The sequence below is a fragment of the Ctenocephalides felis genome, unplaced genomic scaffold, assembly GCF_003426905.1.
Source record: "Ctenocephalides felis isolate EL2017-DRISC unplaced genomic scaffold, ASM342690v1 CF-g0.4_SCAFFOLD_03571, whole genome shotgun sequence".
Lineage (NCBI taxonomy): Eukaryota > Metazoa > Arthropoda > Insecta > Siphonaptera > Pulicidae > Ctenocephalides > Ctenocephalides felis.
The window spans coordinates 29689210-29761298 of NW_020539725.1; the positions used below are offsets into that span (position 1 = coordinate 29689210).

General features: G+C 28.3%; 7 protein-coding genes across 7 annotated transcripts in view; 4 read left to right on the forward strand and 3 right to left on the reverse strand.

Moving 5' to 3' along the window:
• Nucleotides 1–8471, reverse strand: part of LOC113385359 (disheveled-associated activator of morphogenesis 1) — a 340934-nt gene extending 332463 nt beyond the window's left edge. Inside the window, exon 1 of the mRNA XM_026623204.1 lies at nt 8166–8471. The gene's annotated coding sequence lies outside the window, so the exon portion shown is untranslated. The remainder of the gene's footprint in view (nt 1–8165) is intronic.
• Nucleotides 8472–11624: 3153 nt separating this feature from the next.
• LOC113385897 lies at nt 11625–21487 on the reverse strand. The gene is made up of 9 exons (XM_026623720.1): nt 20438–21487; nt 19797–20243; nt 17819–19517; nt 15303–15517; nt 14854–15120; nt 13665–14340; nt 13201–13511; nt 12932–13063; nt 11625–11881 (listed from the first exon to the last, which is right to left on the reverse strand). The coding sequence occupies exons 1-9, from the start codon at nt 21482–21484 to the stop codon at nt 11663–11665; spliced, it is 5013 nt and encodes a 1670-aa protein (XP_026479505.1). The 5' UTR covers nt 21485–21487; the 3' UTR covers nt 11625–11662.
• A 6585-nt stretch (nt 21488–28072) lies between these two features.
• On the reverse strand, nt 28073–44482 carry LOC113385898 (putative uncharacterized protein DDB_G0292292). The gene is made up of 2 exons (XM_026623721.1): nt 44414–44482; nt 28073–30268 (listed from the first exon to the last, which is right to left on the reverse strand). Exons 1-2 carry the CDS (start codon nt 44480–44482, stop codon nt 28073–28075), a joined length of 2265 nt encoding a protein of 754 aa, XP_026479506.1.
• Nucleotides 44483–51403: 6921 nt separating this feature from the next.
• LOC113385899 lies at nt 51404–52489 on the forward strand. Its single transcript, XM_026623722.1, has 4 exons — nt 51404–51577; nt 51639–51896; nt 52178–52315; nt 52472–52489. The coding sequence occupies exons 1-4, from the start codon at nt 51404–51406 to the stop codon at nt 52487–52489; spliced, it is 588 nt and encodes a 195-aa protein (XP_026479507.1).
• A 259-nt stretch (nt 52490–52748) lies between these two features.
• On the forward strand, nt 52749–54299 carry LOC113385109 (zinc finger protein 239-like). The gene is made up of 5 exons (XM_026622919.1): nt 52749–52958; nt 53252–53348; nt 53440–53545; nt 53839–54006; nt 54111–54299. Exons 1-5 carry the CDS (start codon nt 52810–52812, stop codon nt 54284–54286), a joined length of 696 nt encoding a protein of 231 aa, XP_026478704.1. The 5' UTR covers nt 52749–52809; the 3' UTR covers nt 54287–54299.
• A 2886-nt stretch (nt 54300–57185) lies between these two features.
• Nucleotides 57186–62598, forward strand: LOC113385102 (zinc finger FYVE domain-containing protein 1-like). The gene is made up of 12 exons (XM_026622910.1): nt 57186–57665; nt 57969–58103; nt 58178–58324; nt 58385–58595; nt 58771–58982; nt 59270–59436; nt 59545–59830; nt 60103–60276; nt 60933–61079; nt 61193–61349; nt 61564–61753; nt 61981–62598. Exons 1-12 carry the CDS (start codon nt 57393–57395, stop codon nt 62120–62122), a joined length of 2241 nt encoding a protein of 746 aa, XP_026478695.1. The 5' UTR covers nt 57186–57392; the 3' UTR covers nt 62123–62598.
• A 1189-nt stretch (nt 62599–63787) lies between these two features.
• Nucleotides 63788–72089, forward strand: part of LOC113385900 (putative uncharacterized protein DDB_G0279653) — a 92272-nt gene continuing 83970 nt past the window's right edge. The window contains exon 1 of the mRNA XM_026623723.1: nt 63788–63861. The gene's annotated coding sequence lies outside the window, so the exon portion shown is untranslated. The remainder of the gene's footprint in view (nt 63862–72089) is intronic.

Genomic DNA, 72089 nt, shown 5'->3' on the forward strand with positions numbered 1-72089 from the left:
CACATATGTATTCAATATGCAGATTGGCATCGACGGGTATAAACACCAGAAGCTTATTTGAATAGTTATATATTCACCTATATAATGCGGATGTGACTGAAACCCATTCAAAGAGAACATTAAATCATTTTAGATATAGAATTGCAATCGTTGGTGGTGATATTGAGATTTAATTTTATTCATGAAACCAGTCAGGGATCACATATGGAATAGTGGTTAGAGCTATAGGCTTTCCTTTTCCGACAGCCTGATGTAAAACAGAAGTAACATAGGTTTTCACTTGAAAATGTTATAGATAAAATTATATTATATTATATATTTCAAAAGAAAATAATTTTTTTTTGGCATTACATCCAATCCAGCCATGAAAAAGAGAAAGGCATTGTTCGGACGTATTTTCGTTTTATTATATTGGCCATGAAGGTGACATTCTTCAGGGCATTAAGCTTTATACGGAAGGGTTGCCACCCCTGGTAGAGGGGGTAGCGGAGTATTTTAATTGAACTGGTTGTTCACTTGTAAAAGTAAAGTCCGCGAAACAACGTGTATAGTAAATGATAAATGTATCTTCCTTTATTATAACTTTGTAACAAATCAGTGATTGTAATTAGAAACGCAACAAATACATAATAGCGTTGTCAAATATCTCCCTTCCGCTTTTTTGCTCTTGGTTTATAATACAAAAAGGCGGAAGGGAGATATTTGACAACCTTATATAAAAACAAATCAGTGTTTAATACAGTCCACAGCTACAAGGGTTAAATTATAACCCAAAACCCTGAATTATCGAAGGAGGATTTTGATAAATTTCATAACTACGTACATAGATACAGGCATGTTGGTTCGGTTGTCATCTATAAAGCCACATCATTAAAAAAGTCATAGCAATATAAGCCTATAAAACTATTTTTAAATTAACCTATTGGTCTTCACACTTCAGTGGTTAGATGTAGTATGTCGCCGTAAGGGTGCCAAGGGAGTGCAAAAGCTGCAAAATAAAAATCAATCTCGAAATCCGCGAGTGGAAAGGGTTAAAAATGACAAAAAATGCAACAATACTAAGCAGCAAATCAAATGTACGTTTGTCATGCGGAATATTTTATCTAATCAAAATCCTTTTTTGTGTACAAATGTATGTTTAAGATGTCACACTCCTCTGCAAGGATATAAAGTTACTTTATGTAACAAATGCAACACTTCTTGCGATTATAAAAATGTAATCCTATCTTTGATGAAAGAAAAACACAAATCGTTTCGTCGTTTGTTTATGGTTCCCTTTGCGATAATCGGGACCCCTGGCTTTTATAAATGGATTTTATTTACATGCCAATTGCTCAGTTTCGTTTTACACGCACGTTAGAACTTACAAAGTTCGGCGTAGAATTCACGGCAATAATTTTAAGCACGCGGCTAATCTCCTTCCTTCCCTATTGCTATAACGAAATAGAAGGATCAGTATATATATATATATATATATATATATATATATGTATATGTATAAATATTGGTATATATATATGTATTTATATCCGGATAATATTTCCCATAGTTGTAAATCTACACCGGCTTCTAAAGTAAAGCAACACATGGGTTGTGGCAGTGCTTAATCGATGTTAGACATTCGGGTTATTTTTAAAATAAATTCAGAATATTAATTCAAAATAAACGCAAAAGCCAGGTATAATAATAAATTGTACTTATATATTTGAAGAGTTCATATACAGGTTATTGATAAAAAACAATTATTTCTACTGTATTCAAAACTTAATGTAAGGATTTGGTAAGAGTTCAATAAGGTTATGATCAAATAACTTAATAAAAGCTAAACTGAAAACTGTTTTTCAACAAGATTTTTTTCAAGCAGGACATGAATTAGAAAGGTTAATGTGCTGGAAGACCTGACACTACTAAATCCGATATCTTATATTCAAACTATTTAAACCGATTCAAACTTAATTCTTATATAAACATATGTAGCAGGATATGTTTGGAAATATGGATAATCAATAATAAAGCATATGAAAATCTTTTACTAATCCATGACTTTTTGAATGGAAACAACGGTTTAGGAGTATCGCGATATAGGAAGGATGTCCCAATAGCAGTTCCGAGTCAAATAAAAACCGTGTTCGCAGAGCACCGCGTTGTAGGAAAGTTGAGTCTACATAGAAATGGAACCGAATAATAATAATGGTTCCCGGGTTATAGTATAATAAATAGTTTTATCCCAGGGCCACTTTACAATTTTTTTTTGTGAGCTTTTTCAAGAAACTTTGCCGAAAAACTATAGCTCGAAATTGAATTTTTAGCTAGCGAAATGTAGTTTTAGTTTATAATAAAGTTTTATATAGTAATTATATAGTGTAGTCTATAGATCTTTCTCCTAATTTAAGTATTAACTATGGTATTGTTTTATAAGCAACTAGCAACCCGGGCGAACTCCGTTTCACCACCAAATGGTTTCATTTTATGTATAAAATTTGCACAATAAAGGTGATTGATTTGATGGTTTCCAATTGAAATGTTAGGAAACGAATAACTTATTTTTTTACGTTTTTTGCACAATTTCACAGTGAACACAATGCCGGTTTGTTACATGAAATTAACTGAGCAGATAACAATGAGTAGCTGTCAAACAAATGCGTAGCAGTCAAACAAAAAATATTAGTTTGTAAACTAATGCAAATATTATTCTGTTGAAATCTTTCTACAATTTTCTTTGCTGCGAACCGCACGGTGTCCGAGACCTTTTCAACAAATGCAAAATCGTCGAAATCGGTTCGTGCGTTCTGGAGTTGTTACGTAAGGAAGAAAAACCTGACTTATTTTTATATAATAGATTGTTTCCTTTTCAGATATGTAAAAAGGTGCTTTTTGTGGCCGAGGAACCCATTTCTAGTATTTATTTTCACAAAATTATTACTACTAGTGAGCGCTTTGATAAATTATTTTAAGATATTTTCATCATTTTTGAGGAAAGTATTTGGAATTATTGATAAAATCGGCTAATATTTTACATTCCCAGAATCTATTAATTTCATTTATTATAGAACATTCAAGAAAACTTGACAGAAATTCATAAAATACATTAAGTAAACTTAAATATATAAATATACTCCTTAAATATACTCCTACGATTTAACTTTATTGATTTACACCTTATATTTAAAAATTTGTTCTGATCTCGAAACTATAATGTTATTAAAATCTATTCATATAGAGATCAAGCTGTGGAGTAAACAGAACGAACGTGGGCTAGCACAAATTAATGCCTAACTAGGTTTGATTGTTCGATTCCCGCCATGGCCAAAGCCCGACATCATGCAGCTTTGATGTCAAATTTCTACGTTTTAAATTAAATAGGTTATAGATTCCACATATCAATTGAAAATCGCCTCTCATGGTTATAGCTGCATATAAAATGATAAAAATGTCAACAAATACTTCGAGTATAGTTAAATAGTCACAATTAATTAGTCAAGACTGGATTGGAGAACTACTGGCTTGCCATCCATTCGAAAAAGATATTATATAAAGAGAATTACTGATGTCTAAATATTACTATGACTGATTGCAATTAAAAGTATTTACAAAAATATATTTATTCATATATTATTTATTGTTGACCCATTTTTGCATTACTTTTATTAACCCTGCTTTATCCAGACGGGTCGATATGGTCCGCCACGTTTCGAAAAGGATGAAAAGCGAACACCTTTCTCTGTTCATCCCGCGGGACAAGGAACTTCGTTTCCGTGCGCACCCATGTTTAAAAGTCCGATGAAAGATATTCAGAAAGTAATATTTTCATATTTGCATACAAAGTCAAGGGATTACTTTGACAAAGTAACATGATAATGACAAAGATTGATCGTCACTGAAACGAATTAGAGGAGAATTATGCAATTAGTTTCACTGTTAACATTTGCCTACTGCAATTGCTTGAAGATGCCCAAAACTAAGTATATTGCTATTAAACGGTTATATCATATATTAACACTTTGGGGACGGCTGTCCACCTCAGTGGACAAACAAACTCTATGAGGCACAGGCTATTTTATAAACAAACACACAGATTGCATCGAAAAGTTGAATAAATTACATATAGCAGTGATAAACAGTGTTCTATTTTGAAAATAATTTTAAGTTATTTTAGTAGTATATTTAGCCTTTTTCTTTGCTATATAGTCTGTTTTTTTAATATTTAAAACGACCGCGCTTTTAAATATGGCAAAACGAATTTTGTGAATTAAGCAGTAGTGAAGATGAGTTTCAAATAGACATTCATACAGACAAATTTTACGAAATTACTTTTCGCACCGAAGATAGTGATGAATGTGTTGATGATATTATCCAACCAACAAAAAGAAGAAGAAGTTCGACAAATTAAATGAAGAGCGGAAAGACATTAGCGAATGTGCCGATTCTCCTTCAATAATTGAGTTTGACATACATCAACAAACACCTCGACTACAAATACCAAGCTATATAAGACACCCAATAGATTATTTTCCTTTATATTTTACAAATGAATTATTAGACAATATAATAAAAAAAAGACAAACCATTATCACAGCACAAAAATGAACAAATATAATGACTAATCAGTGGCATGTTCTAAATGCGAGAGAAAGAAAAAGGAATTGTATTGTCTGTACTGACAGAAAAGCATTAGGAGGAAGGCGGAACAACATTTTATTGTAAAACATGTCAAAATCAATCAGCTATGCATTTTGGAAATTGTTTTGTACGTCACTATTCTTTATAAAATGATTAAAAATAAATTAATATTATAAATGTATGTCCTTCAATGACCACAAATTTTTATCAAATAAATTGCATAACATACACAATGAAATCAAGTTTAAAGCCGGTACAATAGATTGTTTTGAAATCGGTGCCGTCCCGTAAGTGTTAAAACTATTATTTCGCTCTTGAAATATTTCAATTTGCAATTTTTTATTTTAAAAATACTGAAGTATGAGTTGACACAAAATTATTTCAAAACCAATTTCTGCAATTTATATTTAACATTCAAGTATTTTTTAGTTCGCAAGTAAAAATACAGTTAAGAAACGCCGTAACAATTATACTCCTTTACTGCAAAAACGTGACTTTCAACTAACAAACAATTAAAAACAATGACAGTATAATTTCTTCAAACAAGTCTTGTAACAATAAGCCAAGAATAAAGTGATGATAGATAACTATTATATCTTAGTAGCCTGAAGAGACAACGAATTGAAAATTTACCATAGTCTGCGTTCAATTTACATTTGTTGATGGAAAATAAATAATGCAAGAAGAATACAAAACATAATAATAAAAATTAAGACGAATATAATAACTAACAGAAGTAATACTTCAAAAAATTCAGTTAAGAAAATATGTTGAAATCGTAGAAATTCTACTTACATTTTATTTATTTTATTTATTTATTTTTATATAGCCCACAGATTTATTCCAAGAGGACTTAAAAATACAATTGAAAGAAAAAACTAATTAAATTTAGTAGTATGATTCGAACATCTGGCCCAGTAATGTAATTTGAAATTTAGCACAAGGTAAAGGCTGTTGACTAAAAACTTTCTTACAAAAATAAAAATAAAAATCGAAGCCATATATATATATGTAGTAAAATACTACTATACGAATAATGTACACTATTCGCAGAAATGATACACCTATACGAGTCAGCAAGTTGCCCAAGTATATGTTCCGAACATATTTAAAAATTTGCTAATCAATGTCAAAAAAAAATATTTAAAAAAAATGAAGAAAATCTCTTCTAAATAACTAAATATTACAATAAGAAATTAGACTTTTTAATAATTCAACTATAGACGACACTCGTACACACAAGTCGTCAAGCAAGAGAATGTCACCCATAGGCGACACTAGTAGAAAAAGGTTTATTGAAGACAGGTGTTAAATTATAGATGATGCACGTGTTTCCTAGAATGACGGAGTTCAGTGTTTATTTTTATAATACTATAGATGCCATTTGTCCGTATCGAGTTATCATAACTCGATTGCAATTTTCTGATATACATAATATGCATATTCATATTTACATGAATATACCTATACATATACACAAGCATTTCTCATTTACATGAATATACCTATACATATACAATTTCTCATTTATGTGCATTCTTGCACTTGTAAAAGCGGACGTAGGAAATGATATATGGCGGACGTTAGGGCTAATAAAACAGGAAGAATTATCGGCATAAACGGACATCACACTCAAATATAATTAATGGTACTAGACACATGATACACATAGAAAATTACTGGTGCCCGATTTTATTACGTGTTCTTAAAAATATTGATTCGAAAAATTTTGTCAATTGACGCCCATCCCACATATTGATTTGAAAAATTTTGTCAATTAACGCCCATCCAAACCAACTAGCATGCAACTTATACCAGGAAGGCCAGCCGACCAGGCTCAAAAAGAAAATACCTCGAGATCTAATATATTTATAAAATAATAGATTTAAATTATTAAATAATAAATTTTTATAGATTACAGAATGAAATATATATATATATATATATATATATATATGCAGTGGCGTAATTATAGGTCCTGGAGTCAGTGGCAAATTTGTAGATGAAGTAGTCCAGTTATTTAAGCTTAAATTAGGTAAGAATCTCGGAATTCGATATCCCCAGCTGTAGGTCTGTAAATACTTGTATATTCACACCTAAAAATTGTCTCAAAACCTACATATGGTAGGGTGTACGCAACATATGTAGGTTTTGAGACAACTTTTAGGTGTTAATTTATATGTATTACAGACTTACAGCTGGGTATCTCGAATTCCGAGATGAACTTACTATAATGACTGGACTAGAGCCCGTGATAAGTTGTTTTGATGGGGTCCTACTAGCAAAAATCGTCAAGTGAACTTGGTTTAATTTTAAGAAACTTGGAGATTTTTCAGGAGTATTCAACTACATGTTGTATGTACCCTACTACTAACCATAGGTCTCCTCTTCTTGGGGGACGTCCATTAATCACGTGAGGTTTTTAGGAGGAGGGGAGGTATTGTAAAATATCACGTGTATTTATTCTTTAACTGTTATTTTTTAAATTGGAACATTTTTTAAAAAAAATTTAAAACAATAATTTTATAGTTTTATCACCTAACTAAAAATACACTTGATGTTTGGTGGGAGAGGGGGGGTAATGTTGAATATCACCATGTATCACCAAGGGGGAAGGAGGGTCTAAAGATCCTTAAAAGCTCGCTCACGTGATTAATGGACGCCCCCTTGATTGATTGAATTGATCTCAATCGCAACTAAGAAAAATATTCGATCTCGATCAAAATCGATATTTAAGAATTCGGTGTAAAATAAATTGGCGCAAATTTGTATGAAGTGAAAATTATTTGTGAGCTCGCAGCAGGCAACTTATTTTTTACAATATTGAGGAAGATATACGTTATGACTTCTAGGACACGTTCATACCAAGATTAGCCTCTAACTAAATTTTTTTATCTTCGTTACGTTTTAAATTAGACAAGATTTTTGAGTAAATCTTTGTTTTTCAAATTATATGTAATTTAGTATAGAATTATGTATTATTTACCCTTTCCACTCGCGAATTGCGAGATTTATATGTATTTTGCCGCTGGAGCCGTGGCATCCGAGTGAAAAGGGTTAATATTAGATTTTATATATAAACTATAAATTTTGGGGACAGAGTCCTTATGGATCGGGGGCCCTTGGCATTTTGCCAGTCCTGCTAACCTATTGTAAGCCACATCAATTATAATTTACTATTAACCATTTTTGTATTGATATGAATTATTTAGTCAGCAATTTATTCTTTGTTTTCAAGCTGAATCAGGTGCAATATTCAATGCCGAATATTTTACAAATATTCTTAAATTTGTTCTATTGATTATATCATGCTTGACAAAATTTTAGCATAGTTTCTCGAGGGTATTTTGTTACATAACTAAAGTTGTAAGTGTTAAATATTAAATTCATTCAATAAAACATAATGCTTCAAACTGTGTAATAATTTTCAGGAATTTGCAAATAAAATTGCTGGTATCATACAAAAAGACTCTTATAAATTATAATATCACGTCGAAAGCATATAATCAACAGAATAATATCAATTTTTTTAAACAAATTCTTACCTCCGTATTCAGCGGTCCGGTTTTCTCACCAAAAACTGCGACTGCCACATCAGTCGCCTTGTCGTTGTCCAAATACAGCTCCAACTTGCAAGATTGGTTGCACGGGTTTCAGGTAAAAACGAATTTGTTTAAAAAATTTGGCAAAATTTAAGCACTCACGATTATTTGGCACATTATTACAAACACTGTTACACTATAAAAAATTCACCACAAAAAGTACACTTATAAAATCACTACGTTAAAGCTTAAAGGACAACCTTAGAAAACGTTTTAAAAATCGGTAAAAAACTGGGCACACGTGTTTTACATAACTACCAGTAGACGTCAATGTCAGTATAATTCAATTTTGTTTTACTGTTTTTTTTAAATAATTTATTTAATTATAAGTAACTCGTTTAGTTTGTAATTTATCAAATAATACTAATAATAAACATTATTCTATATTTCGTGCAGGTACAAATATGTGCTGCTGAAGTACTGGTAGCTATATAGCTTATTGATTTATACTGCTCTTATATTGCCGGGGAGTAACGTGTATATCTCATGTTACTATATGTCAAAAAATAATCACAATTGCATCGAACAACACACCAAACGCATAATAAACAGTCACAAAGCACTTTTGATATTAAAAATATTTGAAACGTCACTGTAAGTTGGACACTTTACACGCAAAGAAAGCTTCTGGTAATCAAAGCGGTCTACTTTAACCTACTAAACGAAGATTTAAATATTTCATTAATTAAATTATTTTATTTCCTATTAAACTATTACAAATGATAAATGTGTTCCATACCAATGTGGGTTGTAAAGCGTCCACTAGCCTAACTACGGAAGAAGAACATGGCGAAATTGTTCACACCGAATCTAATATCGTGCGCGCGCAAATCCCATAGAAAAAGAGGGATAGATACATATAATATTTGAACATTGAAGCCTAGATTTGCAGAGGCGGTTTTATTACCGCAGATTAAACCAAGGGTAACAAAATTTGTAGTGATGCATTTCAAGATACAGAGGGGATATCATACATATGCATTTCCGAATTATTTTGATGATGTCATGGTCAAAACCTATTTTTACCATATTCTTTGTTATCGATTTTTTATTAAATATAATTTTTTACGTGCCCACTTCTTATAATTTTATATTTTATAATTATGTCGATAATTTGTAAATTGTCATCGATAATTTGTCAATTTTCTCATACTACTCTTTATATTTTTGAACTACCCTGTCATTTATCTTGTCATTATTATAACGACCCTGAAACCAAATCAATGGATTGGCATTCGATTTAGACATTTTTTAAATGCGATCAAAAATTAGCTTATTTTCAGGATGCAATAGTTGCAAACAAATAAAAAAAATAACTACAACAAACCATTTAATGTTTAATAATAGTTGTACTGTTGTACAAACGATCCTAGTAAAAAATAACCACCATTGTCAATCTAATTGTAATTAAAAATGTTATTAAAAATAATTTACCCCAAAAATTGGAATATTTATAATTACTTATCATTATCGAATAGTAATTATAAAGCAGTTTATTTATAAGTTGATTAATTATTAACTTCCCAATGAAGAAGTTTGTTATTGTCAAAAAAATCTGAGATTAAAAATGGTTTAGTTATAAAAATTACCATTGAAACTTGGGAAAATGAGCAGCGACTTCAGGACAAGCCAAGTGCCTATGAAGTCAAACTTTTATAATTGAAATTCTCTCTTGAAATGATTTGTTTCAAAACTATTTTATAAGACTTCATAAAAATCTATCTATTTCAAAGTAACCTAAAAAGTACAATTATTTTTACATTATCCATTAATTGAGGAATTTGCTAATCTTGATTAGTCATAAACAAGTTTTTGATAAAAAAAATCTTATAGGTACTTGAGTTTATAAAATATTGTATATAACTATAATATAATTATAAGAAATGAAGTGAGAATGTATCTATTGGGTATTTTTCATTAGGCACTACGACGAAGCAAAGCATTGAAAAATTGTGGATTAACTTTTATTTTGGCACAGTCCAAATGTTCTGTAAATTTTTGTAGATACTATGTGATCAATAACAAATTTCATTTCGAATATCAAGGACTATATATGTTTCAGAACACATTGATATATTTGGTTTCCTAAATTACTACACAATTAATATAGCAGTAATTTAGTTTTATAGATATCCGTAAACTTCAAAAATATGTATTAGTCTAACTTCTAGCTGCCGGTTTCAATTGTCTCAAATATCGATTTTTTTACAAATATTATTGTAATGTTATTTATCTGAATGTTATTAATCTCAAGCAAATATAATGATTTATTCTGCAAAATTCATATGAATAATGTGAATATAATGTTAGCTATACGATTGAATGAAATATTAAATGAAGTAATAGTGAAAATGCGGTCCTGAATATTATTATGGTGATATACCTATATCGAATTAGTGTCGAACTACGAAGTATGGTGATGATTATGTAATATATTGAGGAAGTCTAATGTTAACTTTATAACCTTGGGTCATCTAAAATGACCGCCCTCTGGTAGGCATACATTTGTCACAAAACAATTAAAACGAATTATTTCCAAGTAGTTATTTGTTGACAGTTAATGCATACCTTGTATAGATTTATAAATATTTTAACATTTTAAATAAAAAAAATATTATAAAGGAATCGAACTTGAGAAAGATTGAAGAGATATTTCAAGATATGTTAATTATAAGGCTTTCTAATGTATAATGAAATAGACATTATATGTAGGTATATGTAAAATATGAAAATTGTTTCATAAACTCTTATACCAGACTCCCCTGTCTGAGATATAAAAGTAATATATCAATAGAAAAAAACATACGTATGCAATTATTTTCTCAATTAATGATAATATTGCCATTTTACGAATACGGTGAATATACGAGTTATATCTTCTGGCACCTTCCAATAAAGGTCCGAGTCTTCAAGTAAAACTTCATTTGTTAAATTTTTTTAAATTTGAATTTAAATTGACATTAAAAGGAAACTCATGTATGCACCTGAACATCAGGTGTGTGATTAAATTTATAACTATCATATAAGGAAAACGCATATGAAGCATCTCGTAACGATATTAACCCTTTTCACTCGGATCGAATAAATCTCGGAATTCGCTAGTGGAAATGGGTAAAACAAGTAAATGGATGAAAACAAAATTTTATAACAATAAGCATATATTTGTCGAATACATGTAACAAATTTAATGTAACAATTAATAACGTCAAATATCGAAACATTACATAAAGTTTAATGTTATGCACTAATATAATACTTAGTGAACAATAAATAATTTAATTTAAAAATGTTAAACAACAATAAATTCATACGGTTTAGAAACACGATTGCTATAATTACATTTCATTAAGCTAACTATTATTACGCATAAAATATCAATTCTATCAACCATTTGATGTTACTTATTTTTTTACTTCATTTAGTATTTAATTAAGATTTAGTTAGGGTTTTTTGCATTGTAATTCTTGTTGTATATTTATTCTATCACCGTGCATCAGTGCTTCTAAAACCCTGAGACCTTCCGGACCACTTGCTATCAGAAAATGGCGAGATGAAGTGGAATCTTTATTTATTGGTAAAACAACCGTAGATAATCTTGTTGCGGGAATATTGAAAGTGTATAGATGAATGAATCCTTCAATGCCTCGATAATCGTAAATCTGGCAGAATTGACAGGTTATTTATATGTGAAATATGAAACTCTCGAGAGAAAATGTATTAGATAATATAGTTTTTTCGACTAACAATAAGATATAGGGACCGATTCTGCCGCATAACAGAAAAATGTTATGGCAAGGCTATGTTACGGCCCAAGTTTGGTATATTATGCTACTGAATCATACTGAATACTATCAAAATCTCATGTATTTGCTGTGCATTCAGGCGTTTTACATATGAACTGCAACGTCATTCGTATGTTATGAAGCTGGTTCAGAAACACACTGTTTTCTAAGGTCATTTTTTTGACATTTGTGCGGTTTCTAGGCCATCTGTGCGATACTTCAATGGTGAATCAGGTTTTCTATCTGACAACTTGAGAAATACACCTGACTGCACACCAACCACATGGCTTTTGTCAATATTTAGTATGGAAACTTCTTCATAACATGGCCTTACCATAACATTTTTCTGTTTATGCGGCGGAATCGGTCCCATAAATTAATTCAATAATAATGCCGATAACTAAACAAAACTTCTAAACAAGAATTTAAACAGACGCTTCTCAAGTCAAAATCAATCAAATTCTGTTATATATTCCCTCATAAAAGAGAAAAAATGGATCTGATATTTCTAAACATTTACTTATTTCAAGAAGCTTATTCAATAAAGTTCGAGGAGTTTTTCAAATAAATTAATACAACTCTCAACTTCTATTCATGATAATTTTCAATTGTTGATTCAGTATTTAAAAAATAGTGATCAAATAATTGGTTATAACAATTAACTATAAAAAAATCGATCCCAACCAACTCAGAATTTGCATCACCTTATTCATTATCTACCTTCTAAACGCATTTTTTAAAATAAGTTTGAAAGTTTATAAAATTATCCATAATCTTTTATCTGAAATTTATATGCAGCGACAAAACAGTATATAACCAATAAAAAGTTAATTGTTCAATTTTTACGAATGGCGAGAATATTTCATTCTCGTTAAAACGTTGATCGTAATACTGATTGATTTATTGAGCTATTAAATTAATCATTACCTTTATGTGACTTCGATCCTCAATAAAAGCCAAAATTGTTTGTCCTTGTCCGAAGTGAATTGATACTAAACTTGAAGGTCGCAGGCAAGGCAACGTCTGGAACAATCTTCCTTCCATGACATCATCATATATCTGAAAATAATAAATAAAACAATATTTTATATTGGTTGGAATAAAAGCAGCACTTTAATTATAAGTTTTCTTCTTAAACGGCAGAAGAAAGTGATTTATTTGAAACTATATTTTAATAATTATAAATTATTATTTACCTTTATAAAATCATAGTTCCCACCAACAGTAGCATTTTCTAGGACCGACACGGCCACCATCTGCCTCAATGATGACCCTAACCCTACAGTCAAAACTTCAACTTCACCATTTCCCCGTTTTGGTAAATAAGGACATTCCGTTGTAGAAATTTCATAAGTTGCCAAAGATCTTCCTATCACAGGCTCTGAACCAAAAATATTACGAGTTAATTGATCCAGATTGTTATTCGTTTTTGATAATTTTGTTACTCGTTTTCCGTCGCTTAAAGACAAATCGAAGCCAGCTTCTCGAGGCACAAATGTTGATTCATCTGGAAAATTTATTTTTAAAAGATAAAGCAATGAACTTATGTACATAAAAATAGAAATTCTTGTTCATATATAAATTCAGTTTATGACTAACAGTTTTTTTTTCTATGAGTAAATTTTTAGAAAAACTGTGAACATTTTCCAAAACGTATTACCTGTGTACATTTTCCAACTTCCTGACATCTGAAGATCACTATTGAAGCTTCCTAGAACATATTCTTTAACACCAAATTCGTCAACTGTGTAGAATGTTCCATCAGAACCATCCAGTATCTCTCTAATTCCAGGACCAAGTTTAAACACATGCTTCAATCCAATATTTTCAATATACCACACATTTGTCCCACTCGGTATGTCACAACCTAAATCATATGCTGATCTTGATACTATAAATTTACTTCCATTACGACCGTCTACATTGATCCAATCCTCCACTGTTCCAGTTTCCAAAAAATAAGCATGAGTAAATAATTTTTGATCAGAATTCCATTTATAAATAGTGCTTTTACAGCTGCCTTGGTTTGTGATCAGAGAATATCCATTGCCATCTTTAAAAACATGCATTGATATTATGTTGTCTTGTATACACTGAGTTTCTTCAAAGTATTTTAGGAGATATAGGTATTTGTTAGATAGATTTAGGAGATACCGCACGTCCAAACAAAAGCTTGTATATTCATCTCTCAACTCTTTTTCACGTATGTCAAGTAAAAATTTCTGTTTAGCCACTTCATCAGCTAAATTATGCATATCTCGATTATTCAGCATATTATTCCCTAATATATTGTGTTGAAAATCAGCTGTGTCTATATACCAGTGACCAGTTATTGTCTGAAAATAAAACAAGTTAAATTTCATAAACTACATTAAAATTATACATAAAAATCAAAAATATTCAACTGATATATTTTGTAATAATTTAGTAACATTATTTAGTTCAATCGTATATTTTATATTTTGTTTTTATTATTATTAGTAATATTATTCTATTCAACGACTGGGTGTGTTCGGACGTATTTTGGTTTTATTATATTGGCCATAAAGGTAACAATCTTCATGGCATTAGGCTTTACACGGGATGGTTGCTACTCCTGGTAGAGGGGGTACCGAATAGTTTCGATAGGACTAATTGTTCAGATCTAAAAGTGAAGCCCGCAAAACAACATGTATAATAAATAATAAATAAATATATCTTCTTTCATTATAACTTATAGACAAATCAGTGAATGTAACAAGAACGGTAACAAATACATAATATACAAACGAATACATACATACATAATACACAATACAGGGTGTAAAATAAAATTTAGATTAAAATTATATTTAATTATAAATTATTACCTGATCGTTACCAGTTCTTCTTAAGGCATTTGCAGTCCATTCGTTGAAATCGACTCCTGAAACGGTGCCATTAATGTCTAAAATCGGAACCAAAACGGTTTCAAATACGTGACCGGGCGTGTAAATAATTTGATCAGAATCTAGAGTAATGACATTTTGCAAGTTATATTTGGAATTGATTTGTGCTGAAATTTCTAAACTGTCGCGAACATGTACATATTCGAAGGATGTGACAGCTTCTATTACTTGCTCATAATCACTCGTCACCTAGAATATAATTTTCAATAAATATTATAATCATCAATATATAAAATGAGGACCAAAAATAGTAGATATGATGCTTTAGAAAAATTAAAATGAACAAAAAAAATTAATCAAATCGTTATTTATAACGAAAATTGAAGTAATTATTACATCTTACATACAGCTAAATAATAGTGATATCCTACCTTTAGTGTATTGGATACTTCATCTAATAGATTTATTCTATTCAAGGAACCTTCTATTTCGCAATTTTCTTGAATGAGTACGTTATCAAAATTAACATGGTAAGGAATAATTTGATCAGTGTTTAAGGTAAAAACAGTAGATAGATCATGGCCATTCAAGGTGCGAGCAGTCCAACCTTGTTCAGGCGAATTGATATCCAGGAATACTTTGTTACCTAAGGCAAAAAATCATATCGATCAATTTTGGTTAAACCAATGTTATTTAGTAAATGCAAAAATATAGATTTTTAATTTAAAGAGATATAAGCGATGCATTCGCCTCAGTTGTTTTTTATAAAAAAGCTTGTTTCTGTATAAAAAATCGAGTCATTTGACTATTTTTTAAAAGAGATTTGTTGTTTTATTTTGCATATAGCTTTGTGGGAGTTGTAATGATTATGATAATATATTTAATTAGAAACTCCCAACATAATAAAAAAATATAAATTTATTAACTATAAAAATATTTTCGATATCAAAAATATACATGACATGTCCGATTATTTTTTTACAAAACAAAACCAGCCTGCTTGATATCGCCACACACTCCCTGCCCAGTGTTGATCTCACAGTTTTAAAAAAAAAAAAATACAGGGAAACACGTTATAAAAATGTGGTGGGAAAGCAGATTATAGCAGACCAGTGTTGTAATACTGGTCAATTACAAATTTCCATGTTTCGTCAGCAGATCCACCGTATGTGGTGATTTGACCTGCCATCAACTCCATATTCTGCATAATGTTCTCGATCTAATGGGTATTAGTTATATCAGAATAACTTAATGTTTAGAATGCATAATTTATGGGTACAGTTTCCATTTCTGCAAGCGTTGCATTCGTATCTGATGAGTTCCGATCAGAGAAAGAAGTTGGCTCTTTATCCAAATCAGGATCATTGGTTTCTTTGACATAAGAGTCCAGAATTGTGGAATCCAATAAATTATGTCAAATTTTGTTTTGATTCGTCGTTGTCACCGATAATGGGAGGTAGCATTATAAGACGATTTGTTGAGTTAACAGAGAAAGAGAGGTTGAATTGCATTCCAATGAAAAGTTCAGGCTCCAAATTATTTTTTCTGTCAGCAATAAACACTGAGGTCTGGGTATACCAAATGAGTAACCTCGGAAGTCTGATCCAGATAGTAAGTGCGTTAACTATGATGGATTGGACTGGACATACCTTATAGGTCGTCACTGAAGACCAGTGATTATGGTGCGTCAAAATCAATTTTTCTTAAATCTTCGAAAAATAAAACTCCTTTATCTTCATCTCCATCGTCGTGAGTCACCAATGTGGGAGTTGTAATGATTATGATAATATATTTAATTAGAAACTCCCAACATAATAAATAAATATAAATTTATTAACTATAAAAATATTTTCGATATCAAAAATATACATGACATGTCCGATTGTTTTTTTACAAAACAAAACCAGCCTGCTTGATATCGCCACAGCTTTATTCAATTATTCAATTAAAAAATAAAAGACAATATATAAAATGTATACAACATAATGGTGGATTTGTACATAAGTCTACCCCACTTAAGTTGCATAATTAATATATAATGAGATCAAATATTACAAAGTTTGAATATGAACAACCTAAATTCATTCTATACCATAATTTTTGGTTAGTGCGCTCTTGAATAGGCAGTGTTACATGCAAAATATTTGTTTTATTATATTTAAAGAAGGTAAATATAAAAGATTAATCTGGTAAGCTGGGTAATCGGACACAGACAGGTTATTGGACCAACCGGAGATTGATAACATTTTATTAATAATTCAAACAAGTCTTTAAGGACCGATTCTACCGCATAACAGAAAAATGTTAAGGACCGATGCTACTGCATAACAGAAAAATGTTATGGCAAGACCATGCTATGAAGAACTTTTCATACAGAATATTGACAGAGCCATCAGGTCAGTGTGCAGTCAGACGTATTTCTTATATTTTCACATAGAAAACCTAACCTAAAAACCGCACAAATTTCAAAAAAACGATCTTAGATAACAGGGTATTTCTGACACTGCTTCATAACATACGAGTGACGTTGCAGTTTATGTGTAAAACTGCCTCAATACACAGGAAATACATGCATAATGTATGGAAGTCGGAGCGAGAATTTTTCAATATTTTATGTTAAATTATTATATATGAGTATTTATTCTATCATCTTCCTGATGGATGTATGCCCCAAGAGTAATGCATTCATTCCTGTAGGATGGATTACTTTCAATTAACGAAGTAGTTAATAGTGGATAAAAATAATTTAGTCAATTAGTACATAGCCAGGTTATTTTTTTATCAAGGTGCCTACTACCCTCCATATTGCATTTTGTATAATTTATATCAGGAAAAATTAATATCGGTGGTGCACAATATTGACATTCATACAAAGTTGAACAATACCATAAACGTTTCCAATGTTAAAATTAAATTTAATATAATATTTTTTAAATAAATTGCTTACCTGAAATACTTGCTCCATCTTTTATACTTATTCGATTCTCTTTCCAAAATTCTGTATTACAACCGGACAGTGTTCGAGTGGTAATATCGCGTTCGATTTTTAAATCGCCTGCGAAAACCACATCTTTTTCAAAGACCACAGGACAAGTTATTTTTGATTCTCTATCAATAAAAACCAAGTCCTCAACAAAATTATTTAAATTTATTGAATTTATCGTACCCGTTCTCAAAGCATTTTCGAAAAATACATCATTCTCGAAATTTAAAGGATGTTCAATAGGTGCAGTGTTATCGGTTGTTAGAATCAATCTTGGCAGAAAATTATGCAAATTTACTCCGTTAACGTTGTCTAATAGCAAGGAATCTATGAATGTAAGATTTTGGAATACTGCATCGCCATGAATAACATGAAAAGTATCTTCATAGGAATACCGATTTTTCAATTCTTCTATGGATACACCGTTAAAATATTCGGTACATTCTGCATTATCCATGACAACATCTCCATGAATAATAAATTCAGTCTCGATACTTTGTTCGTTATTTTTAGTCAAAATATTTTCTATCCTTATATTATTAATTTTGTTTACTATAACGGAGTCAGTTACCAAATCTGAAGTGAATGTTTTAGTTGCATGTATACTTATATCATCACTAGCCGTTACGAGGTCTTTAGCAAAAGCGTTAAAATCGTATCCATTCACTAATCCTTTCACTATAACTTCAGGAGCATCAAATCCGTCCATAAAATGCAAGTTGCTGTAAACCAAATTTTCTTCATTCAACCAAATAGCATTATCAACGATATCTTTGAAGTTGTATCCATTAATATTGTCCGTTGTAATTTCTCCATCAACAATCAGCTCATAAATTTCAGAATAATCTAAATTCAATGTTTGAGTAACATTACGTCTTTTGCGTAAATAAATTTCCGGAGGAATCACGTTTATGTTCGAGCTGGTAGCATTATTCGCGTTTACAAAATCCACATGATAATCAGCTGTTATATATTGAGGTTTTGTTAGACTTAAACACTTTTCTTGAGTTGACTTCAAATTTTGTCCACATAAACTATTGCTTTCAACTAATAAATTATCCACATATAAAGTTTCTACGATCAGTTTATCAAACTCAGCATCAGAATTTATATAGACCGGTTGATCTATGGTAATAAGATCATCTACTGGTTTTTCCAGTAAATTATTTATATTAATATTTTCAAAATGTACTTTACCGTTAAATGTAATATCAGAAGATATATACTGGTCTCCTTGTAATTTTACAGTACTAATAAATAAATCTGTCAAATTTACCTGGTCAACAAAACCAGTTAAGGTTAAATCTTGAAAACTGATATCTCCATGTAAATTTTGAACTGTCAGGATTTGCTCAGTGTTTTTAGTCAATATGTCGACAGTATCTATTCCGTTGATACGATTTGATGTTAACTCGAGATTATCTCTAATATTCAATGTGTTCTCAAAATACTTATATCCGTGAATGATGGCTTCATCTTCGTAATTGTAAACGACGTCGTTTAAGATACTAGCCAAATTGGTGTCATTGATATTTTGAACATATATAGGACCCTGTACTGCAAGTTGTTTAAATATCACATTTGAATGTATTATGTTAGTATCCTTCAGAGTGGGATTTGCTGTAAAGTTGTCCAAATATTTTCCAGTGAGCGATCTACCAACCTAAGAAAATAATTATGATTAATATTATAGGTTTTGTTTTTATTATTTAGTGATTTATTATGAATATTATGAAAACTGTATGCCTTGGATCAAGATAATATAGGACTAGTGAAAGGTTTTATCTAGTTTGCTAATAATACTCAAAATCTCGAATTACTAAGAAAATCAAATTTATAAGAAGTCACCAACTAAATAGAAATAACTAATTAAAAATTATTTACTGAGATATTGATTTGATTTCATTAATACTTCATCAATACGAACTACTTGTCTACTTACATGTAATCCTTCGGTCACTTTCAAATTTTCAAAAGTGATTAAACCTTTTATATTTTGCTCTCCTTGCAAAGTGATAACATCTTCAGTATTTACACCATTTACTAAACCTGGGCAATCTAAGTTTTTAATATTTAGCTGCTTGAACACTTTTTGGCCAGTAATGAAATGAGATTCCGGATTAAATCCAGAAATGTCAATCTCAGGATTCGTCGAATTGTAGTTGTACTTGGACCTCGAACCTCTTTCAGCAAAAATACCTAGTTTTACAGAATCCATATAATTGTCTTGTGCATTCGGTACTATTACGAATGGTCTTGGAGGAATTTGGACATTGATAAAGTCATCGTTATTCTCGTTAGATTTACCAAGTAGCACAAAATCCGATGGAAAAGATAAATCGTTTATGATTGGCATATGTAAAAGGCACGGTTCTGAACAGATGATATCCTGAAAGTGAAAATTTAGTACACGCTAAACTTTGAAATTATATACTGTCTAGTATAATTGACTACAAATTAGAATATAACCGAAGAACATCTCGGAACACTTTGCTATCAATTAGAATACTATTTTACTAGATACAGATATTTTGAAATTAATAATAATATTAGATGCATAATAATGATTATTATTATACTTACTCCAATTACAACCATTTTATTGTTCAAGCTTCTTGGAGAATTTTTCCACACAACTTTGGATATAAACTTCTTCCAACTCATTCCATTAATACTCTCAATTACTGTATCACCCAAAACTCGAATTTCTTTGACATCATTAATATCTCGTTGTTGTCTAGCGTTAGTAGCATCAGAAAGTTCATTTTCATCAATGATAAAACCATTAAGTTTCCTAACTTTGAAATCAGTTAATACATCAATTGCATCTAAAGATAAGCGATTTATTTTGTGATCGGCTCTAAGTAAATTGCCAAATTTGATTTCATTGATAGTGCCGCCGCTTTTTACATACACATGATCAAACTGAATTTCATTGAAAAAATTCAAGTTTCCTTGGACTATCGTCTCGGGCGATTTATATAAAATATTAGAAACAGGGTAGTTGTTTATAAAGTCAACAAACAAGTTATCAACATACACTTTATCAAACTGAGTATTTCCATTGTATTGAATAGTTTGCTTATCGTATATTAGCCTGTGAAACAAATCATTAAATGATTCTCCATTGATGTCACCAACACACAAAGATTCCGCCTTCCATCCACCTTCAATTCTCAACTCGCCATTGATTGTTAAATTTTGTGCCAACTGAACTTTTAAATCTTTTTTCTTAACACCATCTTTCATTAGAAATGGCATGTCCAAAACAGATGCAAGAATTCTGTCCGATTCTTCAACTAAAGTAGGTATATGTATGTTTGTGTCTTCTTTCGTGAATTTGATATTAGCCATACCCAAGAATCCATCTACCCATTGCATTTCATTGTTTTCCTCTCTATATACAGGTGTTTCTATTTCCCTCACAAACCACTCAGTTTTCACCAATGCATCTCCATAGTTATTTAGAGAGTTTTCTAAGGCAGTTTTCGCTTCAATTATTATTTGTGATTGGTGTTTGAAATTATCTTCTAATGTATTTCTAATTTTGTACAGATGATTTAATTCTTCCCGCCTTGGGTCAATGGTTTGCACCAATCTTGTATTAATTTCATAAACTTCTGAATGCATTGATGATCTTGGAGTAATAATATGCAATTGTCTACCGTGATTTATTGCAACTGATCCAATGAGACCAGTTTCTGTTTCTAGGTCTAGCAAACATTGGTATCCATAACTGAAAAAAATAGAAATATAGGAACTATTTAGTAAATATAGGCTAAAAGATAATAGCTAACCATGATAAAAAATACTATAAATGTTTTTCTACCTTATATGTCCATGATCATCGCAGACCTCATGTGAATGGGTTACAAAACCATTTTCAGTCCAAATCAATGCTTCTACATGCACTGAAGAATGCGAATCGTGATCAATTTCATGTTGTACCAGAACTATTAGATCATCTCTATAGTTTTTAACGTGAATAGGTAAATAAAATTGAACGTTGTCGAAAGTAGAATCTAAAATAGCTTCAATGTGTATTCCAGAGGTGTCTACTCGGTACAGTGCATGATCCAGGCCTCCTACGCCTAAGAAACTTTTGTGGCCGACGCTAAAATGACGATAAAATAAATGTAATACTTAAAATATTATTGGTGATCTTAAAACAAAAATTGGTTGTTGGGATTTAATTTATCTTTAACTGAAGTAACATTGTCGTTGATACTATGCGCAAAGGCAAGCCCATGGTGGGATTGCACCATATTTTAGATTTAGCATATGTTACTATAAGCTTCAAGTCATGAAGTCAATTTTGGATTAATATTTTTTATGTAATATGGCTATTTATCAAACTTTAGTTTCAATCATTTTACTGAATGCCTTTAATAAATCATTTAATAAATTAATACATTTTCTTCTTTCTTACTAATACTTATAACAACTGAATGTAAGAATAGACAAAATATTGCTAATATTTGTTTATTTAACTTACCTGAAAGCGCTGACAAAATTCACTCCTGAGCTTTCTATGTTTTGATATGGCAAAAATCTCCTATCAATAAATTTATAAATGATGACAATATTGTTTTGTTCCTGTGAAATTAATTATAGTTTTATTAAAAATACTTGTTAAAGAATATGCATGTTACTTCATTTAGAATATCTATAAATTATATGACTTTTACAATTTAGGGATTCGAAACCTTCTATAATTTAATGATGAGTGAATCAGTAAGATGTCCAATATTTATTCAAAAATCGTTAAAATAGGTATTTTTAAATTAGGAATCCGTATAAAAGTTTTTCTGTGAACTCGAAAATGAAATTAGCTGCAGAATTTATGGTAAATTTTGAATCACAAAATTATATTTTTAAATATTTTAGATATTTATATAAGTTTTTGTTTTCAAGTTTGAAAACTACGAATTTTCAAATAAAATCTCAAATTTTAAAGCTTTCAAAAAATAAAATTAAACATGTATCACATTTTGATTTATTTCCTAATTTCATTCACTTTGATGCTTGTGAAAAGGGTTATCCAGATTTTTTTTAAAATGTACAATGTTATTGGCCACTTTTATATTTAATTATTTACATACCTGTGGAATAGCTAAATATATTAAATCTGCCACGAAATTAAAAGCTGCAACATTAGCTTCACATTCCAAAAATATGCGTTGTCTCAGCCAAAATTGTTTACGATCAATTGAAAATTCGTAAAGATGTGCCGTAAATTCACCGTTACCAAAATCTTCTAAAGTAAACAAATGATCCGTTTTTTGAATCTGTATAAATTTCATAAATCTTATAGCAGAATGCAATAGCCATTGCCATATCTCCACCAACTGCTCTCCAGGCGAAATTTGATACCATAAGATTTGATTATCTATGGAAACAAGTGCAACTGATTGCACGGAAGATTCAAATCTCAATCGAAATATGTCAAATGAACTGGGATTTTCTCGAATTGGTATCGAGTGCAACATTTTATACTCTATATGACCATTTGTAAGACGAGACCTTAATAAGATCAGTTCTGAGGCACTAATCCCAACTAAATAGTTTTGATGCCACAAATTGATACTTTTCCAGGAGTGAATGTCATCTCCGAAAGCAACATCGGCAATACCAGTGATATTGATTATTTCAAGTTCTGTAAAAAAAAAAATTACTTTTATAAAAACGTCAAATACATTTGAACAAAAGTTGTTAAATTAATAATGTGACTAATTGTATTATTTTAAAATTGTATTATTTGAAACTAATGGTAGAAAAAATAACCATACCTTCACGATTAGTTCGAGACACGTCGGCCTCTGGGTACGCCGCCGACTTCCATATTAACCTCTGAGCAATATCATCCAAACTTGCATGAATATCATTGCGTAATTCACTAATGTCCTGATTATCATCAATTATTCGATCTAATCTGCCATTAGAAGTATGCAGTACATAGGGCTTATCACTACTTCGTAAATTATGATTTTCCATTGAAGGATTAGATTCAGAAACGTATTGAGTTGTTAAATCCTGTGCATTTAGCTGTTCATCATTATGTTCTTTTTCAGTTGAAATCTTAGCGTTTATTGAATCATTTTCAATTGGTTTTGCAATATCACTGTCTGCTGGTTGCCCTTTAACCCCTTGCTGAGGGTTTATATGGTAATCATCTACATCTGTCATAGCTTTAATTCCAAGAATTTGATTTTTAGTGTCAAAATTATCATCGTCTTCAACCGTATTACTACGTGAATCATCAATCGGTATAATGTTTGATGCAAAACCATCAGTATTGAATGCAGAATTAAAATTTTGACTGATACCCATATCATCAGTGTAGTCGTGATCATCCAAATATACATGTGCAGTTGGTGTGCCAAGGTAAGTTTTGTTGAAACTGAAAACCTCATTGTTTCGACTAAATTCATTATCTTTATCAGAACTTGTTGACAAATTAGTTATATGTTTATTAGCCTTCGAAGATTTGACGTCACCGACTATGATGTTCGAACTATTTTGCAACAGCTGATCAATTTCCGATTCGTATTGAGCAGTGCTTTTATTTCCTCGGTTTTCATAAAAGTCATCAACGGTGACGTTATTTACAGATAAAAAGGCTTGGGCTTTACTTTCGATGCCAGTCTCTAAATTGGAATCGTTCTCCTTGATTAACGTTGGTGCTTCAGAAATGTCTTTTGCAATCACTTCAGAAGTATTCGAATTTTCTCCAGTTCTTTCAGATATCACAGGGACACCACCAAAGTTATTGGCTTTAAAATTCTTATCGTTTTTATTTAAATTTATATTTTGAGACATGTCATCATTATTCTTTGCATTGCTGACCACATATTTTGATTCTTTAAAAATATCTTTATCTTCAGCCACTTCAAGCAATGGTTTTAATTCCGCATCAGAATTTTCAAATGGTGATATGGATTGCATTGCTTTATATCGGTAATATCGATCCAAATCTGTTGTTTCTGGAATAACATCTTTCAATGAAACAGGGTTTATATAACTCTCTTTTGGTTTATCACTAAAACCTGGCTCATTGTTAACACCAATTGTATTTACATCATCATTTTGAACGGAGGTCTAAAAATATAAAAACATGTAAAATATGCGAAATTATAATAAGTTATTTATAAACTGTATAATATTATTTAGTTTATCATTAAAATATTACATCATGGAGAACAGCATATTTTTTTAATAAACAAATTGTCTATTTGTAATAGAAAAAACCATAGTCATAAGATAAAGTCAATGTAAGAAGTATAGTTTCAGAAACATTCAGTAGTTTATGAATACAAAAAATTATACGATATGGTGACTAATGTTAATATGCGATGAAATAATATTTAAGCCTTCTATAATGGTTTTTAGCATTGCATTCTAAAAAAATAAAATTTAACCGATTTAGCCGATAACCGAAACTATATATAGCACTGCTACAATTCGCAATTACAAGCACGATAACGAATGTGGACTAGAACCAGGTCAGGTGAATGAAATAACAATCTAGGTGCGAGTGGCATTTTGCCTTAAAGCCAAAAAATATGCGCTTCTAATGAATTTGTAGTAAACGTGCTTCAAAAAGTTTCACTTCAATAAAATCTACATTATGTTTTGTATTGCTTGTGGGGTATCAGTTAGAAGGTCTCGACGAGTAGAAAACGGTTTTCACGAAAAAGACAATATTGTAATAAAAATGTAGTATTTAATTGCAGAAACATATTAAAATGCTAAAATTTATTGTTTTTTTTTCAAATATATGAGGTAAAACTTTTGTTAAATTAAAATTAACTATGATTGTCCACAAAATTTACTATTTTTACAAATTTGTAGAAGAGTAGTCTAAAGAAGAATAATAATAGTAAAATCATAAATAAACGCAAATATAGTGCGTTTACATTTTGTTTGAATAATGCAATAATTTTATAATGATAATATAACAAAAACGTGTACTTTCTTTAACTTCATTTGTATCATAAAATTGAAATAATAATAATAAATGTAGTATTACAATATATAAATAATATAAGATAAACAACGGTAATAAATAATTATATGAAAATAATACTTATACACATTAATGGCCAAATGATGTAAATCGAAAGCCAAACATCAAATAAAAAAATCACATTTAAATAAACACAAAAGTAAATTTCACATAAAAGTACATTTATTAAACTTGATATTTATATCATCTTATAATATCGATGATATTCACATTGTATTATTTTAAATATACAAAACCTTTTTGATTTAAGGATGTGCACTATGGTAAAATAGTGAGAATAATTATTATTGAAATATTGCAAATTATGCTGACTACTCGTGGATAGAAACAAAATTTCACATTTTTCTTAAAAACTACTTAACATTAAAGGTCAAATATATGTACAACTGATTGTAAAAAAAATATTATATCAATTTTATATTGACAAGGTACTATTTAAACATCACTAAATTCAACTTATATAAATTATATACGCTTTGTGAATTTTTTGATAATTTGTATGATTTGACGGAAACATTGCTGGATAGTATTATTTAATATAGGGGTCCGTCAGATAACTTTTTTTTTTTTGAAAATGCTATACATAAACTACTGAATATTTTTTCAATTTAAATGTTTTCTATTTGAAAGTGCAATCCTTCTGGTTAATAATCGAAAATAATTTAATTGAAACGGCCGTCTAACTTTTAAATGGCTGTCAAAAAATTCTAAATTGCTACCAATGAAAAAAAGATATATGGCAGACCCTTTAGTTATTACGATTTAATGTTATATATAAATTGGCATTCAACTCACCTTGTGCAATTCGACCGCATTGCAAGAACACAATAATAAACACAATGTAAATAAAATGATTTCAGCAGTCCCTAACATTTCGAAGTTCTGCACGATCGGAATAAATATTCCTAAAACATTTTCTTTTGTACAACTGAACCCACGGAAGTCCACTACTACAGTCTACAAATATGAGGATTCATAGTAAAATTATGCCTCGCAAAAATTATGTAACATCAAAACCAGTTGCAACAACCTTAAATTGAAAGATAAAAATGAAGATATATATCGATAATATATCGAGTATTGAGTTGATTTATATCAACTCAAATTGTTCAATATCTAAAAATTAATATAATAATTTTGAGTGATTTTTTCTGCTCTTATTAATGAACGTCTTATTTATGTAATTTGGCTTTTGGCTAAAACGAATGTCAGAATAAAATGTTCTATCAAATTTTTTTTTTGCAATAATTAAATAGCAATCAAAAAAAAAAATTCTATTCTCTTTGCTTACATTTTAATACATTTAAATTCTTTATTTCTTTCTAATAATACCTTTTCATTATTTATATATTTTTTCAAAATAATCTGTTATTAACTATTATCTGTTATGAACTTAATTAATGTTCAGAATCCCCTGAAACGTAAAGATATGCAAAAATTTTCATTATAGATTTTTGGACGATTGCTATCCTAACACTACGGGAAGTGAAATTTTTTATTATATTGAAGAATTTATGAAATTGCTTTTTTGTAATACAGTAAACATAAGCGACTTTTTAACTCGTGGGCTAAAATTTTGTGGCGGTCCGCAATTATTAATAGTTTACAATTCTTGATATATACTAATAAAAATTCAAATAAAATAATACAAATCAATGAAATTAATAATAATAATTAATGAAACAAGAAAAGAATATATTTTTAAAAAATTATGTATGTAAATAATGTAAAAATTGAAAAAATTGTTTAATTAATATATTTATTTTGAGTGTTTTTTTGCTCTTATTAATGAACGTCATTTAATCAAATAAATGTAAAATTTTAAATCTATGATTATGCTAATGTAGCACTAAAAAGCATGTCAAATTCAGAATACTACATAATAATATGAGTATGTTTTAAAATTTGATGGTTTCTTATTTATATTGTTTACTAAAAATAATAAGCCTAATTATCGCAGTAACACACAAGTAAAATTGTTTGATGAAATTGATTTATATTACAAATTTGTATATACATTATATAAAACTAAGGCATTTAAACTAGTAATTTAATTGCTATTCTAGTCGTAATTAATTTTTTCTTCAAAAATGGTAATTACAATATTTAATATAAATATCTTACTCAACAATAAATACTTTTTAAATATCATTTTGCTTATAATGTAATATTAACAAAAAGTTTTCCATAAATCAAGGTACCGTAACTGGTATAAAACGGCTTGGGTCGCCTACCTTAGGATCAAATCTAATTACAACTTTGTCTTTTCCATCCTCTCCGACTTCAAGGAATGAATTCCAGTCTGCAAGGAAATATAATCCATTCTTCCTTGGTGGTGGTAACTCTTCGTCTATTGTCGAAGGATCGATAGGAGCACCAAATGATTCTTCTAAAGCCAAGAGGTCTGGTTTTGCTGTTGTCGTAGTAGTTGTCGTTGTGGTAGGCGTAGAATTGACAACTTTTGGTTCACTCTCAGATTGTTCGCTCAGTTGATCGCCAGATTTATTATTGTTTAATAGATCAACTTTAAATATTTCTTCGGTGCTATTAGGTTGCTGGCGCTTTATTTCATTTTTATTCCAATCTACATTGTACCTGTCAGAAAGTGGATTTGGTCCTGATGATAATTTAGAACGATCTCTACTTCCTATACCTAGGGCTTCCAATTTGTCAGCTATAGAATCTAAATCCTCGTTAGTTAATGTGGTATTGATATTTTCTAATTGTTTTACAGCTTCTAACAGTTGAGTTAGTTTTTCCAAACTTATTCTTGTTGTATTTGCCGGGCTGAAAACATTTTTATTTGTTGGCTTGCGTGGAGCAGGAGTAGTAGTAGTAGTAGTAGTAGTAGTAGTACTAATCAGTTTACGATTTACACGATTCTGGGATAAAGGCGATTTTGGTAGCAAGCCAAAATCAGAAAGAAAACTTTGCATGTCTTTAGACAAATTTGGATCAACTTTAGGTAATGGTCGGAATTTCGCATACGTCTCTGGCCTCACACTGGCTACGACCAATTTTTCGAATGATTGTGTGGTAAACGATGTTTTTGGCAATTCTGTTATTGGTTGCGGTGTTACTGTAATAATTTCTTCAACATGTTCTACAATTGTTTTTTTAGGTGTGGGCGGACTTGATTTATATAAGACTGGTTTGAATCTGACATAGTTGTCTGGGTTGATAGTTGGGACAGAAAATGGTCTGCCTGTGGATTCGATCTGAGGTTTAGATTTCACAGTTGAAGTAACATATACCGGTGAATTTCTAATAGTCGTCGAATCTTCAAACTTATCTTCATCCGAATATTTATGATTACTATGTCTAGTATCAGGGGCAGCATCATAATATCTAATACTTCCTCGTCCAGAGACTGGTGCAATAATTCTAACTTGATCCTGATTCTTCATGACGCCTCTGATTCCTAAATTGACATTAATATTGAGTTCATCCCCAGTTTTCTTATCCTCGAACGAACTGCTGGTAAGATCAGATAATTTTTCAATATCTATATGAAATTGGTCGTCTTTATTTGTAGTAGGCACTTCTTGTGCTTTCGGTGTTGTCTGTTTTACATTATTTTTAGTAATATCTGTAAATTCGGTGATGTAGTCATCAGACTCTTGTGGAATATTATAATTGTTACTGTTGCTATTGACAGGATTCAATTCTTCGTTATGACTCTCATAACTTTCAAAATCGTTACTATTCTGAACATATGCAGAGGTAGATTGCTCAGTCGGTTTTGTACTGTCTGGTAAAACAACGTATACGCCTTTATTATCTGTAGTTTCAGGAATAGATGTTACTTCATCACGTGAGATATTATCGTTATTTTTATTCTCGTCTAATAACACTACGCGTGTATTCGCCTCATTCACCTTTTTATTAGTCTTCTTGATATTTCTGTCAACAATTCCAAATGTTTCCAAAATGATCTTTTCGTCACTATCATCATTCTTGGGATATTCCGTCAATTTATCAAGTTTTTTGTGGACCGTTCCACGTTTGTCCAGGTTTTCAAAAGTAGGAAATGCCGTTGTAGGAACTAAATCAATTTTTGTAGTTGGTACAACTTGCTTCTCCACTTTTTCAGCACGTGTGACATTATCAAACAGTGCAAGAATTTCCGTTCTTGTTAATCGAGGCAGTGAAGGATCTTCGGCAAGGAGTCTTTGGACTTCTTCGACTGTGTCATTTACGTCGTCATCGGAAAATTCTGATCTCAAACCATCTGGGATGTCGTCGTAGGTCAATGCGTTGACGGCGTAAACTTCGTTGCGGGCCAATCGCCTGTGCAATGGTGAAACACTTTCTGGATAAGAACGGCCTTCGATGATCGAGGCGAAAGTTATAATCGGCAGTATGAGGCAGAGATAATTTATCGGTTTCTGGAATGGATTAAATTAGTGTTAACTATCAAATATAATCATATTTCGATTATAAGTATATTATGTATTTATTATTGATTATCTATCTTTATTTTTAAATTCTTAGTGCACTTTATGCTTTGGTCATTTGTTTAAAAAGTTTTAGTTTTTTATTGGATTTACAACATAATATTCGCGTAGCAACACCAGAGCACTTATAGGGAATAATAAGAATTAATAATAAGAAAATTCGTTGACAATTTCTTAGAGAAACCTGGAATAATTTAAAGACAATATACCTCACTCGGTAGTTTGCATAATAAATTGTATGTAAAAATTGAATTAATATTTTTTGATAATAATTTAAAAAAAAAACAAGTTTTGAAAGTTCGAAACAAATTAGGTACTAGTTCTACAGAAAAAGATGCATTATTTCACATTTTCAGAAAAGGCTAGATCAATGAAAGAAATTCAAAAACAATAAAGATAACTACCAAAGTTGATATGAGTAAACATGTAAAAATCGGCTTAACAATTTTTCAGTACTAATTAAATCAATATCTTAACAAAAAATTTGAACTAATTTTTCTGAAGAAGTTAATCATTATACGTGACAGCGGTTTTTACAAGTAAAAGAAGACTACTAACAGAGCATTGCTGTTTTTGGACTAGAAACGAGAAGTATACCCTTCAGAATGTCTTAAAATTTAATGTTGGCAAAGAAATTGTATCAAAAAAGTGGTGAAACAAGAAATTGAAAAAATGAACAATTTTGAAATAAGTCTAGAGTACAAAAACAGAAATCAGTGAAGAAAAAATCCAGTATTAGAATATAGAATAAATAAGTAGATAGTTTACAAAAGAAGTGATAAACTAATAAATGATTTTTTTTGTATATCGAAAATAATTCATATTTTGATTTTTATTTTGGCTAAAGTTCTGAAGCTCACTTATATACTTTAAATAATTAATTTTATCTTTGTAATGCAGATATAATTCTTATAAATACATATTAGAAAATGTTAAAGTATCGGAAACTGAAATATATTGATTGGAAATCGAACTGATTAGTTTTTGGTGAAGATCGATTGTGCCGTTTTCTTGTAATTAACCGTTGAAAAAAAATGTTTTGTCGATTTTTATGAAACTTTTTTGGTGATAGATATCATGGTCTTATAGATCATAACAAATATTACGGGCCTACGACAAGTCGATTAATTTTAAAAATTCATCAAAATTTGAAAAAATATTATAGTCCATATAGAAAAAATATTATAGTCAAAATAAGTTATTTTCTCAGAGCAGATACTTAATATATTTTACAAAATAAATTATTAAGTTTTTTCAAAAAAAAAATCTACGTTTTTCATGAAAGTTAACATTGCGATAATGTTTATGCACTACAGTGTCATACGAAAATTGGTTGAGTTAATTAAAATTTAGAATGATAGGCTACAATTTAAGGACGTGTCTGTTCACTATAATTAATATAATTACAAATAATATAAATTTGTTTGATAAAAAGATATCAATTAAGTAATCGCAATGTTTTGACTGAAATTTAATTGAAAGCGAAAACATGATTTTCGAAATAAACAGTTGAAAATTTTATCTAAATATGTAAACTCGAATTTTGAAGTTAATTATTACAGCTGTTGGGAAGTTTTTGCAACTTGCCTTGAGGCAAAATGCCACTTTCAACCAGAGTCTAATTCGTATTGAAATTAGTAATAGATTAAATATATTGTAAATTTGTAACAATTGTATATGGTAATCCATATAGAAAAAAGTCATCATTAGTCCAATGTAAACCACAAGCATACGAATGCTTATAATTATGTAATTCAAATTAGTTATCAATTATTTAAATTTTAATTATTTATATATTTATGCGCAGAAAATGTTTCTAATTATATATAAATATCAAATACAATACACAGTTGCAAAACAGAAATGCATTATATTATATAATTTATAAATTCGTGTCAATTAACATATATACATAATATAGAGGCCAATGAAAAAAATACTAATATTAGATATTATGATGCAATATTTCATTAGCACCGAAGTTCAAGCACTTTCACTTGACCCATCATCATCAAGTTTAATAACAATGGTGGGTAACCTGTCAACAGTTGTAAACAGAAAAATGCAAATCATTCAATTTTAATAATATTACATACAAGTAACAAATTATGCAACTTTTTTTTTAAATTTTTCATGCAACCCAATTGATAAACATATATGAAATATGGTGACACCAAAGCGTAAATGTAGTGCTTCTTGTACCGGTTGGGATACCTACTTGAGCCCCTAAATATTGTATGAGTTCTATAATTTATTTTCAAAATATAAATAACATTATGAGAAATATAAAACATTCTCACCGAAACGTAAATTCTGGCAGATTATTACATGAATCTAAATCACGAGTCTCAAATGATTTGTATCAAATAGTTTTCTGAAATCAATTCATTTTATTTAGTAAGAAAATATTGCGAAAAATTCAAGCTTCGACTGTCAACTGAATCGATGTTTCCGTTAATTAGTCAATGCACTTTCCAATTGACTAATCATTAGAGTGGTTTTTACATTTTTAAATCCGGACCAGGATGTACTGATGAAACTAATGTTTTGCAATGTAACTTATGAAGAATTAGCATGACTATTATTTTCTCAAATTATCGAAACAATTATATATTATTTTAAAACATGGTTTAAGAAGTTTTGAGGAAAATTTATATATTATTTAGATATATCATTCTCTTTGAAGAATTATTTTCGAAGACGGACAATTTCAAATATGATAGCTACCTACCGTCATCTTTTTATTAGAAACTCCAAAGTTTATTATAATTGAATCATTCTATCAGTTAGATAAGATATTGACAGATCTCAAAATATATTTTACTAAGAATTTCCGATGACAAAGCAAAAAAATATTTATGCAACGAACATTACGAGCTATACTATTCTTCGATGTTGTAATAGACTACCATCATTGTATGAATATAAGGAATAGTTAATATTATGCCGGTAGGTGTATCATTACAGGTAAATTTGAATCCCGTTCAAAGAATAACGGATACCTTTCACTAACTAACCAAAGATGCATAGGTCAAACTTCCAGTTAGAAAGTAACTTGTTCCATGAGATCAAACGGAATTGGATATTCTTTTCAACTGAACAAGAAGATGAGTTCACATCCGAGAGAATGGCGATAACCTTTAGGAGTCCTTTTAAAACAAGGAGAAAATAATTGTTTTAACAGAAAAAACTGTCAGAAGTTTTATGGAAACCTGATTGTTAAGTTTTTTTTAAAAAAAGCTACAAGGAAATAATAAAAGGAAAATTCAACTAGTTGTTGTATGACAAATTGCTTAAAGCAAATTGCTGGACCTTCACGTACCAAAAATGATTTTTTTTAAAAAAACTATGTTGCGTATCCCATATATATGTAAACAAAATTGATATTATAAATGTTGGTAATAAATCATTATCGGTTTTAAAAAAACTATAAAAATCTTTGGTATAAATTTAATCCTATATTTATAAAATTTATATTGCATGTGTATGCTTGAATTAATTTATTTTGTTGAAATTAACCTCAACATTTCTTCATCAAAGATAAACAATATTACAACTATTATATATATTTATTCTAATCAATCTTTAATAATCGTTACTGTGAAGCATTGCTGTAACAACATTTGATAATTATAATTTATTATATATATATATATATATCATTAATATCATTAATCAATTAAGTGCATGGCCTAATGACAAAATATATATAAAAAGTTTTATTCGCAAATGATGTTTTCTTCTCATCTCTAAAACTATTTAGTGTCATCACTCAACAATCGTACTAGGTTTCGCATTCTCATTTCTCAAATTGCTAATTACGATTGTAATTATGTCTATTAAAAATCTTCTGATTATATCAGCACAGATTGTATTTAAACGACCTTTTATTCTTCAGACAATGCACTATGTTATTTTTTACATAAGAATAAACTCTAACATCTTCATGTGTCTACTTATTGTGATGATGATGGTATAGAAAGTGAAAACAATTCGTATGTTTAGACATGTCCCGTTTTGACATTTTGTAAGTAAAATGATTCTGGTTATGTTGAGATAAAATACAATAGCATTCTATAGAGTAGTATTTTAAACACATCTCCAGTTATAGAAATATAGAAAGGAAATGAGCTTAATTTGCTTGTCACAAACCTGTCACTTATTGTTATAACGTATTATAAGGATTTATGTTAATGAATATAAATCTATTTGTTCACGTATACGATAATAATCATATTCCAATTTAGTATGAAATTACTTTTAAATTATAAAAAGAACAACCTTGTTTAAGTGCAATTAGAAGTTCAATCACATTTTTTTACTATTTTTACTTTTAATAAGATGAAAAAATGCTGAGAAGAATGGACGAAGAAAAGGAAACTGGATCGGACCCATTCTGCAAAAACAGTGCCTTCTACACGACGTTGTGGAAGGTCAGACAAAAGGACTAAAAGGATTGGGAAGAAAAAGAATGCAGATGGTTGATGATGGTTTAATAATGGTCCCCTAGATGGCCATCTGTACTTAAAAACTGATATCACTCCTGCTTCAAAATCCACAAAACGAGGTTTGATCCAAAACACGTGATAATGAAGTTACACTTATCTCAGAACTATGAACTCCATTTTGAAAAATTGTGATTTTTTTATTTTTTTAATATAGATAGTTTAAATTAAATATAAGTAGTGTACTATGCTCAAAATACCAACTAAATAAAACTAGATCTGATTTTATTGAAAAATTAGGTATAAATGAAATCGGATAAAAATTAGTCCGAAATCATAATGGACAAAAAGATAAATTGATAGTTAATATATAAATCAAACTTGTGCATTTTTATTACTTTTAAAACAGAATACTACGAATTTAATTATTATGAAATTCAAGCAAGTAAACCGTCCATAATATTTAAGACAATTCGAAAGTCCCAAAAAAATAAAACATATGAAAACATGATTTAATCAGGAGTACCACAAGGAAGCAATTTGAGCCTTATACATTAGTCTTATTTTCGCTATAGCAACATCTGCGTGCGTTGCCTTTATGCTAGCCAGGCAAAAAAATATATAACTTATTGTTAGTGATATATACAAACAGTGCAAAACTTCTCAACATTCAAACATTTCTAGCTTTAGTAAAACTCCGTTAAGACAAATTCCCAGACACCAAATCAAAGACACGTCTTATGCGATATTATGAGCTTACAATAAAGTAAAAATACTATGTGGGCTAGGAACAAGTACAATATACTATGAGGGATAATTTATATTGTATTATTGCTATTATTATTAATTAGTATCCAGGTATTGCAAAATAATATGTGTTAAAAATTTAGAACAAAAAATACTAAATGCAAAAGACACTACTCAAGAACATCTCGTAATCACATATGAAAGCAGCAATAGTAAATATATCAAAAAACATAATTATGTCACAATATACTCAATTTTATAGATCATGTTAACAATTATCTTTGTAAATTGCACTATAAAACGTGCTAATCGACACCTGTAATAACATATCAGTTGCGGAACCTTTTATGTATATTATCGCACGAACTTTCCCGGAATGAAAAATATGCGGGTAAAAGTATTTTTGCAACATATATGTAATATTTCACACAAGTTTTGTAATAGGCCATTGATCTTTGTTAATTGTTCGTTTATGTTAAATACAATACAATAAGTTTATGAGATTCTACATTGTATGTATATGTGAATTCGTATCAGTTTCGAACAAAGTTATTACGTTGATTTTCACATTTTATAATTTGTTCTAGATATCCGGTGAATCAAGTTTTAAATGAATTGATAGATGTTCTATTTAGAACTAAGATATGGGAGTTCATAAAGATTCTTTAGTATCCATTTGTAAGCGAATTTTCTTTTTGAAATTTATACTTTAGTAGTGAGTGAATTAAAATAATGTTAATATACTTTTACTTTACTGATAGCAAGTTGTCTTACTTTAGACAAAAAATTGACCTATGATCAACATATTTATTGAACCAGAATTTTAATTGATTGATTCAAGATTGGAGTTTGAAAAAAATCATTGAGTTGTTATTGAAATTTTGCCCTTAATAAAGCTGTATGAATGTCCCGATGTCTAGAAATAATCGAATTAATCAAGAAGAGATCTATTGATAATTGTCTTACTACCCAGATTTAGCCAATCACAAAGAAAGCGTTGAATGATTAAGGGTAAAACTAAGAGTAAATAAAAATGGTATTTAAAACAAATATGAACTAATAATTAACACTCTCTTTTAAGTTTATATCTATTCATCTATGTTTATGTTAACAGAAAGTTAAGATTTCCTAGACTAGGCATTTTATTTTAAGTGGTAGTCAAAAAAGTATTAAAAGTTTATTATTCTTCTTAGGGCTTATATGCAGATCTGCGGTAAGGGTGCGTCCATTAATCACGTAAAGTTTTTAGGAGAAGGGGGAGTTTTACAAAAAATCACGAATTATCACGTGGGAGAGGGAGGGGTATAGTAAGATATCACGTGTATCTATTTTTTAACTAATTTTCTTAAAAACATTAAACATTTTTAAAAAAATCAAAAATTTTCACTTCTCACGTACTCTTTCCACGTCTTTTCACGTACCTAAAATTAATCGTAATGTTTGGTGAAGAGGGGGGGTAATTTTGAATATCAGGTATTACCAAGGGGGAGGGGGGTCCAAAAATCCTCAAAAACTCGCTCACGTGATTAATGGACGCTCCCTAAGAGCTTTGGTCTTGCAACCCACAGTTCGAACTTCGATATCGATACGCGCTTCAAACATCTAGATATCAAGCAGTAGTATTTTCAATTTTCACTTGAAAATATAGATAAAATGCTTAAAATTGAAAATAGTCCTTTTCCGGAATAGGGGCATCATATTATTTCTCCGGAGTAGGGGCACAAATAAATCATCTATAACAGGGTTTCTTAAACTTTTGTCCTTTGCGACCCCATCTATGATTACCAGTTTTTTGATGACCCCATTTATAATTGGGAGTTTCTTGACGACCCCACACAACATAAAACATAAAGTAATATTTTTAAATGATTTATTCGTCTGATAACAATATACATATACATATACATATGAAAATATATAGTTTGAGAATTTGTTGAGAACATACAAAATTCAAGACATAGTGTTATAAAATAATAATATTTGACCCCAGAATTCTCCCGCGCGACCTCATTTGGGGTCGAGACTCATAGTTTAAGAAGCCCTGATCTATATTATAAAACTTCTAATCATAATGCATGAAGTATAGATAGGCCAACCGTTGGGTTGCCTTCTAAGACCGCCAATTTAGTTAAAAAGTATCACAATTGCTCATAGGACTCTTAAGTTTGCTTTTGTTAGAACAAAAAGAAATTAACAATAACGATTTCCAGAAGAGTTCTAAATGCTAAAACGTCAACAAACACATTATATTGTCAATAAAACAGAAATAGGTAGTTGTAACATATTATTTATTACTCAAGATGCGATTGTTACACATGTGATTGATATGCGTGTCTGTGAAATCATTCGTAAACCATATATGCGATAACAAATCAATCATTGTTGAGAACGCGTGACTAATTTTACTATTATGGAAATGTTTGAATTTCTATAGACAATATATATATATATATATATATATATATATATATATATATATTGTCTTTTATTTATATTTGTATGCCTTTCCTTATGGTTATTCCCTGTTGACGCTTTGCCAAAGAAAGTGACTTAGGTGTCAAAACACGCATTTCAATCAGAATTTATTGATCAAAAACGTTGTAAATTTTCCCTTCATTATTCAATTTCTTTCTATCGCATAAAATTCTAGTAGTAAAAAGTTTTTACGATACTTGCATTTAAAACATAAGAAACCTAATCGCAATATTAAAACTAAGTATTTATATTTAAATGTGTTTGTTGACTTACACCACCTAAACATCAGAACTAACTTTCCACTTCGTGGTTATTTGATGAAAAATAAAAATTCTAATGATGGTCAAAGTCTGTGTGAATCCTAGAGATCCCAAGAGAACTATTTGGAGAGTTTTGAAATGATGTGATAAAGAAATATTCAGAAGGTAAAGAAATAACATAGTTTACAAAAAAGGAATATTTGGGAGATAGATTGCTTCTATCTCATGGGCGGAAAATAGAAGAATAATACACATATTGGTAAAAAGTTTGAAAAATAAATTGTAACAATAGATATACAATGATGACTCAATAATAAAATGAAAAAATAAACATATTACTATTAGTGATTGTGATAGACTTGGTACAAAATTAACCACATAAAATAATTTATGTTCTTTCACAATGTATTTTATTCCTGTTTTATATATTGTGATTTTTTAAATCATTTTGCACAAAGTATGTGTACATGCTTTATATAGATACAAAAATTTATTTACTAAATTTGGTCTTACAAAACAATTGGTTTATGTGATTATTTGATAATAGTTAATAGGATTCAAGCTGAGGAATTACTGAAAATCCTATGAATACAGTTTTTATCATTTCGATGACCAATGTTCTATAAAAAAAAATTATATGAAAAACTTATCCGAATAATTAGGAAAATAGTTTCACTATTTTGTTGAAGATTAGTGATATTTAGTACAATCTATAACGATCTAATTAGTTCATCATTCGTATAGCCAATAGTATGTGTAAAACATGGATTGTAGTTAGCAAATTGTTTAATATTTTTTCATTTATCAAAAGTTTATTCAAATCACATGAAAGATTTTAGTACCAGATAACTTATTAAGATTTGCCTAAAATATTATTGACTTATCATTAAATATTATTCCGTATTATCTTCGTCAAGCTCTAATAACTCAAACTAAATAAAATCTCTAAATGTTATGAATTATTTATGAAGTCAATTTTATTGCACAATATTTAAACAATTATATGTAATTATTATGAAGTAAAAATTATGGTTCGTATTATTTAACCTAAAATATAACATTATTTTAGTTTATATTTAGTTTAGAATAAAAATTATTACTGAAATTGCTTACAGAATCCACATTAAAGGTCTGTGAAAAAAAGCTAAATATTTTTTAATTGGTTGATTCAATTATACACAGATAAGATTCATAGATTACTACATCTCACTGAAGAAATTGCAACTCATCCCGTCTAGATATTAATTAAAATTAATAAAATTAAATAAACAAATTTTAACTTATATTGGTCCACGTATAAGTACGCCAATTTCAATGTTCAATTGAAAACTTCAATAATTAATTTTATTTGAAATAAATGCATTATTTATTGGATAGAGTGGATAGATTACATATACTTTTTCGTACAATTTTTTCTAAAAAAATCAATTACTCGAAAATATAAAATACTTATATAGTTCAAACAATTTAAGATGATTTGAATCGTCGAGAAAACATAAAAATAGCAAATCGGAATCTCTGGAAAAAACATAAATTCCACCTTTAAAAAGTTAATGAAGATTCAATAAACTAATTCAATCATTTATTTTTCTTTCAAACATTGTCTTGAAAAATTTAAACTACTCAAATTAGGAACCAGTAATTACACTAATTCTGTCTTATTACATGGAGCGATTAACAACTATTATTTACAATAGCAATATGATGTATTGCAAGTCACTCTAATTATTTGTTCGTTGCTCGTTTGTTATTATACTTTCAATTGTGAGATAATTTGATTTATAAACAATATACATTTCATGGAGAAAACTGTTTGGATATTTTTAAATGGTGTTTTATTATATATTTTCTAATTCAAACTTTTTTGCATATCATCAAAATTAAGTTTTTGAAATTCGCCGGTAAGTTAAAATAATTGTTGTTATTTAGACTTCTAATTTTTACTTAATATTATGTAACAAATTCTATAAACCTACTATAATTCACATTACATATAAATATTCACTAAACAACTGCATTTAGAACAAAATAGTTTTTTCTAAAATAACATATTTATATAATTTTATATAATATATAATTAACTGAAAATTGGTTCAATTAACAGCAGGCAATTACTAAAAAAACAAAAGAAAAGCTTTTATAGCTTATCAAATATAAAATATCAAATTTATAGCTTTGATAAAATCTGTTATAAAAATATAAAAAAAAATTGACGTATTGGAAAAGTTCTCAAGTACACAGATTAAAAAGCGCATAATTTTTTAAAAATTTTATTAAAACCTTCAAGATCTTAAGAAGAAAACTAGAAACTCATTTTATATGACTCTGATTATTTAACATTATTTTTATCAATATTGAAACATTTTTGATAAAAGACATGGAAAACCAAGTCTTATTTTTAATTTTAAAGGGATTTTACAAATAATAGCTACATTATTCAACTTACATTCAAGATATAAACTTCATGGGTGCATTTTTTACAGAGATTACACTGTAAATAACTTAGATCTGGTACTTTATCAGAAAATTTGTACAGAAATATTAATTAGCAGAGTTAGGAATAACTATTTCTTAAATTTATCTCTTGTAAAATTGTTTTTTTCACTTTAATTTATTTTTCATTTACTATTTTTTATTGTTCACATTTTTGACAGGGTTAAGTTGGTCCTTTTTACCCCACCCACGTGTAACATTTTATAGAGGTTATATATATAACTGTTGAATCTAACTTAAAATTAACAGCCTTCTCTACTCTATATGTTCTAAGTCCTTCTCTACTCTATATTTCAAATCAAAATTTTCAGTTGGAATAATACCTAATTCCCAAATAATTATTGAGATAAATAAATAAATTAGAAATCTATAACCACAACAATTTGTTTATTAAAGTGGAACTATTTTTTTAAATTCACGATCAATTTAAGAATCCATTATGCTAAGAAACGTTCACTTTCGTTTGTAAGAGCGATAAATCGCATGATTTGTCAAAATCCCGATCACAATTTTAAAAGTAATAATTTAAATATATACGAATATAGGAAAAGTTACAGACTTTAAAACTAATGCACAAAAAATGACTATTTCTTATTAAAACAATTTCTTGCCTCGGGCAAGGTTTCGCTCTCCGTTGACCCAGATTCTCGATAAACCCGACTATGTTCTTCAAATAGTTGCAGACTCGTTTTCTATATACAATGACATTTATATGACCGATAGATAAATGAAAAACAGAATTATGATATTTTCAAAGTACGTGTTTCCCTTGAAAATAAGAGGCAATGACTTCTCAGTTTTCACAATAATTGCGAAATTCAACAGGAAAACTGTAGTAAAATAACAAACTTGGATAAGCATAACTTCCAAACATCCATAATCCATAAAAATTCTTCTAAATATAATGTTATGGAAATATGATATAAACGTAATAACGTGATTATTACCTATAAAATATATCATATTTTAATACATATAACTTATTAAGAGTGGAGCATAAAATTCTCAAGAAAGTTGTTTTCTTTACTATTGGGTATTTTCTTTACTTCAGTATATAATTATTATAAATATGAAAGAAGGTGCTCTAATACATGATAAAGTATGAAATAAGACCCTTCATTCTGAGTCGGCTTGATTAGATTTTGATTATTTCCTCTTCTTGTAAACATATATAAACGTCGACTTCTAATTTAGAAGCTCTTATATTACCTCTATAAAAATAATTGCAAATTTGCATGACTGCTTCAATATCAATTGTATACCAAGATTTTTTCTGATTTTAACCCTTTGCACTCCAATTCTTTTAAAGTTCATATTAAATTCAAATGTCGCGAACAAGTCGATAATGGAGTGCAAAAAGTTAAATTGGCAAAGTTTGAAATCTAATATCCAGCTTTTTTAAAATAAGTAATATATCCAGAAAAGCCAATGGACAGACAGATAGACAGCTTATAAGCCAAATAGAAACTGCCTGTTGTCATTATTGTCAACATTTTATGCCAGGAAATTAATTCAATTCCAAAGATATTATATGTTCCAATTATTGCTCATAACGTCCATCCAAAAGTGAAAATGATTAAATAATTGCACAATGAAACAAGGGCAATTACTTCTGGCAATGAAATTTATATGAAGATTTAATAAAAATATTATTTTTAAAAGTGTTACGAAACAATAACAACTAATTAATCGTTAATTAAGTGTCAGAAATGAAAATGTTATCTACTAATAATCATGATTTATAACTTCTATAAATTATTATTTGCAACTACATAATTGTCGCTAATATGTTAACTATTACCAAATTCAATCCAAATGTCGTAAAATAAGCAAATCTATCATTATTTATTCACAATGCCATAACTTAAAATAATAGTCATTTTGCATCATAAATATAAAATAACTTAAGAAAAAATGCATAATAAATGCATTAAAATAGAAAAGTATGCAAAGGTTTAACTAAAAATTCTAAGAATCGAAATTCTAAGGTTTAACTAAAAAGAACTAAGAATCTAATAAAATATAAATAATAAAAAATAAATAATAAATGCTGAATACCATGAGTATTTTTAAAAGTTTTACAAAAATTATTAAACTAGTGTAGAATCAAGCAAGCTTGGTAATTGAGACAGAAACAAAATGACTTGTCATTTTTATATCATGAAATTTTATAATCAATAAATTGTATATATTTTTATACAAATGAAATTTATATTTTCATATACATAATTATTTCCACCCAATTACTTTGGGTATATTATATTACTTCTTCTTCAGATCAATATACTTTGATTTTAGGGCAGAAATTATAAAGCAAAATTTTTACGACTTCGTGTTACTTGAAAATTTGTTCAGATAATACATCTATTTGGTTTACATAATATAAATTCCTTACTGCAATTTTATGTAATTTTCATGTGCAACAATGCAAACCTCGTTTGTGTAAACAATACTAAACGATTTTTATATTAAATTGGGAAATGCATGTTATGTCATAATATAATCTTGTATCACAAAAGGATATAAAGAGGAATTGCATTATAAAATATTGCTGCAACATATTTATATTCCAAGATTTTAAAATATAAAACAACTGATTTGTAATATTAAAGTATTGAATATTACAACTGATCTTCTCCAGTACTATTACTGAAGTTCTAATAATCAGTACAATAGCTTATAGAATTTTTTTATTTTTCACTATAAGAAATGTTATTTTTGTAGTATTTTTATATTGTATTATTAAGCATTGTAATATTTAGTTTTTTACATATTTATATCATATGTGTTGCAAAAAAACCAAAAATCTTGCAAAATTTACTAATTCAAAAGCCTGTTTAGCATGTTACAATATATTTAAAGTAGAACGAGTATACTCGTCTTGGCAATGTCCTGCATATTGCTTCTATATAATTTATTACTACTTCAAAAGTTGCCACTTAATTTACCATATTATTAAAAATATTTACTTATAATAATAAGGTTTTTCTGTATGATCGAAATTAAAGTAACTGAAACGATCTATATAAAATCAATAACGAGTCAATTATAAAACTCTACAGAGTGCACAATTCTGAAATACTAATATTGCCTCATTTAGGGTTACCTCATGTGGAAAAAATCCATTAAACTGTATTTAATATTGCATTAAATTGTAAATTTAACAAATAACTGAAAGTATATTGAGTAACTAGATTGTATATTTGGGATAATGAGTAATGAATCAAATCTCGGATTCAGTAAATATTGAAATAGTGACTACTCCTAAACTTAAAAATTTTGTAAAATTCATTTCTTTGCGGTCACAGTTGTTTATTGAAAATATTTGTTATACAACAAATAGCAATAAGTATAAAAGGTTAAAAAAAACTATTTTCCATAAAACTGCATTGCGTTAAGAAAATTTTCTCTCAAGTATCAGCCGGTACAAAGCGATGCAAAGGATTGAACATGAAACACGCGCAGAATGTATGTAATGTCGATCGTCACGCACAACATGTGGCAAAAAATGCAATAAAAGAAATCAATTTCTTTGGCAATTTCGTTAACACCTGTAATTGTTACTTAATAAGGATGAATGAAATTCACCGTATCGATTAATATTAACACAAATAATTAGATAGAAAAGCACCCATCGTTGGCCAATGAGCACTCACCCGCAATAGAAATAGACTGTTTATAAATTGATTTATGGATTTTACAACTCCTTTCATCGTAGAAGGCATTATTCGCATTTATATTAATATTTGAATATGCCATATTCGTTCAGTACCATTTCACTTATCATTGAAACATTTAATTTTACTTTTTCTATAAATATATATCATTTGAAAAAATTACTTCAAATCCAGTAAATTTATTAAGCATATTCAACTTGTATATATTTAATATGATATATCAAATAATCAGATGATCAAAGAAGTGGACTCTAACAAAAGCCAACAAGAATTATCTCTAGAGTTTTGACATGTGGTGCTAGAGGCGAAAAGAGAAAATAAAGTGAACTGATATGATAACAAATAAAAAAGTCCTGAGAAAAATGGGCGAATAAAGGAGTCTACTGAAAACGATCCTGAAAAGAAAAGGAAACTTGATGGACCCATTCTGCAAAAAGAGTGCCATCTACATGAAGTAGTCAAAGGCAAAATAGAAGGACTGAAAGAATTGAGAATAACAAGAGGAAATAAAGAAAACTGAAAGCCGAAGCACAGGACCAAGAAACATGAAAGCAAAAGTTTGGAAAGAAAAATTCAGAAAAACGAATATAGAGTGATCAATAATCATTAATTAGTGGTGATAAAACGGTAATGGGAATAATAAACAAGGGAGAGAAAAAAATCATTGATTTTGTGGTGCTCTCATACCATGGATCTGCCTTCGGGATTCGGGCAGACTACTCTTTATTATTATAATTATTATGTGGAACAATATTAACCCTTTTTAAAAGGTATGTTAAATATATAATTTATGTTAATTAGCTTTAACAACTTGATACTTCAAAATATATTGCTCTTTTTCAAAAACTTCAATTTAAATGGCAATTGGTCACTGCTGTACACGCATGACGACTATACTCATCAATACACAAATCTCTACCAGTTCTCCATGACGAGTATAATCGTCAATTACAGTTAACTGATTAAGATTCTAATTAAAATTCTAAATAATACCAGTCTAATACTATATTCTATATTTGCGTAAATCATTTACTTTGGCGACTATGTATGAGTAGAGTTCATACTTCAAAATAAAACTAGTCGGGTGTATTGGCATCGTGCCTTAAGGCAAATTGCTGGAACTTCCCGTACGGTAACGAAATACTGAATGTTTTGAAATAGATAAACACTTCTGCCAATCATTACTAATTGAATGTTTTTTGGAACATTAAAATCGGAAGCTCCGTTCTCTCAAAAACTCGATTTCTATTTTCTGCACTCTTTGCTCTTTATCTCCGTAACTGCTGGACCTGCCTTTGCCAAAAACTAACTAGCTCTTCTCCCTATCAATAGGAATCGAATGTTTTTTGAACCATTCAAATCGATTAATCCGTGCGCCCGAAAACGTGACTGGAAATTTGTATCCATACATACATACACACACACACACATCCATTTTTTCTGAGGTATGCCAAAATGTTCAGAAACCTTCAGAACGTCGAGAAATGTAAAAATTTCAGTTTCGATTTTTGGACGATGACAATAACTTACCCTACGGGAAGTTAAAAATGTTGAATAATAAAAGTGATTAAAGAAGATGATAATAAATACTAAAAGAACTATTAAAATTAAATAATAAAGATAGTAATAAAACTAGAGGTAATAATTATGAGAATGATGAATATTTTTATGTAACTACTTTATTTCAATTTGTGTTGCACCCATAGATAAACAAGTATAATGGTTAATGGTTGCACCGTTAAACCATTACTGCCTTATCGGAAATTTTTAACAAAATACGTTTCTATAATCTTATAATTTTTTATTTCCCTATTAACAATTCATGTTTATGTATCTTGAATATAAAGATTACTGTTCAATCAAATGCTCTCTTCTTAAACAAGCTTTTTTTAAATTTGACTTATCTTCAGACGCTCATTCGACAAATTAAGCCATGAAATTTATGAATCTTTTTTTATTAAAAATATATATAAAAATATATAAAAAAATAATATTATTAACTTTTTTGACAGAATTTTTGACAATTTGTTTTTGCAAAATGTTGTTTGCTACAAATTTTAAGAAGAAAAATATAATATATACCAAACTAATTAGTCTAAGATTTCAATCAAAGTCAAAGATTTTACGACCAGTAACTAAAACAATTTGTTTAAATTTACACTGATGATGGACCAAATCATAATCTCGAGACGCGAATATAAGCACTGAACATTGTATATTGTAAAATGATATAATGTTACTTACTTAATTACTTCAAATAAATTCAATTTATAAACATGAATATTAACAAAATATGACATCAGTCATATAGTTGACACAAATCCGGTTAGATATAACCCAATATTTATAATTATATCACAAAATTTGAAAAAACTTGGTTGTTTCTGTTATGAATAACACTAAATTTTGTCGTATGAAACAGTCACAACAAAATAACAATAAGAGAGAAAGAAAGGTGTCAATATTTTTAATTTAAGAAAATTTCTATTATGTACATTATGAAACTAATAATTTGTATTGCGTAAAAACGAACATTTGTGCATCTAAGTATGTAATTAAAATATAATTAAAATAGTAAACATGAAATTCATGTAACACTTACCATTTTATTTCCGAGATGAAACTCACTTTTGAATCTTTCTCATGCGATGTCCGGCAAACAAACGAAAGTTACTTACACTTTCACGCAGTCTTATTGAATACCGACTATATATGCATACAGAATATTTCTGACGAACGACAGTTTCGATTTTTAATTTAATAAATTAGCATTATAATATAATTTATTTAAATTTTGTTAAGATACAAAACTTAAAATTATTTCAAACAGTTTATAATATTTTTTCCAAAAAAATCTGTGCTTTTGCTGTACAAATTATTACCTGAAGCTAATTTACCACCAATTTAAATTAATTCAACTAATATCTTAAACTATGATTGTGACGTATATGAATAAATTAGGAATTTTTCTTTTGATTTTCTGTTATCATCTGTATATTGACATTCAAGCACTTATGACTTATTAATTATAATTAATTATATATTGATTATTATATTTTATATTAATAATATTAAATCGTTGAAGGTGCGCGTTGGCACTTCACCGAGACACTAAATGATTCCGTTGCGTGCAGTAAGAGTTATAGAATCAAAATCGAATTCTTTAACAAGAACTTAACAAGAAGCAAACTTTGTTCAAGTGGGGGTATTTGTAACAAATTGGTGGGTGTATAATACAAGACAACATCTATTGTTAACATAAATAAATTGATATCTATAATCAATAAATAACTGCTGTTCAAAGCGTATTAGATCTACTTTTTGACACCACGGCTTCGATCAAATAAGCTAAACTAATTATTCATTTGAGTATATAATTGAATTATAAGATTGCATCAATTTATTTTATTATTATTTGCGTGCAATTGTCGGCGTAGATGTAATAATTGTTGTAATAGAAAATGTATTTATTATTTTATTATTGCGTAGGGGACATACGGATAAAATGGTACATAGTGAAAAAATTACTCAGTGGCCTTATTTAAAAATTGGCTAGGTTTAGTAACTTTTTTGCGACAGTATAACGTGAAGAAAGCCATAAGCACAATCATGTCAGAAGTTGAGCGTCATTGCCACTATCCTGTCGCAGCAAACAGTCCAAACGTGTATCGTGCCTTCAAAAGTTTATTTTAAAGGTGGTTCTGTCATCTTTTTTTGGGACTTATTGATTGTTATTTAAAATTATTTCTAATAAAATCAATGAATTTATTATTTATTCCACTACTAGTGATTTTGATCAATTTGATGGAAATTATCAGACTTGATAATTTTGATTATCTTTTCATTTGCTCACATTAGAATATAATGACGTGGTATTTCGGAAAAACTACAAGATATTTCATTTGAGGACAAGAAAATAGAAACTTGAAACCTGTCATAGGTTTTTGGCTTTTACTTCTATCTCTAAAAATTCTATCTCTATTTCTAAAAATAGACCAAAGGATTCACCAGTGAAAAGAAGGGAATCGCATTTATAAAACCCTCTTTTTTGTGTTTAGAGTCCGGCAAAGGTTGGTTACCATGTATAATATAGACTCATGAGTTATGTGCTGATGACCCAAAGAAAACCAAACAAATTATTTGTGAATTTTCTTCTTATAAAATTAAATTTCACAATGCATATTACAAATAACTTTTATATTTAAACCACTTTTTATATGTCTCTAATATTTTACCCCAATCAGTTGGGGCATAAAATCTACCATTATGCCAAATTTCATCAGAATCCGATACGAGAAACTCGCAGGTTCTTTACCTCAATACAAATTGCCACTTACACCTAGTTTAAATTTGTTAGTATTTATAATAATTTTAACACTATAAAAATTATCTTACTAGAATAAACACAAAAAAGTGGAAACATGAAAAAGTTTATGGTAAATAAATCATTGTAAATTTTGCTTTTGGACAGGTTGAGTGCCTCTCTACACCATAAGCAACTAGGATGATTATTAAATTCCTTTTATTCTTTTGAATTAAAGAGTTAACGGTTTATATAAACGCATTTAATATAATATTTAAGTAAAAAATTCTAAATAAAAATATAAAATTGAAATCATTCAAAAAGATTAGAGTGAATTAACTTAATAATGTCTTAACTAATTTGTAACTTTTATGATCACAACGATTATTAATTGCACTATTTAATTTGTCATCAACTAGTAATCATATCAATATCAATTTAACGACCCTCAGAATCGTTTTATAATAATTTAATAACTTATGAGAAGTCTATTACAATAGCAATAGCCATTGTTCTAACAGATAGCGGAAGTGTTCTTAATAAAAGTGAAACTGAACAGTGTCTATTAAATTCCTTAAAATGCATGTCTGAGATTTTATAACTATTGTTGCAGTGTGAAATCATGTAAATATTTTTAACAATTTTAAAGAGGTAAAAATGACTGCCAGCAAAATTAAGAAATACTCTTATCCCCCGTTTTACACGGTATTCGATTTACACGTTTTTGATCTTACGCGGGCTTTGAAACAAATTTTTTTAACGAAATTTTTTAATTTTGCTTTACAAATACTAAACAATAATTTGCTAACCTACAATAAAATTTTTATTGTTTTACAATCTAAATATAACGCTACAAAATGTATGTTACGAATTCTTAGTAGTCTATGGAAATATGTAGATAAGATGGAAGCTCCCCGCTTCATGATCAAAACTGAATTTTATGTGTGTATAAGCTAATTTGAAATAAACTAACTTATATAACGAAATAGATTAATATATCTATTATTAATATAATATTATTAATAATTAATATATGATATTATAAATATATTTATTATTTATAAATAATAAATGTATAATAATAATGTATATATACATTATATATAATGTTATTTTAATACTATTACTAATATCATATTTTTGTAATTTATTAAATGTGTTAGATATTAAATATATTAATATTTATTTTCCGTTCAATGTGTTTGTTATTCATCATTCAGACAAAAAAAGCTTTATATTAGTGATTTTTGTTTAGCACGGTTTTTCCATATAAGAGTGAATTTTTCGAGATACACGGTTTTTTAGGAATCTATCTTCCGTGTAAAGCGGGGTATAGGTGTACTTTAATACACACATTAAAGCGTATGTTAACTTATTGCGAGAGAATATGTTACCCTACTTCCGTTTATTTTGTAGAATAGATATATGATATATGTGAATATTCAAATCTTTAAATGCAAAGTGCGGATAGGTTTGAACAACTATTCAAACTATTTCCCAAAGAAAACAGATAAAGTATTATATATATATATATATATATATATATATATATATATATATTGTTAGATTCATCGCAGAATTTTTAGTTTTTCTTCCATATATCGCAACTTTGTATTTCAAATGGTTTGGCCTAAGAAAGAGTTACTAACGAATTTCAAGAAAAATTAGAAAATCTCACGAAAATTATATAAATATCCATATCGAATTATATATCGTTTTATTCGTTACTTTATTCTGCATCTTTCGTCCAAACAAACTGTTTATGAATCTTTTATTGTTTATAGTTTGTAAGATATAAACTGTGTGATTATTTAGATGTTCAAATGAAAAGTGAGCATGAGTTTGAGCAACTATTCAAACTATTTTATAAATTTACAAAGAAACCATCATAGATAAATAAGTATAATGAAAACCATATAAAGCATTGTACATCGTTAGAATGGTCTCAATTTTTTTAGTTTTTCTTCCAACTTCGTATTTCGAACAGTTTGGCCTATAGACGAGTTGAATTTCAAGGAAAATTAGAAAATCTCAAAAAAAGTATATGAATACACATATCGAATTATATATATATATATATATATATATATATATATATATATATATATCATTTTATTCGTAATTTTATTGTGCATCTTTTGTCTAAACAAACTTTTTATATACCTCTTACCGTTTAGCTTGTTTTTTAACTAGATGTATGTGTGTGTGTACGGATACAAATTTTCGTCAGGAACACGGATCAACCGATTTGAATAATTCCGTAACGTCGTTTATCCGTTAAACGACGACGCGGTGCTTACGCGCATCGATTTTTTCAAAAATGTAAGATATCTCAAAAATCTAATTTTTTCAAAGTACGGGAAGTTCTAGCAATTTGCCTTAAGGAACGATGCCATCCACCACTAGTTGAATAATGAATTTATTGTTTGAAAACACAGAAATTATTATGCTTGATGGTAGGTTGGTACCGCTGGATTTACTGTAAATAAAGCTTTAAGGTTAAGTTTGTTTATGTCAAAAATATAATGAAAGAATGCTAAATAAATCAGATTCTATTGAATATTTTTTATAGTACTTTCAATTAAGTTTAAGCCACGACCATCAAAATTTTTTGTCCAAAAATACTCTAAATCAAAGCTTTTGAATATAACTCTTTCTTTATAATTATGGATACTACACAAATAAACGACGAATATTTATTATCCAAACTCCGAGAAAATGAATTAGAAAAAATATGCAGATGCTGTTTCACTATCGAAGATAACATGCAATCTATATTTGCAAAATGTTTTGAAAGAAACGATACTTTAAAGTTTATTTATGAAATATTAAGTATAAATGTAAATACCTTAAAATAATTTTTCATGATTTAATATTTTGATTTTTAATCAGAATAAATAGTTTTTAGGTACGGACAAGTTTCCATCATTAATATGCAAGAAATGCTTACAAAAACTAGAAATAATAAACTCATTTCGACAACAGTGTATACAAACGCAAAAAATATTGCATTTATATGTAAATAATTCCATACCAAATAATTGTAATAAATCTTATTTGGATGTAGCAAACCAGGACACAACTAGTCATCCAAATAACACAATTTATGATAATGATCATCCTAGACAATATAATGATCATTCTATTGAAGATAACTTGGTAATACAACATTTAAATTATTAGATGATATGATAAATGAATACTGTAGCTCTCATTTGGAATTCATAGTAGATCTAATAAACTAAAATGACTATTATTAATATAGGAAGTTATATATCTGGGAGCATCAAAGCTCATATCATCATGTTAAATAAGATAAGATTTTCATATATTTGCTTTACAACATCACATTTGATAATTAATATTGTATTTACTTCCGTGTACTATAAAAATAGAACTGTGTTCTAAAAATATAGAAAGTATTATTCCATGGTTCGTAGGCTCAACATATACAAACATCTATCACTCAAAATAATCCTGTGGCAATTGAACCTTATACATCAACAAATAATTATCAGCAATGCTCAATATGCAAAGAAAGTTTCTCAAATTTTGAATTACTTACTAAGCATAGAAAGGTTAGTGACTTATAAATTTGTAGATTTATATTATATATTTTATAATTACTTTTTACTTATAAACCATTAATTTTTTTTATTGATAGGCTTTTTATTAAAAGTAACATTTAATTATCATGTCGAATGTGTTAACTAAATTCAATTATATTTTATTAGGCTAATAATAAAAGGTAATATAACTTGAATTTTTAATGGGGTTGTAATAAATCATTCTATATTGTTTTATGCATGTTGAGATTTGCATGTTCACAGTAAAGATTTTGAATAACCATTTAATAATGTACTTAATCATTTAATCAAAATTACGATTGAGACCACCCAGAATCCAATAATATTTTCTGAATTATTTTTTGTTTGTGGTTTCTCAAATCTCAAATAAATATATATACTCAATTTTAATGACAACTATTTATGAATAGATTCATGGGAAGAAAATACATCAATGTCTTACTTGTGGAAATGGATTTACTACAAATAGAGGCTTACAAATACATATGAGATTACACACAGGAGAAAAGTCTGAAATTTGTAAAATATGCTCGAAAGCCTTCAGTGATCCTAGAGCATTAAGAAATCATATATTTATACACTCAATGAGAAGGCCTTTTAACTGTGAATATTGTGATAAGAAATTTATTCAAAAGTAAGAGAATTTCAATAATATAAACAGTAAAATGTTAACTTTCAATTATATTAACACTAGATTTACTAGAATTTCAATTGAATTTTATAAATTTACAAATAAATTTGTTATTAAATTGTTTGTCAATAATATTTAAGCTTGCACCGATCAAAAGACAAAATGAATTATATAGAAAGAGCATATCATTCAATTCCTTCAATTGGGTTTTCATTAATAAAGTTATTTGAATAGGGCTTATTTTTATTAACAGTTTTAGGAAGAATTAAATGTAAAATTCTATACATTCTTTATAGGAAATCTTTTCATCTTCATTTGAAAACACATACAGGGGATAGGCCACATGTTTGTGACGTTTGTGGAAAGAGTTATATTCAACATAATAATTTAGTGGTAATAAAAATATTTTATACTTTTCTTTGTCAATAAGTGTAAATTTTTACATTAATATGAATTGAAATAATTTAATTATTAATTGAAATAGATACACAAAAGACTACATACTGGAGAAAGACCTTTCTTGTGTACAGTGTGCAACAAAAGTTTCACAAATGGTGCGTCTTTATCTCTGCACATGCCAATTCATACAGGTTGTTTATTTTTAACATAGTATATTGATATCAAATCAAATCAAATTGTTTCATATCTTGTTAGATATGATATTTTGATATATTTCTAATATCCAGGCAAAGTAATTATCACGCAATATTCAAAATATCCATAGATATTTTATCTTCTTAAAATGATTTAAATTATATCTGATTCATAATAAATCGTTTTCATTAAACTCATGTTGAACATTACTTCAAAATAAATATATATTGGTCACTTTTCTGGTTTTGTGGCAGGCTTTTATAATTTGTTTTTTATTATATTTCAACAGGCATAAAAAACTTTATTTGTTTTGTGTGTGGGAAACGCATGGCTAGAAGTGGTGAATTAACAATACATTTGAGAACTCATACAGGCGAGAAGCCTTATAAATGTTCTGAATGCAGTAAATCATTTATTAAAAGCAGCTCTCTTAGCGCTCATATGACAACACACACAGGTGAGTAAACATATTAGAGAAAATGTTTCATTTTATCCCAAAATTATGTAGATTGAACATAAATTATTCTTTATAACTCATGATTCTTTTGGTCTCTCTTAAAGGTTTAAAGAAGCACATTTGTTCAATATGTGGAATAGGCATGGCTCATGCTGGAAAACTTACGATACATATGCGTACACATAACAAAGAAAAACAATTTGCTTGCAGTGTTTGTGATAAAAAGTTTGCTAATATGAATTATTTAAAGCAGCACAATAAATCCCACACAGATTTATGATATTAATTATTGAAACAGGTTGAAAATGAAGTGATAAAATGATGAAAATATTATTGTATAGAAGTAAATTAGAATATAGTTAATATTACATACTTTGGTATTTCTTTTATATGAATAAAATTGTAGTAAAAAGGAAGAAATAATGTATACTATTTGTCAATTTGTTTGAATATATAAACAACTATATAAAAATAATTATGAACAGTGTGAAAAAATTATGTAGTCAAGTTCAAATATATGTTTTTTTTTGTCTCAAAATTTATAGATTAATAACAGAGTCCCTTCCATGTTTATAATGAGAATTAAAATCTATTCTTATTAGATCTTTTAGATTTTAATTATGCTAAATTATGATTATTATTTAACGTTTAAAAGGTTTCATGTGCCGCTATAATTTACTATTATTTGTATTTATTGTATTCACCAACTTTGATGATAAAAAAATAAATAAAAAAAATGTTATGTTTATTAATTAAAAGTTTATATTTGTAATAAAAAGTATATTCTTCGGATATAAAAGCAATTAAAATGCAATAAATAAATCGATTCAAAATGATTAATAAAATAAAATATAAAATCACTACTGTTGAACATATGTGTGACTTATTTTTAAAACAGTCATATAAAATTAGATTATTCATTAACTTAATTATATATTAAAATATTGTACCACTTTTTTTAATAAGATATTTGAGTAACCAAAAAGAATGTGAAAATATTTGAAATAACTTCACAGCAAGGCATTAAAAAATCACAAAATGTTATTTATACATTACTATATCTCCATTATTAAAAGATGCCACTATCCCATTTTCAATATGATTTGACCAGCACAAACAATTTAATTTCAATAAAGGCTGGTTTTCACATAAATGAGAATTATATCTCAAACATTTTTGAACTTCTAAGCAAAAATCATCTATATCTATTAGTACATCATTAGTCAATTCGTGGCAAAGCTTATATTTTTCCTTCATTCTCAAGATTAATATTTTAAAATTAAGATCATGGACAGATAAAACGTTAAAACAAAATAAAGCATCATCTATTGTTCGAACAAAATTTAAAAACCAATCACATGTCAATTTGCACTTTGATGCTTTATTTATCACTTCACCACGTTTGTTTGAGCAAACACATATAAAATTTGCTTCCTTGTGTATATAGTCTCTAATACATTCATTTATAGCACCAGTGAGACTTTCTAACTTCCTTATTTCTCTCATTGCTAATTGGTGCAGGATAATTTCTGATGATACAAATTGCTCACATATGCTATTACCGGAATCAATATTTACAACAGACATTACTGATGAGTCACTTACAGTGTTGTGTCCAATAATTAAATGCCTCAAAGTGGGACTAAAACTTAAAGAAACTATAACTCCTGGTATACAGATGCATTGCATTAGTAAACCAAAATCATTTGGCTTTAAACTATATATGTTCACACTTTCACCTTCTGGAGTTTTCACTGAAGTGGCAATTTTAGTGAATTCTTTATCTATGGCAACAGTGGAGTCATTATGCAATAAAGAACTAGCTACAATAACTCTGCTGTTACCTTTATTTAAATTTTTTAAAATCCCTTCTTTCTCTAAGTCCCATATTTCCAATGCATACACTCTAGGTTGGAGAATATTTGATAACAGGCTGTCGAAGACCTTCCTTACTCCTGTGATTAAGTACTTTCCAACATTATCATAACAAACATATCTAATTTTTGCCTCAAAATTTTCACTAGGTAAGGTTGTTTGAGGACTATTGCCATTTCTAATATCCCAGAATACTAAAGTACTATCTACAGCAATGGCCAGTATAGGCAAAATTGGATGAAAAGACAACGAAGCTATAGGCTTTTCAAAATCATAGAATATTGTTGACCTCTCGTCATTGAACCATAATCTGACATGACCACCTAAACAACCTGAAGCTAATATATATGATGATCCTTTGACAAAAGGGGCCCAAGATAGAGTCCAAATGCTTCTGATATGACCACTCGATAATATTCTTTCCACCCTATTTGTTTTCATAGATATAATACTAATTGTACGATTACCATGAGCGCAAGCTACTCTTTCGCCATCAGGACTAAATACTGTTAAAAATGTAGTGCGAACATATCGATTTAAATTAAACTTATAAGTGGAAAAATCTTTTAAATATGATTTTGACATAATAATATCTTCGGCTCTCTTTTCCAAAAGGTTATTAATAGACCAATTGAAATCTTCATACTTGCGACTTTGTAAGGCAGACACAATATTTTTAGATTTAAACTTTGGCATATTTCATAAAAAACATTTATTTAATATATAATATGTGTAAAACTTTAAAAAATATTGTAGGTTGACATTAGAAAATTAGAGTTCTGTCAGAGAGTGAAGTAGTGCCCTCTTTCGTTCAAAATAATCATCAATTCGGAATTCAATGTTTATTGAAACAATTTTGAACAAAAGATTCTCGTACAATAGATAATGGCAACAAGCAAAGTTCATTGTACAATAAACTAATAATATGTGTATTTCATGTAAATTTTATGTTAACGAATCGCAATGTTTCAATTTACCATCGGCATGACAAAAGTAACAAGTTTCAATTGTGTGGTAATTGAAAAACATACAACATTTGGCTTACAAATAATTTTTAACTTTTTATGTGTTTTATATGTAATGAAAATTTCTCTCATGTTCATAAAAACTTGTCCAAATTATATTTAAAAGTTAAAACGTTTGAATAAAATAATTGACCTTCGTTAATTGTTAAATACTAGCACCATCTTTCGAAATGTGCTTTACGGTCAACATAATAAAAAATCTTTGTAAACATCTCTATCAAATATCAATGTCAAATTTGACGTAAAACAACTGAGTCACTTAAGGGTGATTGTGTGAAAAATTAATATATACATACAAATTCTGTACAATATTTTCTTTATTTTTGGTGCTTTGTAACTGTGTTAGATTATGCTGGAGGTGTATTTAGAAAATATTAGCAAATTTTCAAAATGTGCGCAGTTGTTGAGAATAACCTCACTTTTATCCCCAACATAAGTAACGCATATGTTATTTGATATTAAGTTATAAATAATATAAACATCAATATGCCTCAAGCTAATACTAATTATAAGCTTAATTTTGTGCAAAAATCCCCACAATATTCCCCTATAACAAGTTCTTCGGCCATAATGGAATCTATTGATACTCCGTCTTTAACATTAATTAATAACAAAGCCCATATGTCGTCTCAACAAATTAATAATAAAAATACTTCGGAAATTTCTGTTGAAAATGAATTTACGTCTCTCAAGTTAGAAAATGACGAGGATTCGGATGCGTCCAGTTTTCTTTTAATGGATGGACAGGAGCACATGAAGGTACAATAATTTTTAATAATTTTTCAAAAATAATCAACTAATAACTTTGTCATTGAAATTTTATTACATTATTGGGACCATGCACATTATAAAAATATATAAATTGTAACTTTTTTGCACCAATTTGATTATACTTTAACAATGGTTTCTAAATATATGAATAACATAATTATTTTGTTGTATTATTGCTAATTATTAATGTGCTGCTTTTAGTATGTATTTGGACATAAGCTAAGTCATGTAAACTTCACATTTTATCTCTATGTAAATTAATAATTGAACTCATTTGAGATCTGTTTTCAGATAAATTCGGTAGAGCTGTTCTTAAAACTACTACAATGCCCTAAAAATGAAAAGATCAAAGTAGTTTCAATATTTGGAAATACTGGTGATGGAAAATCTCATACAATGAATCATGTCTTCTTTGATGGAGTTGAGGTATACAAATTAAAAATTCATATCATTTAAGTTCAATATAAAATTGAATAATTATTTAAATAATATTAAATTAGATATTCAAAACATCTGAAGAACAACATTCTTGCACTCTTGGTGTTTGGGCAGCGTATGATTCTGTTAATCGAGTTTTATGTTTAGATACAGAAGGATTGTTAGGAGTGACAAAGCAGGAAAATCAAAGAACAAGAATGCTGCTAAAGGTAATATTAAAAGAGCTTATTGCTTTATAAAGTGCAGTTGTCAATCAAAATCATTTATAGGTATTAGCCATATCTGATATAGTCATATACCGAACAAGATCTGAACGTTTACATAGAGATATGTATACATTTCTTGGAGGTGCTTCACAAGCCTTTAGTCGCCATTTTATGGGAGCTTTAAGAGCTTTAGGACTTCAACAGCCACCATCAGCTTTAGGCCCTGCTGTTATCATATTTCATGAAACTAGAAATACGAGAGTTTTGAATTCCAGTAAGTTTGTTTTATTTCAACCAAATCAATTTAGCACTATTATCAACAATCTAATAAAACAAAACAAAAATTTAATTCAAAAATAAAGCATAATTTATAAAATGAATGTTTATATATATCTCAATTAGCATTATGCTTGACATAATTATAAAAATTTAAATATAATCTTTTAAAGCTGTAACAGCTAGCCCAGAAGATATTTTACGATCAGAATTTTCTGCTATGCACTATGATCTAGAAGCGTTTTCATCTTTACGTTATGTTGGGCAGCACACAAGAGTGCCTCCTACACGCTATGAGCCACTTAAGAGTGCTGTTCAAGCTGAAATTATTAATACTACTGTAAGATCACCTAGGCCAGCTTCGGTGGTTCTACAAACATTAAAGGTGTAGTAATGTGCATTTTATTGATTTTTGCTATTAACAATATAGATAAACAAACTGCAAATTGTGTTTAGTTGATCTCAGTAAAAAAAATATTGAAAAGTCAATTCAATAAAATATACACAATACGTTAAATAAATGTCCCAAAAACTATCAAAATTTTCACTTAATAAAATTAGTAATATTTTGAAATTATGGAAAAATCATATCAAAAGAATGAGTATATATAAAAAATATATACTCATAGTATATATAAAATGATTTTGATATTTTAAATATTTTAATTTCAGGCTTTGAATAATAAATTTTCTGGAACTTTATCAGAAAAACCCACAAGTGTATTTCCTGAGCAATATTTTACTTGCGGTACCATTTGCTTGTCTTGTGGCGAAAGATGTGCACAGAGCATGGGCCATGAACAGCAAGGAGAATCGCATTATAACAGTAAAAAATGCAGGTATGTACCAGTACTGTAGTAGATAAAGCAGTTATGCTATTACAATTATGAATTAGATAGGAATAATTGCAATAGCTTCTAATATATCATTAAAAAGTTTTTATGAAGATTTCAGCATCAATTTGGCAATAAAGTTTATGTTTGCAAGGCCTGCCATATGTCTGGAATGGAAGTTATTGTAACACCGCATTATCAGTCAGCTGATACTAGTCAGAATAATGGGCCACTTGCTGCAGGGTCGTGGGTTGCTGGTTTAATGTCATATGCTTGGTCTGGATCTGTTATTGATTGTCCTAATTGTGGAGAAATATATAGAAGCAGACAGTACTGGTATGGAAATCGAAGTCCGGAAGATTCAGCTGTTAGGTCAGAAATTGTACATGTTTGGCCAGGGGTGAGTGTATTGAATTAAATATTGGAGACATAATCAACAAATAGGCAAGATTGAACAAAAGCTTTTAGACAAAATTTCTCTAATTTTTAGTTCAACATATTTGTATGTTGCTGCTAAATTTACAGATTATTTCTGTTAGACAAAGTATTTTGAATAATGAACTTACAATGTTGAATGTCAATATATGATCAGTGTTAAGTAACTTTTAACATAGATTGTAAGTTTTATTATTGCTTCATTGAACTTACATTAATAATGTTACTTATTTATAGAATAAACTACTGTCTCGTAATGGACCACCCCATTCTGCGCAAAAGGTTTTAGATGGTGTTACATATATATCCGATGTTGTTGCTAATGTAGCGACTGTTCCGTCGAGGGCGCTGAGCGATTGGATGACGGACAAACTAGCACCAGCATACTGGAAACCGAATGCCCTTATCAAGGTATTACTATAATTTATCTAGTTACTATAGTCTCAAATGTAGTACTATTATTTACCCTGTTATAAACTGTAGCACTCTCATTGAAGATAAAATATTGAACTATTTGTATTGAACTAATATTCTAAATGTGTTGAAATTTGCAAATATACATTTTATTCTTTGTCCATGACGAGTATATATTCGTAATCACAGTAAACTGGTTGATAGCAAACTCGTTTTGTCTGTGATTTTTAATTAATTCTTATAAAGTTCACAACATTTATGATCATGCTATTAAGAATATTTAACGAAATTTAAATAATTTTCACACAAATATTCTGATGCTATTATGATTTCACTTGCAATGCTAAAAAGGATTTAAAGAAATCATTTTTAAGATTTTTATATTATTACGGCCTAACAACAAAATATATTTATTATTTAATATCTGGAAAAAAAATGGCTTTTGATGTCTTACATGTAAACTTACTGACTTTAACAATAAGCAAATTGTTTTATTATATATACATGTATAAAGTTGGGTAACTTTTGGACGCTAAACTATACAAGAGCTAGGATGCTTTCATTTGTATAATATACATTAAAAAAGAAGAAACTATAATAATTATATAATAAATTAATTTCGCGTTTCCCTTTGCTATTTTGCAATATTTCAGCATTGCCACAGCTGCCGCGTGAAATTTGATAATAGTACCGAAACTCCTCTTTCAAAACATCATTGTAGAGCATGCGGAGAAGGTTTCTGTGCGGCTTGTTCCAAATGGAGAATGCCTGTTCCTTGGAGAGATTGGGGATCAGATCCAGTAAGTTAAAATATTATGAGTATTGCTTATTTAAAACCCGCAAATATCATAAAAAATATATAAATAAAAATATTTGTATTATTTATTTAGTTTTAATTAACTAATTTTGAAAGGTTCGCGTTTGTGAAGATTGTTATCGACAATCATCTAAACATTCCGATCGAAAAAATTCCGTCCCAGGCGAAGAAGTTGGCGTTTTGACCAGAAAATACGGCGAAGTTGTAGTCAATACACTGAGCTCTGTTGCGGCTGCTTTAGAATACCCAAAAGGTAGCAAATTGATTAAATTAAATAATGAATTGCGAAATGGATTTTTTCATTAGCATGCTGATACATCTATTAATAATTTAGAAAACAGAGTTTTTGTTAATTTGAGAGTAAAATCAAATATATCAGTAAAATATTTACCTAAACCAATTTCCTTTATCTTTACGGATAACCTTCAAATTTAAGAAAATAATAAAGGTGTTTACATTTCCTACAGATTTAATTAAAGAAGCAGCGAGACCTTCCTATTGGGTTCCAGATAGTGAAGCACCGAGTTGCCATTTGTGCGGAGTATTGTTTAATTCCGATTCTGAATGTAATTCTACTACTACAAGCATTAATAGTGATTTAAATACAACAGGCCCAATGATGGCTGCAACATCAGACCAGCAACGGACGTTTTTAACGTAAGTTTAATAATCTTTATTTTTCTCTTGGTCTAATGTACTAATGTACTAATTTGTGTTAGTTAACGTTTTGTATATTTATCTACATGTTCATGGTTGAAAATTCATGTTAATATAGAAGATGCAAAGTACTATTGTAGAAGCACATGAATTTATTATGGTTTTTTTCTTCAATATATTATATACTATATACACTTTGATAACATGAATATATAATTATTTTACAGATATCAAAGAAGGCACCATTGTCGTGCTTGCGGTCAAGCTGTTTGCAACAAATGCTCTTTGAAAAGAAGGCCTGTTCCAGAACGGGATTGGCATGAACCTAAAAGGGTTTGTGACGCATGTTATAATAGAAAGTCTGAATAAGTATGTAAAAAAATAATCTAAAAGACATGAACATGTTTAGCCATTGAGCATGAACTGTAAAAAAGGTGACAAGTTTAAAATCTAAGCCATATTCCGAATCAAAATTAATAAATAATATTCTAGATATAAAAAAAGCAGATTATCATGAATGAAAAAAATTATCTATTTATCTTTCATATATCTAAATCAGCATATTTTCAGGCTGTGTGATACAAAAAAAGTGGCAAGGCTTGTGATCAAATTTTGTTTTGTGTACTATCCTTTGGTATTGATTTGATATTACTGCATTATAATTAGGAAATTATGAAATTTTATTCTTGTTTTTTTTTATAATTATTCGAATAGTTATAAAATTTAGTATGGTTCTTATTCATATATAAAAAATCATTAAAGAAAGGTGTTTAGTTTGTATAATTATGATCATGAACAAGGCCTAGAAAAGAATTCAAAATAAGTGACGAGTGTACATAACTCATCAATTATGAAATTATTAAATAGAGACTTTACCAATAGTTTTGTTTTATATTTGATGCATATATAGAGTAATGAATTATATATAATATACATAGACTATTATTATTTTATTTTCAATAATATAATACTTGTGATAGGTATTGAATAGTAAATACATTTGTAAATAATAATTTTTGTTACAAGAATAAAGTTAAATATATTGTATTCTTTATTGTAATACAGTTTATATAAAATTACATTATAATATTAAAATAACTAAAGAAGATGGTATATTATGAATGAAACCAAGTAACTATAGTTGAAAATTTATTAAGCATTTAATTCTATGAAATCTTATGATTTTTGAATCATATATTTACCTCTGAAGATTATAGAGATAAAAAGTTGAAAGCTTTGGGGTAGTTTTGTATTTTTATATACATGATTTTTATGATGCAATTAAGTTATATTTAGGTACATTCAAAATTTAATTTATTTTTTTATTTATTTCAAATTTGTTTAGAAAAATAAATGACATTTTTAATAAAAAGTGAATTTTAAAATGAGATATTACTGCATTATATATAAATATTCTTTGTAAATAATTAATATATTGTACAGTTTAAATGCTTTTTATGTGACATAATCAATTGTGATTGAAATTTAATTATTGTAATTTATTATTTATCAAATAAATTTGCAAAAGTTTCCTTTTCTTTCATTTATATGTAGCTCCATATGTATACTCTTCTTTTATCTATGTGTAGCTCTATATTTTAAATGCTAGTAGTAAAACTAATACATAAATATTTAAATTGTTTTTAAGAATAAGCGTGTAAATTAGAAATTATATTAATTCTAATATAATTGAAGCCATAGTCAACTGAACATTAAATAGAGTCTACAAAACGCACGAAAGCATTCAAGTTTAGCGCTTTTTTCTCTATGCTCCACTGAACTAGGATCGTCTTTATTTACATTTAATAAAAAATATGAAAATCATTACAAGCATTATGAAAGTTTTACTAGAAAAAGAAAATAATTCTAAATTATATTTTATTCAATTGAACGTTTCTGGAAGCTTAAAATTAGTTAATAAATAAATAAATTACGTTGAATATTAATGTTATGTGTTGTGGCACTACTGATCGCGTTGTATTAAAATGGCGTCTGATTTTAGTTCAGTGGATCGTATCATATGTTTGTTGGGTGGCGTTGTCGCATCGAGGACGCGGAATGGTGTATAAGTTTAAATCCTAACATTTTGTGCAATATAAACAATAAACGTAAGTACCAATTTTTATTATTATACTCTAATTACATTCATCAAACATAAATCTATTAGATAGAATAATTCGTTTCGGCTGTTATGTTGTAATTAAACAAATATCTCTATTAAGCTTGTATACATAATCATTCAATGGCTGATCGTGATTTTGACCCATTTTAATAATTCGCTTCGGGGACGCGATGACACACGTCGCCGAAAGTAAAATCGTTTTTTAATGAGTTACTTTTATTAGTATCAATAGCCCTAAAAGTATCTTTTTATGTAATTAAGTACTTTAGCAATTCATTATTTTGTCCACGTCGCTATGGCTAAATTTGGCTAAACTTCCTAGTGAAAATAGAATGTAAAAATCGGTGCTTGGTGCATAGTGATTTTTCTTGGGACTTTTTCAGCATTTGTTGCATTGTGTAAGTTACGTAATGGGTAGTATTAAAATAATTTCTTTTTGTAGTTATGTTTTTTCGCTGATGTTATCTATTAGCTTCAGTTGTGAAATTTTACACAAACACATGTGATCGAAGCTTATTAAAAACACTATGCGTGGAATTGGCCGTAAAGCGTGGCACATTGTCGCATGATTTGCGAGAACATATTGAAAACGACGCGCATTTCATTGTTTATCAATTCTGATTCTCAGTTCAGAACGCCATATAATAATTATTCATTTTATATCTTTATACAACGAAGCGTTTCAAATCGCTTCATGTAACAGTTGCTCGATAAATTAGGGCCTTGGACGAACGAAATGTGGAAAGCATTTTGTATAAACAATATTATATTCTAGCAAAGCACCCTAATGATCACCACTAATGTCGAAAAATATTTTTGTAAAAATTGTTATACTTGTAAATTGATTTCCATTGATTTTCAAGATGTTTCTGAAAATTTGAACATATGTGACATTCTCTATATGATATATTCTTCTGTGTTTTATCTTAAAGATCGGCCCTTTTTCCCAACTTCTTAACAAAAGGTATATATTCGATTTAATTAAGGTGTTAACTTCGCTAAAATCAAACTTATTTCAATTCACAACAATATAGAAGAATAATAAGTAAATTATCTGATCTAAGCAGACTATAATTCATATAGATTGAGGTAATTATTGATTAATAAGGGAAAAATGCGGAATGAGAAAGTTTTACTCATATTATAATATGCCCTTACTGAAATCAGGTGAATATAAAGGGCATAGTATTTGTTGAAATTAGTATAAAACAATCCTCATACGAAGCGAAATTTTAAAACAAAAATATTTGGCTTCTAAATTAGAAGATACATTTCCATTTAAAAAATATTCAAAACAATTTTTGTTCTGAAATTGAAAATTGTTTTCATAAATTAAAATCATAAAATAGAGATTCTCTTTGCAAAATTATCTTATTGTTAATCAATGGTTTCTAATAAAATTCACGTACCAATTCAAGCTTTATCTTCATATAGTTTAGTCAATAGTTTTTAGATTGTTCTGTTTTCATTCCATTGATTTTACTCCTAATTATAGAGTAAAGTGCCTTTTCATGTAATTATTTGATATAAATGCAGTTCGTTTCGCCGAATTTATTATATTTTTTAAATTCATTATTAGGTTATGAAATCAGTCTTAACGTTTAAAAACAATTATGTTATCTATACACGAGTCAAAATTTTGATTGTGTATTTTCTGTACAATCACGCTTCATATTTGTTATGCAAATTTTATGTTAGAAGTTGATTATATCAAACTCAATGAGAAGTGCATTTTAAAGTTTTTTTTATACTTTATATGACTAAATTTATTTAATACATTAAATTTTTATTTGATTTATAAGTTTCCAACTAATTCAAGTCATGATCGTTAAAATCAAATGTTTTACAATGTCAATACGGCTTTTAAAATAAATATGGTCTTTGAGCAATCAATAAAAACAATTCGACTTTCTATTTTTTACAAGTGTAAAATTAATTGCTTATATAGGAACGCTATACACAGACGCTGATTAGTTTTATTATTTTATTCGAAATCCATATGAGTAATAATGTTTAAGGAGATTCGTTATAAAGCTTTGATTAAAGATCATAGAATAAATAAATTATCAAAAAATATTATTGCTTCGAAATTGTCATTGTTAGTAAAAAATATGCTCTTTACGCATATATGATAGGCTTATTTATGAATGTATCTAGGCATGGGGCAAGTGCACATTATCATGCTCTTTCCTCCTGTAATTTATTATTTCCAATATTTTTTGTTGCAGCAAATATATCGATTTTAGTATAAATATTCAAATCACTACTTTTTCAAATCGCGTGGTGTGTTTGATATGTTACTATTAGTGTCCAATCTCGTATTTTGAGTACTTTGTTAGTCCTGGGCAAAAGTCCAGCTTCATAAGTGAAATAGAGACATACACTGTTCGCCACATTTTTTCCTAAATTGATTCTTTTTTTACGAGAAACTATTTCAAATCTTAATCAAATTACACAGATTAAACAATTGCAACGATAATAGAGTAATAATAGAAACATCGTCATGTATTATTGAATAAAGCTTAGTATAAATATTACCACCTGTTCAAGTTCATTTATCGACACAGAAAATATAGTATAGTAATCAATTATTTAGTATATCGCAACCAAGCTTGATTGTTTTTAAAGACATGTATTGTTTATTCATATCAACGATCGCAATGAAATGGAATACTCGTTCTGTATTATCTAAATAGTGACGTCATTTGAATTACCAATGCAAATAAAAATATAAATACGTGTGCATCATATTTCGATTCCACTTGTTATTGACGCCCTTGCTTTCTGGTTATAAAATAATTATCAAATTTATGACGCCATTATCCAGTCATCATTAGTTTGCGTTTTGTTACCTAGAAGGGACACAGAAGTTCAAGTTCTGAAGGTACATAGAGAAAACAAAAGTGAATAACAAACAGAAAAACTTATGAATGGTAAATGGAGTATGATTCATTCCATAAGAATTAAGTTTTTATTGAAAAGGTTATTGAAATATATTCAACCGATTTGAATTATACGACCTTTTGCATGATGCCTAATTATGTTTCTTGATCATTCTTTGAAAAATTGTTCTTTCAAGTCCTATTTATTCGGTGATAAACCCAAGTCTAGCTGAATTGCCTGATTGTTGATTATTCTCGATCTATAATATGAATATGTACTTATTTGATATGGTATCTGTTTTGGGCCAAACCTTCTTAATATGACAACTCAATGCATAAATAAGTACATAGAGTTATTATGTAAAATTAAACTCATTTAATGTATTAATGATTCATCCCATAAGCATTAAATTTTTATTGCAAATGTTTCATTATAGACATTATTCCAATATAGAAGTTATCCCTCTTGACATATTAATTGTAAAATATTGAGTTATTTTAGAAAATAATGTGATGTACGCAAGATTTTGTGCAAATATAAATTTATACGATGATAAGCTCATGCCGAACATTATTATTTGATTATTAATATCGCTTTCTATAGACAGTATGTGAGATTCACATGTTGATTACATGTTTTCAAACAAGAGTTCTTACAACATTTTGAAAAATATTATTTTTTAATAATTATCACAGAAAAAATCTAATACAGTGGCTTTGTTCATAACGTATAACCAGACATAAGACATCTAAACTTTAAATATATTCAACCGATTTGAATTATTCTACATTTTACATGATGCCTAATTATATTTCTTGATCATTCTCTGAAAAATTATTATATCAAGTCCTATAAATTCGGTGATAATCCCAAGTCAAGCTGAAATGCCTGATTGTTGATCATTCCCTATAATATGAATATGTATTTGATATGATATCTATTTTGGGCCAAACCTTCTTACTATGACAACTCAATACATAAATAAATACATATAGTTATTATGTAAAATTAAACTCATTTATTGTATTAATGATTCATTTCATAAGAATTAAGTTTTTATTGAAAATGTTTCAATATAGACATTATACCAATATAGAAGTTATACCTCTTATATTATTAATCATAAAATATTGAGTTATTTTAGAAATAAATGTAATTTACGCAAGATTTTGTGCAAATATAAATTTGAACGATGATAAGCTCATGCCGAATATTATTATTTGATTATTAATATCGCTTTCTATAGACAGTATGTGAGATTTATATGAATATTACTTGATTTTAAAGAAGACTTATTACACGATCTTTTGAAAAATATCATATTTTTAATAATTATTACAGAAAACATCTAATACAGTGACTTTGTTGATAACATACAACCAGACATAAGGCATTTAAACTTTAAATATATTCTACCGATTTGAATTATTCGACCTTTTGCATTTTGCCTAATTATGTTTCTTGATCATTCTCTGAAAAATTGTTATTACAAGTCTTATTAATTCGGTGTTAAACCTAAGCTGAAATGTCTGATTGTTCATCATTCTCTATAATATGAATATGTTTTTGATATGATATCTATTTTCATCCAAACCTTCTTACTATGACAACTCAATACATAAATAAATACATAGAGTTATTATGTAAAATAAAACTCATTTAATGTATTAATGATTAAACTGTTAAATTCTGATTTTATACATTTCGTTTTGGGATAATGATCCCAATGACATTGTTATTGCCCAAGTTTTACACCATATTTCTTCTGAACTTACAATGTTATAAACAAAATTTATGATACGTTAACTTATAAAAGCAAGCAATAGAGAATATCTCTACATTTATGATAAGAAGTACTATGGATCTCGAAAAATAGATAAGAATGTGTTTTATGAGCAAATCATTATTTTTAAATTAAGAAAAAGATGAATAATTTAGCGAGCTTTACACGTTTTTCTTGCAAAGTGAAAAGCTTTCCATAAATTATAACTAAATTTTTTTGTAGCGATTACAAAAGTTTCTACAAGTAACAGATTAATTGCGAAATAAAAATACATTCAATGATCTGAAAATTTATTCCAAAAAAACAATGTATTTGGAATACTTTCCTTCGAATAAAATCGAAATCAAAATTCTACACTATATCTTGTGATTAAATAAAATAAATTATAATTTATTATTTGCTATAGCGCAACTAATTATAATGTATATAATTTGTGAAAGTGGTATCGTTAGTGAAGTCCAAATTTTGACTTAAAAAATTAACATCAGCAAAGGAATACAGAGTTATAACATGTTCATGATTAGTTACAAAGGGTTGTTATAAAATTAAATACGCCTACTAACTTCCGTTTCATATATTCAATTTTGTGTTGATAGCAGTTTTTGCATGCACGTGTAAATACTCGCATTGATATATACTAATTGGTAACTTAATTTTTAGTACTGTCAATTTATATTACGATGGTTATAGTATTAATTGATCTTCACAAATATTGCATAGAGCTTACTCGAACATCGATATCAAGCTTTAACATATATCTGTTACTGTTGGCATGTGACAAACAGAAATGTAACTGCATCGGAATTTACAGAGAAATATAATTTACCAACATGCAGATAAATGACGAATACAAGTATATAATTTCGACTTCATATCGATTCGTGGCTTGCCGATTCCGAAATTGTAATTCAGAAATGATAAGTTTACACATGATTTTATTACATTTGCATCAGTGATAGCCAAACATAGGTGAGAAGTTAAGAAGAGATAGTGACTGTTTGCTAAAATAAGACCCAGAAAATTACAATATTTAATGTTACGCAATTTTCAGTAATTGATTATTCAATTTAAAATGAAAAATAAATCATACAGAAAAAACGATTGTCGTACTAGTATCATTTTGAAGAAAATAATATCAGAAAATACGAGGAAAAAATCAAAGTGAAATTATTACTATACAGAATTTGATTGGTCTTTAGATGTTGTTCTGCATGTTTGCCATGTGTTCTAAAATTTTAAAATTTGAATGGTATTTTCCAATATTCTTAATATTACAATAAATATTAAAATTTACAATCATTTGTATGTTTCATAAATCAACATTTATATGTGATTTTTTTGCAGAACAATTCAACGATAAATTATATATTCATTTTTGTTAGCAGAATTATATTACCAATTATATGAGTATAACCCATAAAAAATCAGAGTCAGTAAATACTGCGAATGTGTTCCAACGCAAATAAGCAAATATTTGTACAGCTACCAGTTAATAAAAGCGGTTTTCTTACGTTTATCTTGGATATTGGAAATATATTTTATAAATTCTATTAGATTTAACTTTAAATTAATAGAGCGTATTCACAATTGAAATTTGAGTTAAGAGTTTTAATTGCTAATTACTTATGGATGCAATATTTAGTTTATTTCTTAATGTTATCTTTTTTATCAAAGTAACATTATATTTCAATCAACAAAAAAACATTAAATTAATTTAGTTCACCAGACCTTGCTCTGTATACCACTGTTTTGTAAATGATAACTCAATCACATAATAATCAGACAAAGTTTATTAACTACGAATCAATTGATTCATTAAGCAATTCAAGTGCTCAATATTCAACTTCAAATATCGACATAGAGATGATACAATTTAATCTTTGAACTTCTGCCTTGTAATCGAAAATTCAAAGGGACATCTAAATAAAAAAGGTCGGTCCCTGTAGCAAAAATCATTCTTGTTATTTTTAGTAATTTTCCTAGTCATCAATCACTTTTTCTGCGCTATGTCCGAAATAGTGATTTGGTCTGAAATCGTGATTTATTTTTGGGTCTATTGCTGTACGTCCATTCAACCTTATTTATCTATATTGAACTTATCTTTAACTCATAAAACAGGATAAAAAGCCAGATATTTTCTGCAAGGCATAATATAAAATTTTACTAATTTATTAAAATACGATTAGAACTCATTTACCTACGGTTCTTTACAAACTTTTTTATACAGACAATGCATCATCTTTTTATATTATAATTATTTATTTATGTTTAAAAAAACATTGGAAGGTAGAAAACTGTATTTACATTGTACATATTTTTATTTCTTTTGGGGTTTTTAAATTTTATTGCAATTGCATTTAGTTATGACGCTATTCGCCACACACACATATATATATATGTGTGTGTGCGTGTGTGTATGTATTTAGCAGGTAAATTCTGGATTTTTCATTCAATTGATTATTTTCTTTTCTTTTCTAAACAATTAATTCAACATATAAAAAATAATTAGATTTTTGTAGATGATCATCAGGTTTTAACGTTTTAGATATGTTTCATCATCAGGTTTCCATAAACATTTTTTTATGAAATAACATTATTAATGATGATAACAGAATATAGAAAAAAGTTATAAAGAAATGGGTTACGTAGCTCTTCTTAAAAAAGGAAAAGATATGTAAAAAAATACTAGAAATTATGAAGCAAAAAAATTATTTATCTGCAATATTGATTTAAATTAGTGTTTTGGATTTGTAGATCAATATTGCAGGTATTTTTGCTTCTCAATTTCTAATATTTTTTTACATATCTTTTTACTTTTTTGAAAAGGTAAAAAACAATTTCTTTTCTTTCATCATCTAATATTTTATTGCATTAAAATTGTTTTTGACGGGGAAAAATTTGATGATGTATCTAATTCTGAAACGTCGAAATTACAGAATATTAACATCTGAAAAAAGTAATAGTTTTATTTATTAGATTAATTGTTCGAAAAAAACACACTTTATATATATATATATATATATATATATATATATAATATTAGAACTATGCTGTGACAGTATATTGATGTTTGCATGTACTATATCACAAATGACATTATCTAAACTAGGACAGCGTTGTACGTGCTCCCTTTTTCAAAATGCTCAGAGATTAAACGTCAAACAAAAAACGACATACATTAAAAGAGGTCTTTTGAAATATATTAAATTCTGTTTCTGAAATTCATGTCTCATTGTCAGCATAATTTCCAATTGCCCTTGCGACATATATATGTATGCGGATGAATATATAAAATAAATCAATCAATATATATGCTGAATGACTTACAAAAAGTTTAAGCGTTTTATGTTTAATTAGCATCGCTTGCATTTTGGATATCTTTTAAGTAGTTACGACATTCTGCTAGATAACATTAATACTACTGGTATTTTGATAAATTTTACGTTTTGGTGGGACCTTGTATTATAGATAGCGTTGGAAGTTTGACGCCGTGAGAATATGACGATATTGCAGTTAATATTTGAAACATTAAAACCGCACATTATTTA

What these genes read in the sequence shown, in the direction of transcription:
- LOC113385102 (XM_026622910.1), top strand. Translation starts at nt 57,393, where the DNA reads ATGCCTCAAGCTAATACTAATTATAAGCTTAATTTTGTGCAAAAATCC. An exon ending in TACGAGAGTTTTGAATTCCA is followed by an intron (nt 58,596 to 58,770) that starts GTAAGTTTGTTT and finishes AATCTTTTAAAG; the next exon opens with CTGTAACAGCTAGCCCAGAA. An exon ending in AACCGAATGCCCTTATCAAG is followed by an intron (nt 60,277 to 60,932) that starts GTATTACTATAA and finishes GCAATATTTCAG; the next exon opens with CATTGCCACAGCTGCCGCGT.
- LOC113385898 (XM_026623721.1), bottom strand. Translation starts at nt 44,482, where the DNA reads ATGCCTTCTACGATGAAAGGAGTTGTAAAATCCATAAATCAATTTATA. An exon ending in ACAGTCTATTTCTATTGCGG is followed by an intron (nt 30,269 to 44,413) that starts GTGAGTGCTCAT and finishes AATCCATTCCAG; the next exon opens with AAACCGATAAATTATCTCTG.
- LOC113385897 (XM_026623720.1), bottom strand. Translation starts at nt 21,484, where the DNA reads ATGCATTCAGAAGTTTATGAAATTAATACAAGATTGGTGCAAACCATT. An exon ending in ATAAAATGGTTGTAATTGGA is followed by an intron (nt 20,244 to 20,437) that starts GTAAGTATAATA and finishes TTTCACTTTCAG; the next exon opens with GATATCATCTGTTCAGAACC. An exon ending in AGATGGAGCAAGTATTTCAG is followed by an intron (nt 15,518 to 17,818) that starts GTAAGCAATTTA and finishes TTTTTGCCTTAG; the next exon opens with GTAACAAAGTATTCCTGGAT.
- LOC113385899 (XM_026623722.1), top strand. Translation starts at nt 51,404, where the DNA reads ATGGATACTACACAAATAAACGACGAATATTTATTATCCAAACTCCGA. An exon ending in ATGAAATATTAAGTATAAAT is followed by an intron (nt 51,578 to 51,638) that starts GTAAATACCTTA and finishes CAGAATAAATAG; the next exon opens with TTTTTAGGTACGGACAAGTT. An exon ending in ATTCTATTGAAGATAACTTG is followed by an intron (nt 51,897 to 52,177) that starts GTAATACAACAT and finishes CATGGTTCGTAG; the next exon opens with GCTCAACATATACAAACATC.
- LOC113385109 (XM_026622919.1), top strand. Translation starts at nt 52,810, where the DNA reads ATGAGATTACACACAGGAGAAAAGTCTGAAATTTGTAAAATATGCTCG. An exon ending in GATAAGAAATTTATTCAAAA is followed by an intron (nt 52,959 to 53,251) that starts GTAAGAGAATTT and finishes CATTCTTTATAG; the next exon opens with GAAATCTTTTCATCTTCATT. An exon ending in TTCAACATAATAATTTAGTG is followed by an intron (nt 53,349 to 53,439) that starts GTAATAAAAATA and finishes TAATTGAAATAG; the next exon opens with ATACACAAAAGACTACATAC.